The sequence below is a fragment of the Dasypus novemcinctus genome, chromosome 27 (genome assembly GCF_030445035.2).
Source record: "Dasypus novemcinctus isolate mDasNov1 chromosome 27, mDasNov1.1.hap2, whole genome shotgun sequence".
NCBI classification, from domain to species: Eukaryota; Metazoa; Chordata; class Mammalia; order Cingulata; family Dasypodidae; genus Dasypus; species Dasypus novemcinctus.
The window spans coordinates 33,059,239-33,131,327 of record NC_080699.1 but is presented as its reverse complement, the minus strand read 5'-3'; the positions used below and the strand labels follow the sequence as shown (position 1 = coordinate 33,131,327).

Below are 72,089 nucleotides of genomic sequence, written 5' to 3'. Positions count from 1 at the left end.
ATGTTCAATCCCTTGATCTACAGCTTGAGGAACAAGGATGTCAAAGTTGCCCTGTGGAAAGTCCTGATCAAAATCCAGAGGAGAAACATATTTTAATTTGGAGTAGTGAAAATGTAAAGAAATGCAAGGACATCAAATTTTTATTGATGTTTTGAGGAGACTTTTCATAACCATTTTGATTGTACAGATTGTTTTATTCAGTGTGGTTTAATAGATTGGCCTTATTTTCTTATTCCTAATCTTGTTGCATTGTTTGCTACCTTATCATTTGTACTTATCACACATTTACTAAACATAATAGCATATTTATAAAGCAACATCTGCACTGATTTTTTTCCTTTATTCTTTTATACCCCTACTGTCTCCTGGTCTATCCCTAATCTGAACAGACATGCTGAGTGTGGTTTGAAACTGCACATACCCCAGAAAATTATGTTCTTAAAGTTAATCCATTCCTATGGCTCTGACCCATTGTAAGGAGGATCTTTTGGTGAGTAGGATCTTAACTTAAGATGTGACCCACCTCATTTAGGATGGGTGTTAAATTCTTACTGGAGTCCTTTTCAAGAGAATAAAATTCAGACAAAGAGAGAAAGCCACGGAATCAAAAAGCGGAAAGCAAGAAGACCTGGAAGAGAAGGGGGAGAACAGGAAACACCACCATGTGCCTCGCCATGTGAAAGAGGAGTCCAGGATCCTTGGCAGTCAGTCTTCTGGAAGAAAGTATCACCTGAGGATGCCTTGATTTGGACATTTTTTTTCTCAGGTTCAAAACTGTAAGCTTATAAGTTAATAATTTCACATCGTTTAAATCCAACTCATTTTCTCGATCAGTTTTGAGCTTTGGGCAAACTAAAACAGTGTGTTCCATAAGTCACCAGGGATAATTAACACAATTGCCTGCTCACTTAAGCACCGAAGTGTCAAATACCATAGAAACATTCTCATGGTTGTCAGTATTTTTACTGGCATTGGCAGCAGGGTTCAATGAACTGCTTTCCTTACAAATTTCATTACACACTATATGCAGCATAAAGGAGAACAAAATCTGTGGATCTTCTTTTGTTCTATTTTAATTTCCTTCTATTTGTTATAAGGACTATTCTTTTTGAAAATGGCCAAAATTGTACAATGTACTACATGTTTCTGAAAGTCTCTGTCAGGGCAGGGCTTTCAATATTGAACGGAATACTTATTCATTATTGAAGAGACTACTTATTACTCTACCTTTTATCGCCAAAAGACAGCTTTATTTTCAAATTAGGGAAGTTTTGGGTTTACAGAACAATTATACTTAAAATATAGGAGTTCCATATACTACACTAATATTAACACCCGGCATTAGTAGTACATTTGTTACAATTGCTCATAGCACATTTTTAATAATGGTACTATTATCTAAAGTCTGAAGTTTAACTTAGGGTTCACTGTTTGGGTATTTCAGTTCCATGGATTTTTAAAAATATTTATTCTGATACCTTCTATACAAACTAACGTTTCCTGTTTCAACCACATTCAAATACATAATTCAACACTTTAATTATGTTCACAATATCGTGCTAGTATCTTCACCATCCATTACCAAAACTTGTCTAAAGACAGCTTTACCAGAAGATGAGGAGAGGGGAAATAACTGCATTTCAGGATCCTGAGAATGGTAAGGCATGTTTTATGTTATTACAATTGCATTCATTGAAATCTAAAATGACATCAAATATTTTGAAAACTAGAATATATTTCTTAATGTTAATTTTGTTATTTATCACTTAAAGACAAGTATTACACATTATATTAGATGAAACATTTTAGCCATTGTTTTACTTTAGCCTTTGCTTTATTTGTTTACAGTGAAATTTATCATGCAATAAAGGTGAATATTCATGATAATTTACTGTGTTCTTAGAAACATTTTGTAAATTTACTTAACTTCCGTCTGACAAATACAATAGACATTTTTAGAGTAGATGCTATACTTTTAGTTCTCCAATTCTTTTTGTGCTTTGTATATTTAGAACATCGTGGGAGGAGTGGAGAGGTAGGGGGTAAGGTATATGGGAACCTCATATTTTTTAATGTAACATTTTTTGTGATCTATGTATCTTTAAAAAAAAGACAATTTAATAAAAAAAGAAAAAGAAAAAAATACTTGTTGAATTGTATAAACTTATTTCAATAATGATTAACTTTTATTATTATAGATAATAACTAGTAAAAGAGAATGATAAATACCAACAACAATATTAAATAAAAAATGTTAATTTGGAAGTTAATGTCCTTTGCTCTCCTGTATGGTACTGAAACTATAATATTTTAGATTTTTACTTTTAGTTCAATTTTATTTTTTAACTTTTTATTTTACAGATATACTTCCAAAAGTACTTTACAGAATTCCTCTATGTCCTTCACCCAGATTCCCTAAGTGTTAACATATTACATAACTACAGTACCGTGAGGAAAACCAGGAAATTAATATTACTTAATATTCAGACTATTAAAATATCAAAAGTTATCCTAATGATTTCCCATCCCTCCATTTTTTGATCCATGATGCAATCCAGGATCACATATTTCATTTAGTTACTATGTATTTTTAGTCATCTACTTGGGACTGGCTATTTTTTAAAAATAAATCAATTTTAGTGATATATCTTAATAAAGCATAAATCCATCCAAAGTGTACAGTCAGTGGTATTCAGCATAACCACATATTTTTACGTTCATCACTTTATTCCTAGAGTACATTCATTATTCCAATAATAATAATAATAATAAACAACAACCAAACAAAACTCATCACCTCTCAATCTCTCTATGCTTCCCCTGCCATACATAACTGTTATTCTTTTTCCTTCTTTCTAGTATGTGGGAGGAGGGGCACCTGGCTTGCCTCAGTGGCAAACAGTGCGGCAAGAGGTGACACCGCCTCTGCCCACTGGGCCTAGACAAGGTGACCACGCCTGACTAGGCCTTTGCTGCTAACAGCTAGCCGGCACCACCCTCCCCCTTCCTATCTCCCGCCTAGCCCAGCTCTCACTTCCCCTCCCCCCTCCCTTAAACCTAATCTCTTAGTACGCTGTTTGCCCAGCAACAGCTTACAACCACCTATCAGCTTAGTAACAGTGTCAGCCTATCAAGAGTTAGCACATACTCTACTGGCCAATCACTAGCCCAATGCCAGAACATTGCCTTATATGGAAACAGCATTTGCCCTAGCCAATCAGAACCCGCCACACCACTCCCCAATCCTATAAATCTGCATCCCCTTCCGCAATAAACCAGACTTGTGCCATCAGCCTGTCTCCACGACTCCTCCCTGGGTCGTGCGCCCTCCACGCCTTCGGAGCCCCCGAGGGAAGCCTCAGTGGCCGTACGAGGCTTTCTTCCCCACGCCAGGGACCCCTCTCGTCCCACAACGGGACCCCACTCGACCCTTAACAGGGAGCCCGCTCATCCCACAACGGGACCCCACTCGTCCCGCAACAGGGACCCCGCTCGTCCCATAACAGGGACCCCGTTTCGTCCCTCACTAGTATATTTGTATTTATATTTTGTAAAAACAATATCACCCATATTTGTGTTTTACAAGAGGTTTCACTACCTTATTCAGTCACATTTTAGAGATTGTAGCTTTCCTTCTAGTAATATACGTGACCTTAGACTTTCCCTTTGAACCACTTTTGGGACAGTTTTTAAATTTTTTTTATTTTGCATGACTTTAAATCTTAAAGGTTACTACAATTATTTTTTAGAATGAGCTTCAGTTTGCATTTGTCTGAAGTTTCTCATATTTTCAGATTATACATTTTTGGCAAGAATAGTAGAGAACTGATTTGTTTCCTTCTTAGTCATAACAAGTGCCATTGTCAATAATGTCAACTTTTATCACATTGGTTAAGGTGTTGAAGATCAGGGTAATGTTAGTTATTTTTTTTTTTTTCTTCAGAAAACCATAGTGTATTGCTAAATGAAATAAAGACCTAAATAATTGGAAGAACATTCCATGCTCATGGATTGGAAGACTAAATATCATTAAGATGTCAATTCTACCCAAATTGATATTCAGATTCAATGCAATCCCAATAAAAATTTCTCCAACATTTTTTTAACAAATGGAAAACACAATTATCTAATTTATCTGGAAGAGTAAGAGGCCCTGAATAGCCAGAAATATCTGAAAAAGGAAAAGTGAATTTGGAAGACTCTCATTTCCAGATTTTAAATCATATTACCTAGCTACAGTGCTGAAAACAGGATGGTATTGGCATAAAGATAGACACATAGACAAATGGAATCAAATTGATTATTCAGAAACAAACTCTCATATCTATGGCTAACTGATTTTTTTTTTGCATTAAATTATTTTATTTATTATTTATTTTTTTTAATTGATTTTGTAAAAATATTACATTAAAAAAATATATATATGAGGACCCATTCAACCCCACCACCCCCACCCCACTACTCCCCCCCCCAGCAACACTCATTCCCATCATCATGACACATCCATTGCATTTGGTAAGTACATCTCTGGGCACCTCTACACCTCATGGTCAATGGTCCACATCATGGCCCATACTCTCCCCCATTCCATCCAGTGGGCCCTGTGAGGATTTACAATGTCCGGTGATTGCCCCTGAAGCACCATCCAGGGCAGCTCCAAGTCCCAAAGACGCCTCCACATCTCTTCTCTTCCTGCCATTCCCCATACCCATCAGCCACCATGTCCACTTTTCCCACTCCAATGCCACCTTTTCTCTGTGGACCTTGGATTGGTTGTGTCCATTGCACCTCTATGTCAAAAGGAGGTTCAGATTCCACATGGATGCAATCCTCCCACTTTCAGTTGTAGGCACTCTAGGCTCCATGGTGTGTTGGGTGGTTGTCCTTCTTCAACTCCATTTTAGCTGAGCGAGGTGAGTCCAATGAATCATATTGTAGGTGCTGGAGTCTGTTGAGGCTCAGGGCCTGGCTATCACATTGTCAGTCCAGAGATTCAGATCCCCTAAATATATCTTAAACCCCAACACCAACTACAACTCCAGCACAGTAGCATGAAGGTCTTATGAAGAGAGATCCCATCTGAGTCCAGATTCATCACGCATAAACACCACCTCCAAAAAAGGGCCATCTGACATGGCAGTTAACCCCATCTGCCATGACCATAGTACCCATGGGTCTCTTTAGCCCTCAAAGGAACCAATACCTGGTGGTTGTATCTACTTTATCTGTCTCTTAGACTCCGCTCAGTTGTGCATAAGGGCAATCCTTCTGACAGCCTCCACTCTTTTTTAGAGACTCGTAGCCATATAAACTCATTTCTCCTTTCCATTTCCCCCTTACATTAGGTCAAACAGCATTTTAAAGTCATGTTATTTTATGTAGACAGGGATATTCTGCTGATCCGCATTGAACCTTCCATTCCAGGTCATTTTCCAGTTGCATCATCAGTTGGTAGTTGATAGTGATCCCTCGGTGCCAGGGAGGCTCATCCCTGGGTCATGTCCCATACTGGGGGGAAGGCATTGCATTTACATGCTGAGTTTGGCTTCGAAACTGGCCACATTTGAGTAACATGAAGGCTGTCAGGAAGAAATTCCCAGGCACAATGCTGCTCTAGGCCTTGTTCTTATTTCAGGCATATTAGCTCACAAGCATAGTCATTAGTGTCAGGGGCTCACTGTTGGACCCTCATTCCTTCCCGGTCCTTGCCGCTGCACCTGGGAGACTGTCGCTGCTCCCCTAGGGACCACGACAGAGCACCACTGGCCAGGAACCCAGTACCCCCCCAGCTGTAGTTTTTAATTGTTGCCACTATGAGTATATCCAAACATTACCATGCACCCTGGACATATGTCCTGTATAGCTCCCTGTCAGCCATATATCACCTGTCAATAGTATCCTCTACCAGTATTCCTCCTTTGCCATTGTTGAACCACTCTGTGATCCAGAACTTCCTGAAAATTGAAGCCCAATATAATGTCAGGATCCCTTACTAGCAAAATGGCATATAGCGATGGGTTTAAAGGTTAGATATAGAGTACGTGTTGACTTGGAAAAAATTCTACATCCTATCTTTTTCTTTTTTTTTTTTTTCCCTAATTATTGAACTTTTCTTAACAAGAGCCCTAGACCACAGCAATTCATATATATAATATACAGCACTCCCACAGATCCACCACAAAACCTTTTCCCTTCCACAGTGATACTCTTACACCCTATTCACATCATATTTACTTAAAGTGATGTACAGAGTCTGAGACAATAGCTTTCAAACAAGGTGACATCTGTGCTTACATTGTGGTGCATACTTTAGGATACACAGTTTTCTAATTTTTTAGTTATCCTATGTTTTACATTATGGTTTACCTTATCAGTCTGTTGTCTCCTATATGTTATGGTGTAATATTACATGTTTTATATCCATCCTTGTGTACTCTCGCGAAACTCCTCTCTTTCCCCCCATTTACCTTGGTTCCACACATTTAACATCCATTTTCCCATCCACCTTGGTGCCCACAGTGACAGCCAACCTCTGTTTCCCGAGGAGCCACGTCCAGAGATAGTTGGAATAGTGTTCAGGGCCTTACTTGCTCAACTGCCCCAATGCCCTGGGAGCCACCCTTTCTCTCAAGAGATACAGTCCCCTCTATTTGATGGCATTAGTCCTCCCCAGGATGTGGGTCCACCCCCACTCTCACTACTTGGGTCTCTACCCAATGGTGCCACCCACTCTGGCAAAATGAGCATTCAGACATTCCCCAGGAGCCCGTCCCACATCGGACCATCCCCTCCGAGCAGTCTAAACAGGTAACCCTCTTAATTATATTTTGATATGATTTTCTTGGCATTTTACTCTCCACCAACACCTGACACTCTCCTATGTTCATATGCTACCCCTCCCTTCCTCCACTTTTGGGCAATATTACCCATCTGCCCATCCCCAGCCACCCTCAAACCGGCAAAGCCCCACCCAAAGGCAACCCCTTGCCCCCATTTTATCTCTTCTTTGTGTTCATACTTACCACCAGCTCGTCATAAATTCCACCCCTGCAGCATCGGCTCACATCATTCCTCCACCCCCGGATTTCCTGTAAGCCTATCGTTCAGTCTCTTGCTCTCTAAGGCAGCTTGCTTATTTCATATCATTGAGGTCATGTAGTATTTTTCCTTCAATGCCTGGGTTGCTTCACTCAACATAAGGTTCTCAAGATTCATCAATGTTATCACGTGTGTTTGTAGTGTATTTGTTCTTACAGCCGAGTAGTATTCCATTGTGTGTATATACCACATTTTATTGATCCACTCATCTGTTGATGGGCATTTGGGTTGATTCCAACTTTTGGCAATAGTGAACAATGCTGCTATGAACATTGGTGTACATATTTCGGTTTGTGTCCTTGTTTTCAGTTCTGCTGGGTATATACCCAGCAGTGGTATTGCTGGGTCATATGGCAAATCTATGGCTAGTTTTTTGAGAAACTGCCATACTGTCCTCCAGAATGGTTGGATCCTTCTGCATTCCCACCAGCAGTGTATGAGTGTTCGCATTTCTTCACATCCTCTCCAGCATTTGTATTCTTCTGTTTTTTTCATAGCTGCCAATCTTATGGGAGTAAGATGGTGTCTCATTGTAGTTTTGATTTGCATTTCCCTGATAGCTAGAGATTTGGAGCATTTTTTCATGTGCTTTTTAGCCATTTGTATTTCTTCTTTGGAGAAGTGTCTGTTTAAATCTTTTTCCCATTTTTTAAATGGGTTGTTTATCTTTTTATTTTCAAGATATAGGAGTTCTTTATATATGCAAGTTATAAGTTTCTTATCAGATATATGGTTGCCAAATATTTTCTCCCACTGTTTGGGCTCCCTTTTTACTTTCTTGACAAACTCCTTTGAGGTGCAGAAGGCTTTAATTTTGAGGAAGTCCCATTTATCTATTAGTTCTTTTGCTGTTCGTGCTTTTGGTGTGATATTCATGAATCCGTTTCCTATTACAAGGTCATGTAGATGTTTCCCTACACTGCTTTCTAAGGTTTTTATGTTCTTGGCTCTTATATTTAGGTCTTTGATCCATCTTGATTTGATCTTTGTTTATAAGGTGTGAGATGATAATCCTCTTTCATTCTTCTACATATGGCTATCCAGTTCTCCAGACACCATTTGTTGAATAGGCCACTCTCTCCCAGTTGAGAGGGTTTGGTGGCTTTATCGAATATTATGTGACTATATATATGAGGTTCTATATCAGAGCTTTCAATTCGATTCCATTGGTCTGTGTGTCTCTCCTTATGCCAATACCATGCTGTTTTCACCACCGTAGCTTTGTAGTATGTTTTGAATTCAGGTAATGTGAGTCCTCCAATTTCGTTTTTTTTTTTTTCAGTATGTCTTTGGCTATTCGGGGTCTCTTTCCTTTCCAAATAAATTTCATAGTTAGTTTTTCTAGTTCCTTAAAGAAGGCTGTGTTGATTTTTATTGGGATTGCATTGAATGTGTAGATCAGTTTTGGTGGGATAGACATCTTAATAATATTCAGTCTTCCTATCCATGAACAAGGAATATTCTTCCATTTATTTAGGTCTTCTTTGATTTCCTTGAACAGTCTTGTGTAGTTCTCGGTGTATAAGTTTTTTACCTCTTTAGTTAAATTTATTCCTAAGTATTTGATTTTTTTTTTTTTACTATTGTGAATGGTATTTGTTTCTTGATTTCCTCCCGATCTTGCTCATTATTGGTGTACAGAAATGCTACTGATTTTTGCGCATTGATCTTATAACCTGTGACTTTACTAAACTCATTTATGAGTTCAATTATTTTTAAATACAGCTTGTTTGTTACTGTTATTTAATTTTGATTTTCAAAAATCCTGGTTTAACTAAATTATCCATATATATTTCAATACTTGAAATTTCAAAATGGTTCTGAATGTCAGAACTATGGATACTCAGCAATATATCCTTTTATTTTTCTAAAAATTTTATTTCTCCCCTCCCCCCTCCCCCCCAGTTTTCTGCTCTCTGTGTCCATTCGCTGTGTGTTCTTCTCTGTCCACTTGTATTCTTGTCAGCAGCACCTGGAATCTGTGTCTTGTTTTTGTTGCATCATCTTGCTGCTTCAGCTCTCCGTGTGTGCCGCACTGTTCTTCCTGGGCAGGCTGCACTTTTTCACACTGGGCGGCTCTCCTTACAGTGTGCACTCCTTGAGTGTGGGGCTCCCCTATGTGGAGGACACCCCTTGTGGCAGGGCACTCCTTGCACGCATCAGTACTGTGTGTGGGCCAGCTCATCACATGGGTCAGGAGGCCCTGGATTTGAACCTTGGACCTCCCATGTGGTAGGCGGACACCCTATCTGTTGGGCCAAATCCGCTTCCCAATATATCCTTTTCAACTCCAATTTTTCTTCTCCTCATTTTCACCTACTATGTATGATAAGCAATCTTGATAGTTTTCTCTCTTCTGTGTATAAATATTGCCTATTTTTATGTGAAACATAGCATAATATAGACACTTACTTTCATTGAGGTATAATTCACATACCATAAAATTCACCCTGTTGAAGTATAAAATTCGTTGTATTTGAGGAGTGAATATAGGTAAGTGGTTGAGTGCCTGCTTCCCATATAGGAGGTACAGGGTTCAATCTCCAGTACCTCTTTAAAAAAATCAGTGGTTTTTAGTATACTTACAAGGTTGTGCAACCGTCACCACTATATAATTATGGAAAATTCTAATCACTTCAGCAAATAGCCTAGGGCATTTCAGCAGTCTTTCCCCTTTCTTATTCTACGCAACTGCTGGCAAGCACTAATGCATACTCTGGACATTTCATATAAATGGAATATACTATATATGGCCTTTTGTGTCTGCTTTTTTTCACCTATCCATGTTGTAGTATGTATCAGCACTTTATTCCTTTTTATGGCAGAATAATATTTCATTGTATGGATATACCACATTTTGTTTATGCATTAATCAGTTCATGGACGTTTGTTTCCTCTTTTTTGCTATTGTAAATAATGCTTCTGTGAATAATTGTGTACAAGTTTTTGAGTGAGCACATTTTTGATTCCCTTTGGTACATACCTAGGAGTGAAATTGCTGGATCATGTATTAACTCTATATTTAACTTTATGAGAAATTGTCAAACTTTTTCAAAAGGAAGGGCTGCATTAACCTACATTACCATCAGCAATGTCTAACTGTTGCCTGCCAAAATTGCACTGCCTAAGAATTCTTGCATGGTGGATATTACAGGAATTAGTGGACAGGCTTGCCTTCTTCCAGTCCTTCACAGAAATGCCTTTAATGGTGCCCCATTAGGTAAGATACTGGCTTTAGGATGAATGTGTATATATTTGATCATATTAAGTACATATCCATCAATTTCTATGTTCTTGGGTGTCTTAAAAAAATCAAGAATGGACTTGAATTTTGTCAAAAGCCTTTTCAAAAATCTATGGAGATAGTTGGGGTTAAATCATGAGCCGCATGCTCATGTCCTAATCTCTGACATGTGAGGGTGTCAACCCATTTCAAAATAGGACCCAAGAAAAGATGTTATTAGCTAAGGTCAAGCCAAGTTGAATTAATCCAATATGGCTGAAGTCCTTATGAGAGGAGAAATTCAGATGCAGTTACTAAGATGAAACCAGAATTGGAAGCCAGAAAATGAAACCCCTATTGCTATGTGACAGAGGCGGAGGTAATGCCAGGATCCGAACACTGCAGGCTTTCGAGAAAGCATGGTAGGGTGATACCTCGATTTTAGACTTCCAGCACCCAAAACTGGGAGACACACCCAAAAATGGGAGACAGTAAATTCCTGTTGTTTAAGTCAACCATTTTATGGTCATAACAGCCTTGGCAAACTAAGGCGGAGATAATATTTCTTCCTTAAATCTATTCATATGTCATATGGTATTAATGGACTTCCTAATATTGAAATGACCTTGCATTCCTAGAATAAATCCCACTGGGTCATATTGTACTATTTTCTTCTTATGGTTTATTTCTGTTGGTTAATACAGTATTTAGTAGTTTTGCATTGATATTCATAAATAATAGTGAGCTACAGCTTTATTTTTGTTGTATATGTGTTTCTAATTGACAGTGGCTTAGATCCCATTGGGCAGATAGAACTATTTTGCTCACAATTGCAGACACTCTCTGTTCTTTGGGATGGGGGTTGTTGATCATCATCTCCTTTTTAGTTGCCCTGGGAGAGTCCAGTGAACTGGAGAGTAGTGTTACAGGTCTGCTGAGATTCTGGGCTCAACGAGCACATGAACACACCAAAGATTTAAGTGCCTGGGACATATATTTAACAAATAGAGGGTCAAATATTGGTTCAAGTAAAAGGGGCAAAAGAACCATATGTAGGGAAACTATAAATGAGTCTAACTCAATTTTATTTCAATTTTTTATTTTTATATTTCATTTGTTATTTTAAAAATTATTATTTTATTATGAATTTTATTTGGTTATTTTTTTGGCTTTATTTTTGGAGAGGTTTGGATCACAGAAGGGTAACAATTGTGGCAGGGTGAGATCACTGGTGTGGGGTGTTGGTGATGGAGGATGTGTGTGGGAGGGTGCACCTGGGGCATGCCTCTAAGGCATATGACTATGTTCCAGTGTACTTGGGGCAATTTCTTGGTTTGGGGAGATCCATGTAACAACCAAAAGAATATTGAACTTCCAACTTGGGGAGTCATGCTACATTCTCTAGTACAGCAGCAAGAATCCCTTGTATACAGGAGCAGTGCCTAGTAAAGAAAGACAGACTATTACTACAGGTCCTTGAAATTGATGGTTATACTTAGGAACCTTTTCTTATAAAATTGAAACTTAGCTTAGTATTATGTATTTCCTAAGAGTTACCTCCTGATAGCCTCCTTGTTACTCAAATGTGGCCTCTCTCTAAGCCAAGCTCAGCATATAAATGTACTACCTTCCTCCAGGATGGAACATGACTCCCAGGCAAGATCCTCCTTGGCACTGGGGGATCACTACCAAGCACCAATTAGCAATGCATTCGGAAAAAGACCTTGACCAAAAGGAGGAAATATTAAATACAAATGAGTTTTTTTATGGCTAGGAGATTTCAAAGTAAGTCAGGAGGTCATTCCAAAGGTTACTCTTATGCAAGTCTCAACAGGATCTCATTAACTGTCACAGTAAGCAGTGCCTCAAACAGCAAAGGTTCTGAGGACTCTAGAAACATCTAGGCACTATAAGCAGGGCAGACAGGCTCAGGAATTTAGCACCCTGTCAGTGGGCATTACTTTGGAATTCATGCTCCCAGAGTAACAGAGTTAGAATCTATTATATTTATGTACAGGGAATTTTCCTCTGTGTTACAGCTCTTTGATTTTCTTTCCTGTATCATTTGTATGATTTGTAAACTACACTTGCCTCATTTCCCTTGGAGTTTTTCATCCTCACTGGTTAAAAGTTAAAAAGAAAGTGGAAAAAGTTGTGGAATGCTTTCAAACTACTATTTTCATCATTTGTAACCACTCAGAGTGAGAAAAGTGAAGGTAGGGTAGAAAGAGAAACACCTTTTATGTTTTCTTCTCTTTGAACCTTTGCTAACTCTCAACAAAACCTCTAAAGTATTCTAATCATTCTTATAGTGAAAGGAGAAGTGGAAAGTGAAAGGAAAGTGCAAAAGGATTATCAAGTTTTCTCCCTTCATTTTACAATTTATACTAATTTGTGCAGTTAAATAATTCGACTACTTTTTTAGACAGACCATATGTGAGATATATATCTCTATATCTTCATATATCTCTATATATGTACACATACAAAATATATACTTTTTTTCAGAATCTTAATTTGATTTTTAAGTATTTTTGAGTGTCTTTATTTTGGGTATTTCCTGTGTAATTTTTTTCTTTGAATTAGTTCAAATCTTGTCTAAGCAAATGTCTCCATCAAGGGAGCAGTCTACGTACATTATTGCTGAAACATTAATTTATAAATGAGAAGATGTATATTTTGGCGTGATAGAGACCTAATTTGACCATGTAATTATATTCTTTTGCTTATAGGGAAATTTCACACAGATTTATATTTCATACTGTATTTGTTCTGAAGCCAAAAGAAATTCTTTGTTTTAGGGCAATTGTAATTTGTAAGAAGGCCCTTAAGCGAGGACCAAAAGTTTCTTCTCTGCTATGCCAAGTTTTATGTGATAGACCATGGAGAGAATTTATTATCTTGAAACTCTTAGAGACAGAAAATATCTCCAATAAGTGCATTTTTGAGCAAACAGTCAATATCCACAATAGTGTAAACTTCAGCTTTTTTAACTCTCTTGAAATAATACATGTACAGTGGATTATGCAATATGGTAGGACACATTTTTGAGTCCAACTTCCCAGAAGTGTCATTCTTTACTTTTATTCACACATTTCCGGGTTTTTGATCTATTCTTCGGAATCAAATTATAGCAAGTTTTGAGGCAATGAAAGATATGCATTCAAACAAGGTGAGCTTGTATGGAAAATGAATCATGGATTGATGACACCCTTTGTGTTTCTCCATCTTTTCTCTAGTTCTAAGAGAGGAACACAGTCAGGCTCACCAGCTCTTAATGCATCATAAATCTGATTTGAACCTTTATTGTCTACAGTGAGAATCTCATTGAGATGGACAGCCTGGGTTTTGGTGCAAGGATGCCTATGAAGGGAGCTTAGTGATTCTCTCTTTCTCTCTCTCTGTAATACCACAAGCAGTTGTGGAATTACCAGGGGATTCTAACTTCAATTCACATCATTCATTTCTCTTAAATTTTGTTACTTATCCAGTTGACTGTGTAATGCATTTCCTTTTTATTACCCAATTTAGTGAATCTAGCAGTTTCCAAGCGTTATATTATATATTGAAAAGGGTCTAAACCAGAGATAGATAGCAAAGAAGATGTTTCCAAATTAAATAAAAAATTGAAATTTCAGAATGCTTCTTATTTACACTTATACATCATAAATTCAATGTGCAAGTGGTCTGTTCCATCTCTTTCTATTTGGGGCTGCCACTCCTCCCATCAGCCCATAGTTTTGTGAAGATGTGATTCTTGGGACTAATCATTTTGTGACCAGGAGGTGATAAGCATGAGGACTAAGGCCAACATACTGGAAGAACCTGGTTCTTTGGTGAGACTGTTGGAGTTGCTGAACCAATTATATGATAGTCTACCTCCAGATTTGTAGTTCGGTGAGAAAAATAAGTTCCTATTTTAATTTAGGATCTTAATTGAGCATTCTGTAACTTGAAGGCTGAAACTTTATCATTACATACGTCAGCGATATATCACAGAGACACTAATAAAACAATACAGTATCTTAACACATCAATATATTTGGGGAAATTCTCATTCCTTTTCAATGAACGTTGATGAGAAAAACTGTAATTTAGTATTGAGAAGAATAATCTGTATAGATTGAAACTGAAATTTTGAATATAATTTGTTTCATGTGACTAATATTCATTGTTTATTATACCCATGCTTTCCCTGTAATGTAAACATTTTCCTACATCCTCTTTATATTTACTGAGAAAGGTCAGATATTGCACAATACTAACATGCTCAAAATAATTAAGTCAATTGGAAAATTTCTTTCATAGCTTGTCATTAAATAGAACTCCCTCTCAAGAATCATAGTTTTGGGGACTTACACTTTTTTTTTTTTTTTTTTTGCTGCAGCTGATGTACAGATATTGAAACATAGCTTTCAAACATAGTTCCATTTTGGTTTACATTATGGTTTATATTTTAGACTGTACAATTTTCTAAATTTTCAGTTATGTTATGTTTTACATTATGTTTTACATTTTAGCCTATAGACTTTTACACATATTAATTTAACATGTCCTATATCCATCCTTGCATGATCTTGTGGAACACTTCCATTGTTGCCCAGTTACACTGCTTCCATCTATTCTATTCCTCTCTGCCCTTCCCTAAGGGACCACAGTGACAATCAGTCTTCAGTGTTTGAAGGACCAGATTCAAAGATACCTGCTACGATGCAGGTAATCCTTCCTTATTATATTTTCAAAAGAGTTTTCTCAAAGTTATAGTTTCCACCACGTACCTGACAACAACTGCAAGCAGGAGAATTGTGTCCATCATCCATGTTGAATCTAAGCCCCTTCCTGATTTAGAGGGGAACTGGACATAACCATCCCAGGGTCCACAGGATGGAGGAATAGAGCATGGATTAGAGTGAACTTAGTGGTATTCTGTTGGTGAACTATTGTGATTAGTAAGGGAAGAAATTGTAGTATTGATGTGGAGAATGTGGCTGCTGATGGTAGGGAAAGGGAAGAAGAGATATGATGTGCGGGTATTTTCAGGATTTGGAGTTGTCCTGGGTGGTGCTGCAGGGACAGATGCTGGACATTGTGTGTCCTGCCATGGCCCACTGGGTGGACTGGGGGAGAGGGGACTTATACTTTTATTACAAGTTCTCATATCCAGTGGGCACGAAGGAAACCCTGAAAGGGCTGGAGTAAGGGAGAGACAGAACTGTGAGTTCAGAAATTATTCTAGCAGCAGTATGGATAGCTGAATTAGTGTGAGTTTGTGAGAAATTCTTGAATAAAGGTTAGAAGCCACCACAGTGCAGCAATGCAAGTCAGCTAAGCCCGAAAAATTTCCTAAATTCATTTGGTTGCTATGGGAATGATTGGAAGTCATTGTGTTTGTAGACTCTATTGCTTAGCAAATGAGTAATAGTTGAAAATATTCTGAGGGTTTTCATCCATAGAACAACTTAATTTCCCCAAATATTTATTGAGTTCCTACTATGTACCAGGAACAGAGGATCAAACAGGACAGGAGTGGTCTCTGTCTTTAAAGAGCTTATGCTTTATAGGACAGCACAGGGATTAAAGAAAAAAGAATACTACTTAGTGAATATTATGATGAAATATCTACTGGAAACTTTGAGAACCTAAATCATGATAGCTGATATTTATGGACTCTTTACCATCTGGGCACTGTTCTAAGTACTTGAATTGTATTAGCTCAATCTACAGTCACAACAACCCAATGACAAAAATGCTATTATTTGCATCCCACTCTGTGAGACAGAGAGCATTTAAGTAACTTGCCCAAGATGTTAGATTCAGGAATTATGAATGTAGGAGTCAAACACATTCCCTCTGACTCCAGAGGCCAAATTATTAACCATTATCATGAGAAGAAATTAATGACTTCAGTTATTGAAATGTTACCTCTAAGACCATTAAGGTTATTCTGGTAGAAATTTCCAGTAGGTGTTTAGAAAGAAAGACAAAAAAAGGACTCAAAGCATTAGTATTTACCTGGAGGTAACCCAGAAGAGACAACATCTTAAGTGAATTACTGCAATTCTTGAGAAATTTCTAATAAAGAATAAAGAACCCTTTAGGCAGAACCCACGTGGACTCCTTTGGATATGGGATGAAAGAACACAATAAAACAAGGCAAAAGATTTCCCTTCAGAGATGAAGATGGTAGGAAAATGGTTGTTCCATTTTTTCTCCACATTGGGGGATATACAATCCCTAGAGTGAAGTGAAAACTTGAGTAAATAATTTAGTCTCTAAAGAATTAATAACATATCGTTGTTCAGGGTGTAAACACAATCCCATTATCTCCCTATTACTCACAGAATCTGTTCCCTCGAAAAAGACTAAACAAGTTTCTAACCTGTTTATAGCCAAGTGCATTATATTATTAAACCAACACTGAATCACTGAATCTTTACTGAAGAATATTCAGTTTTTCTCTGCCACTTTAGGGGTTCAATAGTAAACTAAGAAATTATGATCTGTAGCTCTGAGTAATTTCCAGCACAAATTGGAAAGTAAGTTTGGTCTGCGTTATTTTAGAATTACAGAAACCAAAATTTTAGGGTTTGAAATTGTCTTTCAACTTCCACCGGGAAAATATTAGTAATCAGGAATCTCAGCATAAAGTGGGTGTGTTCCTGAATTCCATTCATATTATATGCCCCCTATTTTGAGATGGAAATTCAGGGATTAAGAAATACCGCTTTTTCTCCCATATTTTGCAGTCAGTGCTAACATGCAAATGAATCAGGAAGAAGAATTTGCTTGAGGGGGCAGCAGAAAAAGTTCAGGGACATATTCGGTCCCCACAGTTCCCTCTCCAGCGAGGTAACACTTACTTCTATAGAAATCACTTTTACTCTGTGACTCATGGCAGCTGCTGGACTTCTAGAGTCTGGTCGCTCAGTTTTGATTTTGAAACAATGTCCATGGTTCCCACCCCACCAGCATCTAGCCTGCGTGTGAGGTCTGTTCCAGAATGGCAGGTCCTTTGCCTCCAGTTTTTCTCCTGGGGAGAGAGCTCATGAGAATAAAGCGATGATAGACAAGAGGGAAGGAGTCTGTCCTGGTCCTTCTTCCTTCTTTCGTTTCCCTTGGTTTTTCCAGTATTTAAGTTTTATGTGGCGCATTGGCCTCCATTCTTGGGAGGATGTTGTAGATATTCTTTATTATATTTAGATTTAGGGAGTATAATACTGTGAAATCTGTGTCCTTTGGTATCAGATGGAAAAGCATATTCGATGAGTCAATGTGGGACTAGTCTCAGGCATTCCCACTGTGGAGCCCAATACTGGGAGACGAGATATTATTGAAAATCTAGGCTGTCCTCTAATGTAAGCCTTTCTCTGGTACCCACAGATGCCACAGAGTAGAATGGCTCCTGGAAATTGCTCTTTTGTGAGTGAATTCATTCTGCTGGGACTAATAGACAACCAAGATCACCAAATCACCATTTCCTTCCTATTTTTATCAATGTATATTATCACTAGGCAGGGAAAGTTGGCCTTGATAACTCTAATTGGGCTGATTTCCTACCTTCACACCCCATGTCCTTTTTCCTCTTCCTTTTATCCTACATAGACCTCTGTTATTCTTCTGTTTTCACACTCAAAATGGTGATCAACTTCTTATCAAAGAAGAATATTATCTCCTACCAAGGGTGCATGGCACAGTTCTACTTCTGCTTTTTTTGCCATCTCTAAGTTCTATATGCTGACAGCAATGGCCTATGATTGTCATGTAGCCATCTGTAATCCTCTCTTGTATAACATTGTCATGTCTCCTAAAGTGTGTTCCGCCCTTATTTTTGGTTCATATTTGATGGCATTTTCTGGTGTTATGGCCCTTACCAGATGTATGCTGGCACTGATCTTCTGTGATGCCAGCATTATCAACCATTATTTCCTTGACATCCTCCCTCTGTGCCAGCTCTCCTACATGAGCACCTATGTCAATGAGCTGATACTGTTGACTATAGTGGGCATCAACATCATCATTCCCAGTCTCACTATTCTTATATCATATCATATGGCTCCATTCTTTCCAGGATCCTCCACATGAATTCCACTGAGGGCAAGTCTAAAGCTTTCCACACCTGCAGTTCCCTCATAATGGCGGTTTCTCTCTTCTTTGGATCAAGTGCATTTGTGTATTTCCAACCGTCTTCTGCCAGATCTATGAATGATGGAAAAATATCCTCGGTCTTTTATACCAATATTGTCACCTTGATGAATCCCTTAGTCTACAGCTTGAGGAACAAAGATTTTAAACTTGCCCTGAGAAAAACCTTATATAGGAGAATATCTTAATTGGAAATGGGATCTCCTGTGCAGATAGTTTCAGGAGAAGAAGGTTGAATGTGTTGACTTAGAATATTCTTGTTGACTCTCTTCTTATCTTGCTGCTTTCTTATCATGGTGAAGGAAATTTGTCCTTTCTTCTAATATTGTATTTCCACCCTTGTTAGAGAAGTTTTCTTTTCGTGGTCACCATTTGTACAATTTTCTTCTCCTTCTCCCTTTTTTTTTTTTGAAGGCTGAGAATATCTTTAAGGAAGAATGTACTATATCTATTTCTTTTGTCAGTTTGAACTTCTCTTTTTTTCCTGGAATATGATGAATGTTTGTGCAGTGATTGGATAAAGAAATTCTAGGGTGACTACCCTCATGTGACTTGAAATGTGTCATTGGATACATGAATCAAATTATATGCGTCCCTTCCAAGCTTTCCATCCTACACTTAGCAGGAAAATTTCTCCTTCAAATGCCAGTGTTTCTCAGAAAATCAATGTTACATAAAGACAATCATAGAATTACTCCCATTGATGCAGATGGAATGAACTAAGCTTGTTTAGAGAAACATTTTCACTTTACATACAATCTAAGATTACTTAATAGGTGGTCAATATATGTTTGTTACTGGATAAAAAAGTGATATTCATAAATATTAATGATTAGTTTACAGTTACCCATCTTCTCAATAAACTGTCCTAGAGTTAACTTTAGGGCCCTGAATTAAAGTATATTTTTCCTTAGGGTATGCATTACTGTTATTTACTTATTTTTATTTTAGCAGGCATGAAATATAATATATTTCTATTTTGAAAGTTGACTGTTTTTTATACCAAGGCAGTATATTTATTTCTCTCAGGATTTTTTCTATTTTTCTGTATGAAAACAGTTTGAAGTTTCCTTTTTTTTGAAAGAGGAGGTTTGTAGGGTTAGTATAGTTAGAGATGAATATCTCAAATAGAAAACCAACATTTTCTGACTAATGAAATGAAATGTTTTTGGAAAGTTTTCCAACACTTGTTTTTAGGAGAATATGTGGATGGGAAAGAAAAGAGACCAGCAATATATCATTAGGCCAGGATCTAAAGAGACACATGGTCAATAATAAATTATCTTTGGCTGGGGATGATCAATGAGGGTTTAGAAAAAGAATTTTACCCTGAATAGGAGTCTGGTGTCATGGTGTGCTTTCATTATACTCCAATGTATGTAAAACTGTGAGAAAATTTGTAATTCACAAGGACTATATGTTAGTAGTTTCTTTGGGGAATGAAGGAGGAAGATCTCTGGTCACATTTTTTTGGAAATCAGGTAGAAAAGGACAGAAACTTCAGGACATAAAATAGTGATTAACAAAATCAGAGTTAGAATTTAGAACATAAAATATGCAAAAATGAAATCCCCTTCCCCTCCCTTCTGGGAAATTACAGGATTCCTCTGGATAAATTGGAGGTATTGGGTATTTTTTGTTAAAGAATTTTACAATCATAGGGCTGGAGTCTTCGAGCACAAGTTGATCTTGTCTTGTTTTGTTAGCTTCCACATATTAAATTACTGGTTTTGAGTTATAAAACATCAGATGCATCTGGGAGAGTAATTATAATCTGAAAGAAACATTTTGGAATAAAATTATGGCAATTTCTTTTCTAGAATCAGTTGTTGAATTATTTTTCTTTTTTCTTTTTGGATTGTTTTTCTTTTGAGAATATTGTCAAAAGTTCGCTACTTTAAAATCTTTAATCTGTTCTTTTGGAGATTGACTCTTGTCCTCTTTAAATTTATATTCTAGTTTTAATTCATGTTCTCGTCATTGTGAACCCATTTGCAAATTGGATTTTTGTAGATGTTGCTATTAAAGACTAGACTACTTTCTGTGTAGGATCTTGAAGGAATTATTTAGATGAGGCCAAAATGAATTAGGGTGAGCCCCAATCCACATTAGTCATGTCCTCATAAGCAGAGTAAGCTAGATGCTGTAAGTAAAATAGTTCAGAAGACAGTGTAAGAGAGAAAGAAGAAGAGTCAGAAAATAAGGCTTTTCTCCATATGACTGAGGCAGAGATACAAGGTAAGGATCCTCAAGATGCAAAGTCCAGGAGAAGACATGACTTGTCAAGATCTTGATTTTGTACTTTTAGCATCCAAAACCATAGACAATAAGTCATTGTTAGATAAGGCAACCCATTGTATAGTTTTTCTCATAGCATCTCTGGCAAACCAAGACATGGTCTAACCATTGACAGTTTAAACCTTTTCTAAAGATATCTTCAATAATTAATATTTTACCATTTTTCTAATTTCCACTAAATATTTTTCCTTGCTTTTGCTTTTTGTTTTCTCCATGTTTATCACTGTTAATTCCTACCATTTTGGTTTTAAATGACCACTGATGCCCCATTTCCTTGACCCGAATATCAGCCTGCTTAATTTTCACATAAGTTCTATTTTTAGTAAATACTTCACCTAGGTTGGAAGTTTTCTTTCTCTTTTTCTTCTTTCTGTTACTTGCTGTCCCTTTTGAAAAAATCCTTTACCTATTGAAAAAAAAAGTCTGTAAATCATTAAACTAGTACCTGTGCTATTTGGGATCATTTGTAGATATTGTAGAGGCATCATGGTCTCTCCCTACACTGGGCAAATATGAAGAGTTCCTTATCACCTGGGTTAACATTCAACTAGAGCCCGCTCACCTCAACTCATGAAACATTTTATCTCATGAATATTTTTAGTGGTCTAGGCAACAGGATTGAAGAAATGCCTTCATTACAAACTGTGTATGCAGTTTGAAATAGAACCAAATTCTTTGATCTTATCCTTTTGTTCTACTTTTCTAACCATCCCTCCTTTTGTTATTCTTACTTTCCTGTTTCCCTTTGAGAATGTTCAGTTTCTCCTATAAGCCACAGCTCCTGCATGCCTCTAATTTACCAGTGGATTCAATTTTGAAGAAGTTATTTGCTACTCAACCTTTTATTGCCAAAACAGCATTAACAGAGGATGATTAGAACAGAAATAATATGTATTTCAGGAGAAATATCATGTATGTCAGTTTATAGTAAGGGCAGAGTATGGTTCACACTATAATAATTGTGTTTATTACTACTTATAATGACATTAAATAATTTGTAAAATATTTTTTCATATAGTGAATTTTATTTGACACACAAAGAAAAATACCGCACATTATTAGATGAAATTTTGTAGCCAATGCTTTAGCTAACACTGAGGTTTATAATGAAAAAATTGGTGTGTATTGATAATAAAATCGATTCACAGAATCATTTGTAAACTTAACTCTGTCTCAAAAAGACGATAAATGTCTTCTGGATACAGGCTATAATTCCCTTTTTCCTGCTATATTTCTTCTGCTTTTTATATTTAGAATTTTGGAACTTCTGGGTGGGCAAAAAATAGTTGTTGAATTGGATTATATTCTTTCAATAGCAATAATAAAGTATTTATTATTATAATAACAATAAATAAAAGAAAAATAACTACAACAATAATAATTAGACAGGTAATACTGGAGTTTAGTATTTTTTGCTGTCAATATTTTACCAATATTAGACCAATTATAATTGTTATATTAAATATATTTTTATCCTTAACATTTTATTTTTAAATTTTGTGCCACTGGTATACAGAATTCCTCTGTGTTCTTTCATCAGCCTTTTTCTATAACTCCAGTGCATTATCCCAACCAGAAAATTGATGTTGCTTAATATTTGTGCCTTATTCAGATATCACCAATTGCTCAGTTAGGCCCGCCCTCCCTCCCCCCAACCCACATTTTCATCCATGAGACCATCCAAGATCTCACATGGCATTCAGTTGTTTTGTCTTTTTAGTTTTCTTCAATTTGGGAGAGTTAAGCAGTTTTCTCTATCTTGCATGCCGTATACTCTTTAAGGATACTAACCAATTATTTCATAGAATGTCCCTCAGTTTGGATTGTCTTAAGTATAATAATTTCAGTTTATGTATTACTACAAGAATATCAAATAAATGATATTGTGTCATTACTGATGATGTTAACTTGTTTCACTTGGTTAAAGTGGATTAAGATTCTCCACTGTAAAGTTTTTACTTTTACCTTTGTAATTTAAATTATTTTGGAGGATATATATTTAGACTAGACAAAGATCCTGATTCTCATCTATTTTTCTCACAAATTATAGTATCCACTGATGATTCTAACCTGAAACATTTATTACTGAAATGTTTGTCAATGATTTTCTTCATTATTCCTTCTATATATACCAATTGAAGTTACAATATAAGGAAAACTTATTCTTACCACCTATCTGTCTGTCTGTCCATCCATCTAACTATTAATCATATCTATATATCTATGTATGTATCTATTTATGTATCTGTGTATGTATATGTATGTATGTATCCATCTTCTACCTATCCATGATATACCTATCTATCTATACATCATTTTACTTTATTTATCTATCCATAGATATGAACTCATGGATAATTATATTATTTTTATAATGCATTATCATCGCTATCTCTTTTACTGCTCAAATTCTTAACACTTAGTCATTAGGAACCACTTGAGAATGGCTCTTGTCATTTCAGCATGTCTTCTAATATCTTGAGTATTTCCTCACTTTCTGACAACCCAAACTATTCAAGTATAATTCTTATCCTAAATTCAGATCATTTTTCAAGCTCCCCTGGTTTCTTTAATTGAAAAATGGTATTTAGAAGCCCTGATCTGTACTTGAGGTATACTTATTGCTATTGGAGGTGTTTTGCTTATAGGATCTGTGCAAAGAGAGCTAGGAAACTCATGTTATAAGGATATATCCTCTATCAATTACTATATGTATTCATATTTATATATATTTTAAAACTTATGAATAAGGGATGACACCTTGATTCTAAACCAAGACTCCTATTTTTATTCTATCCCACTTCTTTGTTTTATTTGTAAGAAAACTGGCTTTTCACTAGTGATAGTTTGTAATGTATCTACTTAACCTGTTCAATATATTTAAAATAGTAATACTTATTTGCCCACTACAGAACAGGGGGGCAGGAAGAACCATTAAGGCCCAACACCAGTGAGTTCTCCAGCAAAGGAATCATCTCTCATTTGTAAATTTCTTTCCAGACCCACAACTGTATACATCAAAAATTCTTGGTGGGCATGCCATCTGGAAGAAGCCTATGTCAGAGGGAGGAAATGCTGAGGTATTAAGAGATCTACGAGCACCCTTCTCTACATAGTGACCCAAAACCTGGGAATGGTAGAGAGAGAAGAGGAAAGGACAGTCTGGACTCTCATGCCTGGCTATCTCCTCAGGAATTCTGTCTCTTGGGTGCCTTGCTATGTTTCTTCAGCCAACTTTGATCTTGTAAACCAGCAGAGTCAGGTCTCCCTTTGGAGATGAAGCCTGAGGGAACATCTATAATATCAGACCCATGAAGGTAATGGTTGTGGAAAATGACTCTTCTGTGACTGAATTTATATTAACGGGATTAACAACCCAAATTCCAACTGCCCTTGTTTTATCTGTTTATGGTGAACTGTGTGTTTACTGTGGTGGGAATTTGAGCTTAATAAATCTTATTTGTGTCAATTCTCACCTTCACACTCCTATGTACTTTTTCTTCTTCAGTCTGTCCTTCATTGATCTCTGCTATTTATTTGTCTTTACCCCCAACATGCTGATGGGCTTTAATTCAGAAAGGAACATCATCTCCTTTGCAGGATGCGTGGTTCAGCTCTTTTTCTTCTGCTTCTTTGTCAGCTCTGAGTGCTATGTGCTGACAGCCATGGCCTATGATTGCTACGTGGCCATCTGTAATCCCCTGTTTTACCTAGTCACCATGTCCCCTCAGTTGTGTTCTCTACTGATATCTGCTTCATACGTGATGGGGTTAGCTGGTGCAAAGGCCCATGCAGTGTGCATGATGAGGCTGAAATTTTGTGATTCCAGCATCATCAACTACTACCTGTGTGACATCTTTCCCCTGGTTCAGCTCTCCTATATCACCACCTATGCCAATGAACTCATGGCCTCCATTATTGTGGACACAATTGTCATAGTATCTAGTCTTATTATCTGCATCTCCTATGCTCTGGTTCTTTTCAATGTCCTTCAGATGTCTTCCGCTAAGGGCTGGTCTAAAGCCTTCAGCACCTGTAGCTCACATTATTCACTGTTGGCAAATTACAATATATTACAATATATTTAAAATAGTAATACTTATTTGCCCACTATTCGTCTTTTTTTTTATGGATTTGGACTGCTCACTTGAGTCAAGCCATCATCTGCTGGGTCTTTGGGACAGGAGAAGTTTTTCTCAGTATTTTATACCAATGTGGTCCCTGTGCTGAACTCCCTTGTCTACAGCCTGAGGAACAAGGATGCCAAACTTACTCTGAAGAAAACCCTGAAGAGAATAACAAATAGAGCCGAAACAATGGTGTTGCCGCAGTGCATGCCTCTGTTTCTGCATGTTTCTGCCTTTCCTGCCACTCCTTTTCTTTATTCTATTTTCTTTTGCATTTCTAATTTTCAGTCTAATATCTTTTCTTACCTTTCAGTGTAATCATTGATTTTTCAATATGTCCATTTTATCTCTCCATTTTATTTCTTAGGAAAATAAGTTAATTGTGATCCTAATGTGTGCCATATTTTTTACAAATAGTTTTGAAAAATGTGTACTGATTCCCATTCTCTAGGTGAAGAAATGAAAATGTGACTTGCTTTAGGTCATGCAGCTAATATTGCAGAACCCATTGAAGGAATGAAGGAAAGCAAATAAGCTTGTGACAAAAGGGAGAGAAATTCTGGAGAGCTGTTCAGAATGTGCCAGAATGTGGGGTTATCATGGGAATGATGCCCTTAGCCTAAATGTCTTGTAGCAGAGAGGGAACTGGCTAGGCTTTCCTGTGAAACTCAAAATATGCATGTTCCTGGAGAAGTTTGATTTCAGAGTGTCAGTCAAAAAGAAAAAAATTAATCACAGTTGGGGAAAGACCTCTTTGATGAGGCATGTTACTATTTTCATAGTAAGATGTGCACTTTAATAAGCCACTATGTTGTGTTGTGTTGGTGTAGGGTTGTTGTATGGGAATTCTACACATGCGTGATTGTTTTGTAAGTTCACAGGTTCTTTAATAAAATATATATTTAAAAATTTAAAAAAATAATAAAATTACTCTGAGAGCAAAGAACCAGGTATTTATATGTATTCTAATATTTATCTCACCATCAAACTTGTTTTAAAAACTCTGACTCCTCAAGCAGAATCTGAATGCAGAGTATCTACTTCTCTTCTTCTTTTGGCTCTGTCCACTAAATTGCCTGGTTAAATAACCTAAGATTGATTTGGTGGTTGCTCTGCAGCACATATTTAAAATATCACATACCAATAAAGACGTAAAATTAGACATATATCATCAATGTCTAAATTCTTGGTACTTAATTAAAAATAGCATATGAATTGCACACACAGCACACTTTTTGTGATCTGAGGACTACGTTTTATTCGCCAACAGTCCGTTGTGGGTTGTGTGTAGGAAACAGCCTGGATTAGTCTGTGAAGTGAGCAGTCTTATTTCACAGATTGACCTTATATTCTTTTATTGACCTAGAAAATCTAATCACTTTAATTTTTCAGTTAAAATAATACTTTATTATATTTAATTAAAATTGTTTACATTTGAACCTCATTATTTTATTGTATGTCTTTCAAGTTTCTCTCTTTTTTCATACTTCAGTTTTATTCACACAGCTTACATCCATCCAAAGTGTACAATCAGTGACTCTTGATATAACCATTGAATTGTGCCTTCAACACCCCAGTTGGTTTGAGAACATTATCTTTGCTCCAAAAGAAAAATCCCATATCCCTAGTGCCCCCTTGTTATTGACGTTTAGTGTTGGTATGGTAAATTTTTTCAACTGATAAAAGAATTTTAGAACTTACAGGTAATTATAGTCCATATTTGCATTAGCTGTATTTTTTCCCATATACTATCCTATTATTAACACCTTGTAATAGTGAAATACATTTTTTCAAGTCCATGAGACTTGAACATTCTAATATTTGTACTATTAACCATACTCATTATCCACAACAGGGTTCACTTTTCTGTACAGTCCCATTTCTCATCCTCTAGTTTTCTTTCTAGTGACATACATGTCCCTAAACTTCTTCTTTCAACCACACCCACACCCATTATTCGGCACTCTTTATTGTACTCACAATAATGTGCTACCATCCCCTCAATCCATTTCCAAACATTTGCAAACAATCTAATTAAAAATGATTCACAAATTAAGTATCACCTCCCTATTTTTTATCCTCATTCTATTTCCTGACGCACTATACACTATATATTAATGCCAAGAATTTGCTCATTAAAATTAGTGCATATTAGTGAAACATACAATATTCTTCCTTTTGTGTCTGGTTTATTTCACTCAGCACAATGCTGTCAAGGTTCATCAGTGTTGTCAATGCATCAGTCCTTAATTCCTTCTTACAGCCAAATAATATTCCGTTCTCACACACACATATTCACATTTTGTTTATCCATTCATTGGTTGAAAGACCCTTGGGCTGTTTCCAATTTTTGGCAATTGTGAATAATGTTGCCATGAACATTGGTGTACAAATGATGTTCGCATGCCTGCTTTCAGTCTTCTGAGTATATACCCAGTAACAGGATTGCTGGAACATATGGCAATGCTATACATAGCTTCCTGAGGAACTACTAAACTGTCCTCCATAGTGGCTGCACCATTCTGCATTCCCACCATCAGTGAATAAGCCAAACCTCATTTTTATGATGTCAATATAATAAGAAAGCTAGATACAAAACTGCAGAATATATCAGCTTATTAATAACTATTGAATGTTTGGAAGTTTTGTATCTATAAATTGATGAATTCCTTAAAGCCAAGGATAATGTCATATACATCTTTTTCATCTTCTTCTTATATCAGAGATATGCAATAAAAATTCTATACTTGAAAAACTGTTTTACATTCATCCTCTCATTAAAACATGTTATGGTTCTATAAAATATTTTTTTACATGAAAGCTTAACATTAATTATACTTTGTTCCTGAGCCAATCAAATTCGGCCAGCTTTATTTGGAGTTCTAGCTATATGATCTGGATTATTTAGCCCATAAAATGGCTTCTGGAAAGTCAGACGGGAAGCAGGTTTGATATGAGAGCACACAATATCTTGGGAAGAAAAATGAACAATAAGCCATCAAGGCACTCACTGCCACTTTCAAAGGCCAAACCAAAAAGATGCTCCATTGCCTGAGTACTAGCTACCACAACCACAAGCAGAGGTGGGCAGTACCTATTGTGGGCAGGAGAATGGCGTTGCTGAAAGGTCCAAGGAGCAGCGTGTAGTCTTAGGTGCTGCAGTATGAGTGATAGGAACCAGCCCAGGGATTCTGATGGTGCCTATTCCAGGCAAAGTCCCAAGCTGTTTCTCCATATCATGCACTTATTCCCACTAGTAGTCGATGTGTCCTTTCAGTGACATTCAAGCTAACTGCAGTGTGACTGCTCTAATATTGTACAGGTTTCTGCAAATTTGGTCTTCATTATTTTGAAATTTTTGAAATTAAAAGGCAAAATTTGGTTCCAAATTGGATAAACATTTAATTTGTCAACAAAAGAAAATAGCTTTTACATTGTTTAGATCTGATTTCAATTATTGTAAATTTTTGGATGGTTTTTGATATGAGTTTGAACTGTATTACTTAATTTTGTATTCAACATTTCTTATAGTTGGTGCATGTAAAAATGCTGTGGTTATAATATTAAGAAGTCTTGACCTATTGCTGTTAAAATACACAAAACCTGAAAAAAATTGTTTTCAAAGCAAGCACAAATTTTCACTGACAATAATGATAATTTTTTATTTGGATATTATTATTTAGGAGAAAACAAAATATTACACTTCTGTTTCAAATTACAAGTGGATAATTTAGAGTTTTGAATAATTCACTATAATATTGTCTGTAAGGAAAATACTGATTTTATAAATTTTACCATCTAACATATCATACAAATTGAAAAGTTCACAAAATATGTATTTAAAGTTTAATCAGTAATGTCACAAATCAAAGTAATCTCCACTTAGGTCATAAGATAACTTATTGCCAGAATATTAATATTTTGTTAAACATTTTTAGCAATTTTATTAAGTAGGTGTTTGGATCCCAATAACCTCACTCAATCATTCCAGATATGCAAGTTGTTAAATATTAATTCAAATATGCCCCATATCAGGGTGTATTAATCACCCAAAGGGGCACTGATGCAAAATACCAGAATTCTGTTGACTTTTATAAATGGTATTTATTTGGGTAGAGGCTTACTGTTACCAGATCCTAAAGAGTCCAACTCAAGGTGCCATAGAGGTACTTTCTCACCCAAATTCTGTTGCCACATGTTGACACAAGATAGAGGGTGATGTCTGCATGGGTTTAGGCTACCTCCTTCTTCTTAAGGATCCATGGTCCCAGTGTCTTCTGATCTTAGCTGTGGCCTGGCATAAGCTGTTCTCTCTTCCCAGGGCTCATTTCTACCCTGGCTCAGTTGTTCTGGTTTCTCCACATGGTCAGCTCTAGACTATCAGGCTCATCTTTCTTCCCAGAATCATCTCTCTCCCCAGGGCTTGTTTCTTTCCCGGCTCAGCTGCAGCTCTCTCTCTCTGTTTTCTTCTCTGTGTATTACTGGGCCTACAGCATCAAAACTCAAATTCTCTCCTCTGTCATGTTGTTTTTCTCTGAGTCCTCACCCACTCAATGCCTTACTGATATGAATGAATCAAAGCCCTCATCATAATTTAACCAAGTAAAAGTGAAACCTCTGAATTTAATACAATCTAATATGCCCAGAGGAAGAGACCAGTTTACAAACACAATCCAGTATCTATTTTTTTAATTAATAAACATTAGCAAACTGCTATACAGGGTAAGTGGGCCCACTATATGCACACTATATTGTTCAATGCTGGTGAATGACTTCATAGTTGGAAAATTATTTGTAGAAATACATTTATAATGTTAAAAATGTGAGATGCTTAATATTGTAGTTATGGGAGCTTTTTTCAAGTTTACATCCAATAATAATTTGATAGACTTATTTTACCTTTACAAAAAATCATTTAAATAATATATACCAATTTTTTTTGGTACAGAAAATACCTAGATGAGATATCTATATATGCAACCTATATTCTTTCCTTACATCTTTTTAATTACATACATTTGTGGCCTTTCTTCATACTTCTGCTTGTTTGTCACCTCTGAGTGCTAAATGCTGACAGCCATGGCCTATGACCGCTACATGGCGGTAATCCCCTGTTCTTCATGGACACCATGTCCCCTCATGTGTGTTTCCAGCTGATGTCTGCTTCCTACATGATGAGGATAGCTGGTGCTATGGCTCACAGAAGGTGCATGATCAGGTTCACATTCTGTGATTCCAACATCATCAATTACTATATGTATGACATCATCCCATTTCTCCAGCTCTCTTGCAGGAACACCTATGCCAATGAGCTCATGACTTCCATTATTGTGGGCACCATTATCATACTATCTAGCCTCATTATTTTTATCTCTTATGCTTTGATTCTTTTCAGCATCCTTCACCTGTGATTAGGTGAGGGCTGGTCCAAAGCCTTCAGCACCTGTAACTCCCACTTAATAACTGTTGGTCTTTTCTATGGATTTGGGCTGCTCACTTATGTCAAGCCATCATCTTCTGTATCTTTGGCACTGGAGAAATTTTTCTCATTGATTTATACCAATGTGGTGCCCATGCTGAACCCCCTTATCTATTGCCTGAGGAACCAGGACATCAAACTTGCTCTGAAGAAAACCCTGAAAAGAATAAGAAATAGAGCAGACCTGTGGTGCTGCCTTAGTCTCTGCCTCCATTTTTTCATGTTTTGCTGCTCTTTTGCTGTTCTTCTTCTTTATTTTCTCACTTTTCAGAGAAATCATTTATTCTTTCAATGTGTCCATTTTATATCTCCATTTGGTTTATAGAAAAACAGTTAATTGTGGCAGATAATGTGTCCCACATTCTGAAGAAATACTATTAAAAACTAAGTCTCCTTATCCTTTTCTCTAGTTGAGGATATGATTATGTGACTTGATAAAAGTCATATTGCTAATGTGAAGGAATAGAAGAAAAGGATATTGTGAAAGAAAGGAGGGAAATCCTAGAGAGTTGTTTCACAATCAGCCTGAAGGTGGGTGTCATGATGGGAATGACACTGTCAGCCAAAATTACTGTAGCAGAGAGGAGATACATGTTCCCAGTGGGGTTTTATTTCAGAAAGATTCAAACGGTGTCAGCCACAAAGTAAGATTTAATCACAATCTTGTTTATAATAGTGATCATTTCCTGTGATGATGTAGCAGTTTGATATGGTTATGAATTCCAAAAATAGATATTGGATTATGTTTGTAATCTGGTCTGTACCTGGGCGTGATTGAGTTATGATTAAGGCTTTGATTGGGCCACATCATTAAGTCACTAAGGGGTGAGGACTTACGGATAAAAGGCATGGCAAAGAACAGAGTTGAGGGTTCTTAATGTTGGAATTTTGATGCTGGAGTTTGATGCTGAAGTCTTAAACTGGAGCCGCAGGGAAAGAGACAGAGCGGTTTGCCTGATAGTCTACAGCTGACCTTGTGGAGAGAGGCAAAGCCTAGAGAGCCTCATAGTCTACAGCTGACCTTGTGGGGAAAACAGAGGCACTGAGCCCAGAGGAACCCAGGAAGCCTGAACCCTGGTAGACATTGGCAGCCAGTTTTCTCCAACACATAAAAATAAACTTTGGTGAGGGAAGTAACTTATGCTTTATGGCCTGGTATGTGTAAGCGCCTACCCCAAAGAAACGCCCTTTATAAAAACCAACCAATTTCTGGTATTTGCATCAGCACCCCTTTGGCTGAATAATACAGATGGTAAGGCTGAGGAGTTTGGGGAAAAACCTCTCTGGTAAGGCATGCCAGTATTTTCATGTAGTATGTAAACTTTAATAAATCTATTAGATATTATACTGTTATTTCATGTTTTCTTGGAAAAAATTATAGTTATTCATGATAATTAAAAATCATAGAAAATAGAGATCCACAAAGTCTTCTTTCAACATGGTTTGGGAACAATGTCCTTCACAAGATATATACGTCATGGGATCTAGTTAATTTTTCTCTAATTTCTATGTGCACCAGGGGTACAATGAGTTTTGAAAATTTTGGTGTTTAAAATTGGCTTAAATTATAATAATGCTTATTAAAAGCATTGCTTAAATCTGAGTAAAATTATTTCTATGAGAGCTAAGATATACATGTACTATAATAATCTCACCATCATATATATTTTTTAAACTTTGACTCCTCAATCTGAATGCATACTATCTACTTCTATTCTTCTTTCAACGGTGCCCAAAATTACCTAGTTTAATAGCTTAAAAATTGGTTTGGATCTTGCTCTAAAGCAATGTTTTAAAAATTTTTTTTAAATAAAGATGTAAAATAAGGCATATATCATAAATGTCTAAATGATTGGTACTTAAAAAAATAGCATATGAATTGCATACATTGTGTACTTGTGATTTGAGGACTATGTCATTTTTTCCAGCTCTCCCTGGTAAAAATTGTGACTAGGCCACAGCCTGGCTCAGTTCTATGAAGTCAGCTGACTTTTTTCTCAGTTTGAACTTTTCTTGTACTGACCTAACAAAACTAATTAATTCTTTAATTAAAAATGTTGTGCTATTATATGTAAAATTGTTTAAATTAGAACCTTGATTTTTTGAGCTTAATATAAGAAAGTAATATATAAAAACTGTTAGACCATAAAAACATATAGGTATTGAAGTTTTGGAAATTTTGTACCTCTACATTGGTGAATTTTATTTTATTTTATTTTATATTATTTTCCCAATTCTACTCAATTTATTCATTTTTTAAAAAGATATTACATTAAAAAAATACGAGGTCCCCATTTGCCCCCACCCCACCACTACCCCCTCAATAACACTCTTCCCCATCATCATGTCACATCCATTGCGTCTGGTGAGCACATCTCTGGGCATTGCTGCACCCCATGTCCCGTGTTCCACACCATAGCCCACACTTTCCCACGTTCCATCCAGTGGGCCATGGGAGGACATACAACATCTGGCAATTGTCCCTGGGGCACCATCCAGGACAACTCCAAGTCCCGAGAATGCCTCCACATCTCTTTCTCCCCTTCCCTGCACCCAGCAGCCACCATGGCCACTTTTTCCACATCTACAATGGTAAATCTTAAAGCCATGGTTATTGTCATATTCATCTTTCTTATCTCTTGCTATATCATAGATTTTCATGAAAATTTTAAATAGAAAAAAATTATTTTGATTACATTCTAGACCACATTAATATATGTCATAGCATATACAATATATTATTTTTACATAAAAGCTTAACATGAATTGCACTTTGTTTCTGAGCTAATCGGTTTTGGCCAGCTACAGTTGGCATTCTAGGCACACTGTTCTGGATGATTGTAGTCCCATAAAGGGCTCCTGGGAGATCAAGATGGGATGAGGTCTGATATGATTCATGCAATGTCTTTGGAAGGCAGGAAGACCAATGACACAAGGCACTCTCTGCCCCATTCAACAGCCAAGCTGAAGTGCTGCTCCATTACCTGCATGCCACCTGCCTCAGCCACAAGCAGAGGGGGCAGCACCAGTTGTGAGCAAAGGCCCATGAGACAGCTGAGGGATCCAAGGAACAGAGAGTGCAGCCTTAGGTGCTGTAGTCTTAGTGATGGGAAGCCAGGCTGGATATCCTAATGGTTCTAGCTCCACGCAGAAGCTGCAGTCTGTTTCCCCACATTCCTCCCCATTTCCAGTGGACGTGTCCTTTTTAGTGCCACCCAAGCTAGTTGCAGTGTGACTGCTCTAAACAAGGTTTCTGCAAATTAGGGCTTCTTTGTTATTTTGAAGTATTTGAAACTTAAAAGTGAAATTTGGTTCCAAATTGGTAAAACATAATTTGCCAACCAAAGAAAAGAACTTTCACATTATTGAATTTGATTTCAATTGTAAATTTTTAGATGATTTGCAAAATGAAGTAGAAGTGTAATTCTTACTTTGGTACTTGATATTTCTTATAGTTGGTGAGTATAAAAATGTTACAATAATGACGATTCTTTATTTGGATATATTATTTAGGAGAAAACCAAATAATCACAACTGTGTTTCAAGTTACAAGTGGATAATTTCTAGTTTTGAATAATTTACTATAATAGTCTATAATTAAAGTACTGATTTTATCATCTACCATAATGTACATATTAAAAATTTCACAAAATATACATCCATACTTAAATGAGCAATGTAAAGTCAGTTTGATCTCCACTTAGGACATAAATTATTGCCAGAATATTAATATTTTATTCAATATTTTTAGTGGTTTTATTAAGTAGGTACGTAGATCCCAATACCTAGCACATCACTTTCAGATATCCAAGTTATTAAATAATTTATTTAGTCAGATTTACTCCAAATCAGGGTAAGTGGGTGGGGTGCACTCATTTATAGTTCAGTCTTGGTGAATGACTTCATAGTTGGAGAAATATTTGAGTAAGAGACTTTTGATTTTTAATGTTAAAAATGCGAGATGCTTAATAATGTAGTTATTATTATTTTTTACACAGAATCATTTAGATAATGTATAAAATTTTTGTTTTGGAGAAAATACCTAGATGAGATAGCTATATTGATAATCTGTATTCTTTCCTTCTGAATTTTCTCATGGCTCTTGGGTTTACTGGGCTCTCATTTCTATTCCAAAATTGTTATGCCTTGATACCCAGAATACAATATTAACTCTTTTTGTCTGCCCAAGATCCTACTTTTATTATTTTGATTATACAACAGCTTTTTCATTCTGGACTTTTCAAAAGGAAACTTTAAAGGAATAAGGAGAATCAAAGAAAAACCTACACAACATAAATTAACCAATTACCTTAAATTGAGCACTTTTCTCCAGACCAAGATGGACTCATGCAGCTCTATAAGTATTAGGTTCTTTTCTTCCCAAATTCTTTCTACGTGTCCTATTGTTTATCTCTCATGGCCGAGGTGGTTCTCCCTTATTTGCTGACATCAATCCACTAATCTTCTCACCTTTTGCATTCAGCTACATACTCCTGTATTCCTTCTCTTCTAAACTTATATTTTCCTGTTTCTACAGTGAACCACCCACTAATGTCTCTTTTCTAATATTCTTTCTGATGGAGTTACCTAGTTACCCACTGGTTTGGAAAAACAGGATGGAGCTGCTTTTTTTAAGAGTTTGTTGAGCAGTGAGAGAAAAGAAAAGAAGTACACACTCAGATGAGGATGGGTGCTCCTCCAGGCAAAGAGGAGTCAGGCTGGTGCTTCTTGAGTCATAGTGTGCGAAGTGGCCTCCAAATCTGTGGCTTTTAGTGATGATGCTTTTTTACTTGTTCACCCTTGCCTGAGAGACGCTGGCAGCCAGTGTGTCCTGTCAGAGGCCGTCTTGTCACCATAAGTGGAAAACTTGGAAGAATGGACCCTGTTTTGAAGAAGTCATCTGAAAAGAATCATCTGAAATGCTGGGTCAGGTTTCTTCACCGGAATCTAGGGAAATAAAACAACTTTATTTTATTATTGAAATTTGTTTCTCCAATGCTGATTTTATTTGCAGTAAGTCTCTAACTGTAGCTATAAAATGTACACCTAAGTGTATGTATTTTCCTATATTATTTCAGCAAAAGTGATGGCTTACAATTACAGATTTCCTTTTGCCTGGGAAAAATATATTAAGCAAAAAATTTGGTATTCTAATTTTATGGCTATCTGAGGTACTAATTTATTCTGCTCTTTACAGTTTTAATGTATCTAAGTAGCATGAAATTAATTCAAATTTTTTACTTCAGTAGGTTTTAAAGTTTGATACTAGGTACAATGAAGAGCATTCCATTTCTCTCCTAAATATTATACTTTACTATATATAGGCACTAGTTATAGATATTTATAGTATATATATACTGTACTATAAATGGGCTCTAGCAATAAATTTCATTATATGTAAAATGTTTATGTATTCTTATATTTTGGAGAAGTTTTCCTTGTGTTTCTTCTGCATGTAGTTATTTGAGATACTTGAATCTTTAGGTTTATAAGTTTTATTAAATCTTGAAAATTTTAGCCATTAATATTTCAAGTATTTTTCTTCAACCACTTATTTTGGGATTCCAGTAACACATATATTACACTCATTAAGAGTTTTTACAGCTCAGTAGTTCTCTGTTCTTTTTTTTCATAGCATTTTTTTCTGTTTACATTTTTATTGCTATGTCTAGAAATTCACTAACCTTTTTTATCAGTTATCAATTTGCTGTTAAGTACATTTAGTGTATAGTTTTTCAGACATGATATTTTTCCTTTTTTGAACTTCTGATTTGATTGTTTCATCTCTTTCATGTCTCCACTTAGCATACTCTTTCTTTCCTCTTTGCCTTCAAATAAATGGGATTCATTTATTTATGGTCTTTGTCTATTAACTTAAGAATATATGTCATTTCTGGGTGTATTTCTTCAAAATGAACTTTTCATTTGAATCTAATTTTCCTGTGCCAACATGGTTTTCCGCTAGTTTTGAATTGTGTTTTTTGTTAGTTAAAACAAAAAAAAGTTGCAGAACTTTAAGCTAAATTTGCTTTTAAAATGTTCTATTAAATAAAGCTTATAGATTATGTTTTGCCTTTACTACTGGTGATAGAAATGCCAACCCACTGTTAATATTAGTGACACTCACAGGCCAAAAGCTTAGATTGGAAGAATTGAATGACTGCAGTTTATTTGTTCTATTTTTCCTTCTGAATTCTCTCACTGTAGGTTTCCCTCATCTTCATTGGCTTCTACAGGTTTTAGAAGTGAATTTAATAGCTAGAAGTTTTTTTTTTTTAATTTAGAAACATGAGAGTCCTAACTTACATAGTACTGCTGCCTCATCCAGCCCAGTGTTATGCCTCTGATGGTGGCAAGGAATGGTGTGGATGTCCCCACTGATATCAATATTAGAAGATGTGTTACCAAGGAAACAGTAGTTTTTCATAATATTTCTTAATGGATCTTTTAACAATAGTTTGTTCAAAGATATTGAGCTGTATACATTTTCAGATTGTGAGTTTAATTTTTGGTGCCCTTTACATTTAGCAAAATGTGCAAATTTTGATAATACAGCTTAATGTTTCTTTATATAAACAGATATACTGTTTCCACCAAGAATATGATATAGACTCCTGCCATGATGCCAGAAAGTTTCCTCTTTTTCAGTTAATCCTTACAGGCATACATTGTTATAGTTTCTATTATTATATATTCATTTTTTCCTAATCTAAATCTCATAATAAGGAAATTTACAATATGTTTTCTTTAGCATTTTGCATCTCTCACCTGTAATTCATCCTTTCTTATTGCTGAATTATGTTCCTTTGTATGAATACATCATGATTTATTTTTCCATTCCCTAGCTGATGGTCACTTGCGTTATTTCAGATTTGGGTCATAATTACTGAAGCCATTATTGGTCTGTGTGTTCAAGTAATTTTGAAGTTATATGTTTTTCCTTTGGAAATATCTAGGTGTTAATATTGCTGGATCTTTGGTAAGCATATGTTTAACTTTACAAGCATCTTTTGGCATGCTTATTGACCATGTTATATTTTTTGTGGGGAAATATCTAATCAGATCATTTGCCCATTTTTAGATTGGAGGTTTTCGGGTTTTTTCTTAGTTATCAGATAAATGATTTTCAAATATTTTCTCCTGTTATGTGCTGTTTTATTCTCTCATTGTTATTATTTAAGGGCAACTTTATCAAACTTAGCTATTTTAAAAAAATTCTTGCTTGTACTTTTCATGCCATATCTTAGAAAACATTGCCAAACCTAAGGTTACAAAAATTACTTTTCTTCTAGGAGTTTTATAGTTTTAATTCTTATATAATTATGTTTATGATTTATTTTATGTTCATAATTTTTATGTTGTGACATAGGCATCCATATTCTTTTTTTGTCCTAACAACACAGCTGAAGATACTTGTCTTTCCTCTTAGCATTCTTACTGCAAATCAATTGACCATAATTGTAAAAGTTTATTTTTGTTCTCCCAGTAGAGGTATGTCTAATAGCTATATAAATATATAGACATAGATATAATTACACACTGTCACACATAAGCTCTTTAATGTATTTAAATACAGCATTTGTTTTGTTTATGCTATAGCTCTTTGGTTTTCTTTGACATGTCATTTACATGAGTTATACACTACTGTTAGCACATTTCTTTGGGCTTTTCATTCCCACTGCTTAAAACTTATAAGCAATAGTAGAGGTGTTTGTAGGTTTCTTTCAAGCTACTATTTTCATCACTTATAATCACCCAGAGCAAGATTAAAGTGGATAAGTTTCTAAGCTTTCTCTCTCTTTTGAACTTTCACAAGGTCTTAAAATCCCTCTAGGGAATTATAATGCTTCTTACAGTGAGAGAAGGGGAAAATGAAAGGGGAGTATAGTTTATACTTTGCCCACACATTATACAAAGTGTATAATGGTCTGTGTCCAATCATTGTAATGTCATGCAGGACAATTCCAATGTCCCCAAAGTGCCCTCATGTGACACCTATTCTTCCCTCTTCCTCCCCTCAGGACCTCTAGTGGCCATTGCCTTTAAATAAATGATACAAGTTGTTATATTAATAGAATGATAGTAAGGGGCTGGAGGGATATGTAGGGTAGAGCATACCTGGGACATGCTTCTGTGGAATATGAAAATGCTCGTTCTGTCATATTGTGTTATCTCAGTGGGTATAGGCCCACACCATTGACCGAGAAACTATTTAAGTCCATCCTGGGGAGTCCAGCTATGCTCTGAATTAGAGGGACAAGAATCTCTCGAGAACATAGGCAGTGTCAAAATCTTTTTTTTATATTAGGCGAAAGAGTTAACATTCTGCATAATACTCCTACTCACAATACTTAGAATATTTTTTTCATGGCTTCCCATCAAATAAAACTTAGACTCAGTTTTTTATTTTAGTTTAACCAAGGTGGAATCATAGTTTTGGGAGCTTCTACTTTTATTACAAGCTTAAGGTGCCAGTGAGTAATGAAGAAACACTGAAAGGTCTTGAGCTAGGGAGGGAAAGAACTGTATTTTCAGAGATTATTCTAGCAGCAGTGTTGATGGCTGAGTTGGAGTAAATGTGTAGAAAATTATAGAATAATGGTTAGAAACTACTATAATTCAGTGACACAGGTTAGCTAAATCCTAAAAAGTTCCTCATTTCAGGAGGTGGCTGTGGGAATGGATGGAGGCCAGTATGGAGTTAAACTCTATTGTTTAGGATATGAGATGTAAAAAAATATTCTGAACAATTTCACCAAAGGAAAACTTAATTTCCACAAATATCATTGAATTGGTACTATGTACTCTGTACTTGACTTAGCACCAGGAGCAAAGTAGCAAACAAGACAGAGTGGTCTTTGTCCTTACAGAGCTTACAGTTTATAGAAGAAGACAGAAATGAAAAGAAAAAGAATAATGTCCGATGAATGTTAAAATGGAGGCTCCACTGGAAGCTATGAGAACCTAAATCATGGCAGGTGGCTTTTTGTCTGTTTACCATATACTATTGAGTGCTCTAATTATTTGACTTACATCAGCTCAATGAAATGTCACAGTAGCTTAATGAAAGTGATACTATTACTCCCACCCCTTTCTTACAAATTTTCTTAGGCAGAATAAGTTTAAGTAACATGCTTACAGTGTTAGAGTTAATTGTGGGGGTAGACATCAAGCTTACGCCCTATAAAGCTGGAGCCCAAATTCTTAACTATTATGATGAGAAAAAAATCAATGACCTCAATTAATGATATGTTATTTTTAAAGACTCAGGACATTCAGGTGAAAATATCTAGTAGGTGTTTAGAAATAATGTAATTGGAAGGAAGGTAGAGCGTTAAAAATTATTTGGTGATATTTTGGAAGAGACAACAACTCTTGTCAGTTACTATAATCCTTGAGAATTTTTTAATGAAGAAATAAGCTTATGGGCAATATCCATGTGGAAATATTCCTTAGGCTATGGGATGAAAGAAGGAAAGAAAACAATACAACAGACATATTTCCCTTCAGAATGAAGATGGTAGGGATATGGAAGCACCATTTCAGCTTTGTACTGGTCTCTATTGGGGGATATGCAATCCCTCCTGTGAAGTGAAAATTTGAAGAAAATGCTGCATCTCCAAGGAACTAAAGAGATATCATCTAGAGTATAAATAACAATCCCCTTATTTCCCTATTACATGTAGAATCTGTTCCCTGGAGAAGGGACTGAGCAAGTTTCTAACACCTTCAAATCTACATTTTAAAAAAGAATGCTTATTTTTTTTCTCTGGTGGTTGAAGGGGCTCATAGATAAAATCAGAAGTCATTTGTAGCTCTGAATGATTTCCAGGGTATATTGGAAGTTAAGTCTGGTCTGCATCCTCTTAGAATCAAGGAACCCAATTCTCAGAGTTCGGAAAAGCTCTTCAAGGTACATGAGGGTGAAAAAAGCTATTTTTGGAGCTTTACTGGCTTAAAGAGAGTGAGTTTCTAAATTCCATTCTTTTATGTCCTCTTATCTTGAGATGGAAGTCTAGAGGTTAAGCCATGGTGCTTTTTACCCCATATCATTAAATCCTGACACTCAAAGGATCATGAAGAAGAATCTCTTTGAGGAGGCAGCAGAGAATGATCAGAAACACATGATGTTCCCATACTCAGTGTGGAAGCTTCTTCTCCATGGAGACAACTCTCTGGAGCCTTCAGACATGGATTTTACTCTGTGACTTATAGTAGCTCCTGGACTTCTCCTAGACCCTAGTCCTTCAATTTTTATCTTGAAACAATGTTCATGGCTCATGAAACAATGTTTAAACTGCAGGAGGGGCAGCTCCATTTGCCTGTGCCTTTCCTCCTGTTTTACTGCTGAGGTGAGGGCTAGGTGAATAAAGAGATGAAAAGATGAGAGAGGAATCTGTCCTGGTCTACCTTCCTTCTCTCTTTTCCTTTGGGTTTCTAGCTGTCATGTTTTCCTATGACTGCACTTGTCATCAAAATGTAGGGTAAGTTGTAGGTGCTCTTTACTAGTAATACTTTTAAGAACTTTAATAAGGGGAAAATAGGTGTCATTTGGTATCTGGGGTAAAGGAAGATTCTATGGGTCGATGTTGGGCTAGACTAGGAACATTCCCACTGTAGCGCCTTCTGATGTGGGAGGAAATATTGTGTGAAGATCTAGGTCGCCCTCTAATCTAAGTTTTTTCTCTTGTCCACACAGGTCTCCCTTAACAGACTGGGTCCTGGAAATGGTCTTTTCTTGTCTGGGATTAATAGACAACCCAGATCTCCAACTCCCTCTTTTCTTCCTGTTTCTAGCAATGTGTATTATCACTATTCTGGGAAACCTGGGCTTGATAACTCTAATTGGGCTGAATTCCATCACCACCCCCATGTACTTTTTCCTCTTTTACTTGTCCTTTGTGGACCTCTGTTATTCCTCTCTTTTTACATCTAAAATCGTGACCCACTCCTTATCAGAGAAGAATATTATCTTTTACAATGGTTGCATAGCACAGTTCTTTTTCTGCTTTTTTGGTATCGCTGAGTGCTCTGTGTTGACATCAATGGCCTATGATCACTAAGGCCATCTGCAAGCGACTCTTGTGTAACATTGACATGTCCCCTAAAGTAAGCTCCAACCTTATTTTTGGTTCATACTTGATGGCATTTTCTAGTGCTATGGCCCACACTGGATGCATGCTGAGACTGACCTTCTGTGATGTTAACAATATCAACCCTTACTTCTGTGACATCCTCTCTGTGCTCCAGCTCGTCTGCATGAACACCTGTGTAAATGAGCTGGTGGTCTTCATTGTGGGAAGCATCAACATCATCATGTCCAGTGTCACTATCTTTGTCTCGAATGGTATTATTCTCTGCAGCATTCTCCACATGAAATCCACTGAGGGCAGGTCCAAAGCTTTCTGCACTTGCAGTTCCCACATAATGGCTGTTTCTCTGTTCTTTGGATCAGGTGCGTTTATGTATTTTAATCCATTTTCTGCCAAGTCTATGAATGAGGGAAAATCCTCTTCTGTCTCTTACACTAATGTATTTCCCTTGATGAACCACTTAGTATACAGTTTGAGGAATAAAGATATAAAACGTCACCTAAGAAAAAGTCTAAGTAGGAGAATGTTTTGAACCTTCTGTGCAGGGTGGTTTTGAAGGTCAGTGTGTTCAATTACAATATAATTAGTGGCAGTTTTCTTATCATATTTCATGATATCCTGGTGAAGAAATTTCAGCCTTCTCTTAATAAAATAATTTATTTCCACTTTCGTTGTCTTCTTTTCCTCACCATTTGCACAATTACTTGTTTTTCTCACCTCTCTTCCTGTTTGAAAATACAATTGAGGAAGGAATTTACTATTTCAGTTTTTATTATAAGTTTCAGTGTTTTAATCTTTGAATATGAAGAATAGGATTCTGTAATGATTGAATAAAGTAACGCTAGGGAGACATTTTGTCATGGGGATGTGTGGGACAGATTCTGCTGCTAGTCGAATCGTCATTGGAAGCTTGAATCAAACTATATGCTTCCACTCCTGTCTTTCCATCCTCCACTAAGTATGTCCCCTTCAATGCCAGTGATTCCCTATGTGAAACAGACTTTCATTTCCTCTGAGAAATAGTATCTTGCTTTCTGCTTTAAAATTATCATTCATGTCTATTGCATATCATTCTGGACCACACGCCTATGTTGCCCGGTACTCTGGAATCCGTGTAATATTCCCTTCCATTAAGCTTCCCTAAAGACCACATAGTCCCTGGAAAAATACTGTTTTCAATAATGCAGCTGGCTAGTGTGAGGTATAGACTTTTTTCACCAGGGAGACGAATACTGAATGGGATGCTTGCTTCAATTATAAGACTTGGAGCCAAAAGATTAAAAATGCTTTCGCTTCTAAAATTTGGATATTCTGATTTGGTTGACCAACAATCACTCGACTCAGTTGGCTTCCTTCAGTAGTGTTTCAGTTCATGCAAGCCTTACAAATGGAGCTGGAAGGCAGTTTACAAGAGTTGTTATATTTAGAATACAAAGAGTAACTATAGAAAGATTAAAGATACTAGTGATTATATTGTACTACTTATTATAAACTGATTTCGAGATTTTTAAAAATAATAGCCTACCTGACATTTATTCTCTCTGGGCATTAATTGAAATTGTTTACACAGATAACTTATTCTGCTCAATGTATTTTGAGATTGTATTTGATTACAAAATCCTAACAAACCAAACTGTGTTTTTCACGTGCTGAAGGATCATACACTCACTAAAATCTTAAAAAGAATCAATTTATGGTGGATTCTTTCAAATATTATGAAGTTTTGCTGTCCAAAAATGCAGTTTTGAAAGATAAGGTTGGATTTATTAGTGCTGTGTTGGCTGAAATTTCATTAAATGGGAAGGATTCTATAGTTTTCTCAGACCAAGCTAATTTTATTAGACCAAATTATTTTAAGTAAATCTATGGAATCTCTCCAATTTTTTTTATGTCCTAAAATCTTGGAGCTTTGATATTTAGCTTTGTTTTATTTTAAAATAATACTGTCACTAATATTATTCAAAGTAAAAATGTGTTCGTTTATATATATCTAAGGACAGTGGAAATTCAGAGAGTTGCTTAGAGTTTTATGCCAATGATACAGAGGAAAACATTCTTGATGTGGCCTTTTCCCTTTATTTACAATGCTGTCACTTCAGGCACTGAAAGAAATCACAGAGCCTGTAACTCACTGCTTTGCTTAACCAGACTTATCTTCGTGATGATCAGTTTTTTCACATACTAACTAGTTACATACTAATTGAGCAACTGTTAGGCATGTTTTAGAGGACAAATGAAATTCAAATGCCCAGTATTCCTTTATTCTATAATTCACTCTTTCATTCATTGGAAAAATATTTATTAAGTATTACAACTTCCTATAAGTCATTGGCCGAGCATTATAGATTAAAGCATAGAGAACTAATTACCATTATTTAAGTTCCAAACTATAATAGGATATGTTCAGAGCTTAAGTGCAATACACACATACACACAAAAAAGAAAAAACAAAACAACAAAAAAGCTCTGTATTCTCTTTATCAATCTCCCAAGCCATAAACTCTTCAAGAAAAAATAATTTCTTTTTTTTAAAGAGATTGGCTTGCTTTCAAACTTATGAAAACCCACCAGGGAGCTTAGGCTAAGTTTAGACAGGCAACCTATAATAAAGTGAAAATTGGATTTAAAAATTATTATTTAAAAAGGATTTTTTTGAAATGTACTTATGTAATAATATAATTCAGATTAATTAAATTTCTTTGCTATCATGAAAATAAGTCTGTTTTTGGTAAAATGAAGAACTTTTGTAATGCTTCTTTTTTTCTTTGTAAAAACAGAACATGCATGACATGATGCTGTTAGAAAAATAAAGACTGTAACTGAAAACTTGAAAAATTTTGAGTAAAAGTGATTTGCATATCTGTAATCTATTCCCCTTCTTAATATTAGAAGGTATAAAAATGGCAATTTCAGACATGTGTGGATAGTTAGATTTGAATCCCATCAGTTGACATTTTCTGATTTCAACATATCAAACATAACATGTGTGACATCTTCCCCCTGCTCCCACTCTACTGCAGCAGCACCTATGCCAATGAGCTCGTGGCTTCCATCATTGTGGACACAGTTGTCATAGTATTTAGTCTCATTATCTTTATCTCTTAAGCTTTGATTCTTTTCAATATCCTTCCAATGCCATATTCTAAGGGCTGGTCCAAAGCATTCAACACCTGTAGCTCACTTAATAACTTTTGGACTTTTCTGTGGATTGGGCTGCTCACTAATGTCAAGCCATCATCTGCTGGGGCTCTTTGGGTAGGGGAAACATTTCTCAGTGCTTTTGCAGGTGTGACGCCCATGCTGGCATATACAGCCTGTGGAACAAGAATGCCAGACCTGCTCTGAAGAAACCCTACTGAGAACAACAAACTGAGCAGGACAGATTCTCTTAGTTCCTGTGTTTTTCTTCTCTTCTTGAGCCACCTCATCCTCTTCTTCCTATTCTTCTTTTCCTTCTCTCCATAATTCTTTCTAATGTCTCATTGGGAGAATTTTTATTCTAATATATTTTCTTCTCTTAATTTGCAATATGAGCATGAAGTTCTATTCTTTGACTTCACTATCATCATCAGGTTCAAGGTGGGCCCAACATGATATTTATTAATATTATCAGATGGAGATACTGGGATAATTGCATCTTGCCTGGAGATAGCGCTTCTTACTGGTTTTCTTGTTTTTCTGGTTCCCATCCACGGTGAGCTGTGCAATGGAATATTGTCTGACTTGTTCATCTTTTCCTTGCTTTGTCTGAGGCAATTACATAGGGCTCTTTCCTTTATAACTAATTACAAATGCATTAAAAAAGAGAAGGGGCAACAAAAATTGTGAACATAGTAAAACTGTAAATATTTCCAGAAATGTGTAGGTTCTTTTAATAATGGTTCTTTTTTGGTACTTTTGGCCTCATTTTATAATGTAGCTGAATACCATGTTGCACTAGGGTTCTTTCCTTTTTTGGGTATGTGTAAGGACCAGTGAGGATCCCCACTCTGCCCACCTTCCTCAATCTCCATCAGTGCTGATGATTTTAGGCAATTCTGGTTAATGGCTCTATTTTATTGCACTGGTCAACTGATATGCTGTCATAGAGTTGAAGTTGACATTCATTTCTATGTATCTGTGGAAGAGGTGTTCTTTTCCACATACACTTTCCTCATTCTCTAAAAACTTCTGGGATTCATAGGATTGTCATTAAAAATTACACAATGACATACTTGCCTATGGAATAGAGTACCACAGGCAATATCAAGGTTCTTTGTTTGCCCAGTTCTGCATCAAGGATTCTTCTTTGCAAAGGTAAAAGTTCTGTTTCACTCCTTTAAAAAAAAAACTAAAATATTACAGCAAATCTCTTCCTATTGCAGTTTGTTCTTTCAGTGTGTATACTTGAATTCTCCCTTTCGATTCTTGCAAGAAAAATTTTGAACTCTGGTCTGTTATGTACTATAAACCCTGTTAAAAACAAAGTCTCATTCTGTTCTGTAGATGAGGAAAAGTTTATGGGACTTACTTAAGGTCATCCAGCTAATGTTGAAGGATGTCATTTTTGAACCTAGTAATCTTCTCAGGAAGGAATGGTAGCAAAAAATGGAGATTTATACAAGAGAAAGAAATTCTAGAGAATTCTTTCAGAATGAGCCTGATTCTGGGGTTGGCATGGGAATGATGCCCTCAGCCAAGAGCTTGTAGGATAGGGGAGATTTACAATGCCCAACTAGAACTATATACATGACCCCAGAGAGGTTTGATTTTAGATTGGTACAAACATGGTCAGTACAAAGAAAGATTCAATCACAATCTTTCTTATAATAGTGATAATTTCCTCTGATGGTGAATCTGAGGGGAGTAGGAACTAGCCTCCCAGGTGAGACACGATACAATATTCACAATTAGTGCTGCTTTCTAAAACCTATAGATATTATGCATTCGTTGTACATTTGGAAACAGTAAAATAATAATTTATTCATAATAAAAGCAAATAGAAAATCGGGCTCTGTATAATCTTGTTTGATGTGTTACACGGAAGATATGCTTGTTTGTGACTACTTTCAGTGAGTTTAGGGAGAGAAGTTCCTCAGAGGATGTTAAGTTTCTTGGGGATGTAGTTAAGTATATCTGTAATTTTTATGTTTATCAAAATATATCATGAGTTTTGAAAAGCTTTAAAATATACTCCTATAATAGTCTTAGAATAAAATGTGGCAGTTAAGAACATCACATGATCTGATTAAATAATTACTGTACAATATAGAAAATTTATTATAGACATTTATTATAATATTAAAAGTAACTTGGAGACAATTTTTTAAAAAATTCTTATTCTCCAAGTTGTACCTGAATGTCTAGTATCTACTTCTGTTCTTCCTATGGCTGCATCCATTGAAGTATCTGGTAAATAGCTTAAAATTATTTAATTTGAATTTTATTTTAAAACACATTATTTTTTTGATTTTTAAAAAAACCTTGTTTATGGTCCAAACATGTTTGATAAAGAACTTATTTGAAGTTTAAAACAGACTACAAAATTCTAAATTAGGATAAACTGTTTCTTTAGTTACATTCCTGGGATAGATATATTTTTAAAACTTCAAACTAACAAATTGTTGGTTAAAATGCTCTCAAAGTTATTTCAAAGTCCAATATTATGTCTTTAGTCTCTTACACTTGTTTAGGAGTTTAGCTCCATTAAATCATTTGGATTACTAGTTACAAGCAACCACATTCTTTTAACTTTTAACCAGTTCTGTTGGCTTAGTTTTTTTTTAACAAGTCATTTTATTGATACATATTAATAAAGTGTAAATCCATCCAAAGTGTACAAGCACTTTGTATTCAGTGTACAAGCAGTGGTATTCAGTGTAATCACATATTTGTGCCTTCATCACTTCAGTCATTCTTAGAACGCTTTCATTGTTCTAATAATAATAATATACAAAAAACAAAGAACAAGCAAAACTCATCACTTCTCAGTCCCTTTATGCTTCCCCTGCCATAGCCATACATAGCTGCTATTTTTTTTCCTTCTCTCTAGTATATTTGTATTTATATTTTGTAAAAACAGTCTTATATATGTATTATCACCCATATTCATGTTTTACATGAGATTTACTATCTTATACAGTCCTATGTTACAGTTTTTAGCTTTTCTTCTATTAATATACATGATCTTAGGCTTTCTCTTTCAACTGCTTTCATACCCATAAATAGCTCTGCTAGTTACAAACAGCGTGGTATGCTTTCACCATTTGTATTCCTTTTTTTTTTTTTTGCAGTAGTTCTTTGTGTACTTAAATTTTTTTACACTTTTTAAATTAAAGTTAATAGATTACAAAGAATGTTACATTAAAAAACAAAAAAAACATAAAAGTTCCCTATATATCCCACCCCCAGCCCCATCATTTTTGTAAATTGTATTTTTTGAAGATATATACCTCACAAAAAAAAAGTTACATGAAAAAATATGAGGTTCTCGTATACTCCCCATCCTCCACCCTATTCCTCCCATACCAACAATCTCCTCCATCATTGTGGCACATTCATTACACTTGGTGAACACATTTTGGAGCACTGCTGCCCCACATTGACAATAGTTTACCCTGTAGTTCACACTCTCCCCTAGTACATTCAGTAGGTTAAGGTAGGATATATAAAGTCCAGCATCTGACCCTGCAATATCATTTAGGAAAACTCAAAGTCCCAAAAATGTCTCCACATCACATCTCTTCTTCCCTCTTCCTGTCCTCAGAAACTATTGTGATCACTTTCTCCACCTCAATGCTACAGTTTCTTCTATTACTCGTCACAATAGTTTTATAGTAGAGTATCAGTAAGTCCACTCTAATCCATATTTTATTCCTCCATTCTGTGGACCCTGGGATGGTGATGTGCACTCCACCTCTAGATCAAGAGGGGCTTAGATTCCACATGGATGATGGATGCAATTCCTCTGCTTGCAGTTGTTGACACTCTTGATTCCCTGGTGTGGTGTTTGACAATTGACCTGGGTAAGTCCAATGAGCCAGAGAGTAGGAGTCACAACCTGCTGAGGCTCATGGCCCAGATGACACATGGGCAGTCCAGAGATTCAAGTCCCCTGAGTATGCACCTATCCTTAGCACCAACCACAGGTTCAGTAAGTGACAGAAAAGGCATGTGTAGGAAGGTCACATCTGAGTCCAGCTCTATCACACTCAGGATCACAAATTCCAAAGTAGGGCCCTCTGATATGACACAGAACTCCAAATCCATCTGCCATGACCATATACCCTGTGGATCTCTATAACCTTTAGGAAAATCAGCACCTAGGGTTGTATCTACTTTGGCTCTCTATGGGGTCCTGCTGAGGTGTGCCTAAGTGTGACCCCTCTGATGACCTCCCGACTCTTTTTGGAAGACTCTTGGCCATATCAACTCATTTGTCTTTGCCATTTCCCCCTTTTATTCAAGGTCAAAAAGCAGTTTTTAACACTTGATCCAATATGTAGGTTGAAATATTTTGCTGGTCTGAGTTGACCCTTTTATTTGAGGTGTCTTTTCAGTTGCATCACCATTTAGTGATTGGTAGTAATCCCTTGGCATGAGGGAGGCTCATCCCCAGGAGTCATGTCCCAAGCTGAGTTTGGCTTAGAGAGTGGACATATTTGAGCAACACGGAGGCTCTCAGAAGGTAACTCTTATGCACCCTGCAGCTCTAGTTCTAGTTCATACTTCAGGCACACAGGCTCATAAGCATAGGCATCAGTATCAAGGGCTCATTATTGTACCATCCTTCCTTGTTGGTCTTTGTTGTTGCACTTGGGGGTTATTGTAAAGATTTACAAACAACCTTTTTACCAATTCCAAAGCACCTATGTTTAAAAGTTCAAGTTTTAATAAGATGTAAAATGAGTTATATTCTGTTCATATCATTGATTTCAATTCTCTGTGTATATACCCAGCAGTGAGATTGCTGGATTATATGGCTGTTCTATAGTTAGCTTGCTGAAGAATTGCCAAATTGCCTCCACAATGGCTGCACCATTCTAGATTCCCACCAGCAGTGAATAAGTGTTCCCTCTCCTCCACATCCTCTCCAACACCTGTAGTCCTCTGTTTCTTAAATAGCTGCCAGTCTAATGTGTAAGATGATATGTCACTGTAGTTTTGATTTGCATTACCCTAATAACTGGTCTTGTTGAGCATCTTTTCATGTGCTTTATAACCATTTGTATTTCTTCTTTGGAGAAGTGTCTATTCATATCTCTTGCCCATTTTTAAAATGGGTTGTTTGTGTTTTTATTTTTGAGATGTAGAATTTCTTTATATATGCTGGATATTGGGCCCCTCTCATATAGATGGTTACCAAATATTTTCTCCCATTGAGTATGCCACCTTTTCACTTTCTTGACAAACTCCTTTGATGCACAAAAGTTTTTAATTTTGAGGAGGTCTCATTTACCTATTTTTTCTTTCATTGCTTGCACTTTGGGTATAAAGTTTATGATCTCATAGATTGAACATAGGGCATCTTTAGATAATTATAATTGTTCTGCATGCTCTTGTATAATGAATACAGACCATGAAAAAATTCCTCAAAAGCTATAAAAGTGTAGGCACTGAGGGATTATTACCAACTAGCAATGCATCTCAAAAAAGACCTTGATCAAAAGGAAGAAATATCAAATACAAATGAGTTTTTATGGCTAGGAGATTTCAAAGTGAGTTGGGAGGTCATTCCAGAGGTTACATTTATGCACGTCTCACCAGGATCTCATTGTCTGCCATAGTAAACTGTGCCTCATATAGTGGGGATCCTGAGGGCTCTAGAGACATCCAGACACTCTAAGCAGGACAGACAAGCCAGTAATTTAGCACCTTGTTAGTGGGTCTTTGGAATTTATGCTCCTCAGTGTACCAGAGTGAGATTTATTTATAGTTTCCCTATACATGGCTCTGTGTCCCTTCTATTTGAACCTAAAATTAGTAAAATGCTTGTTATATATGTGTCCCAGAGACTTAACTATTTGTTACATTCATGTGCCAGTTGAGCCCTGAATCACAGCAGAGTTGCAACACCTACACTCCAGTTTATTGTTCTCACTCAGGACAACTAACAAAGAGTTGATGATGGACAACACCCATCTCAGGAACAGAGAGTATCCTCAAATGCAAGCAAGGTAGTTCTATCCATCTGTCCCGTGGTATCTAATCCCCCTCTCAATTAGAAAGAGTGGGCATTACCATTCCAAAATCCTCAAGATTGGGGAAGGAACAATGGACTAAAGTGGACTTATTATTATTCTATTATAAACTCATTATTATTCTAGCAATGGAAGAACATTTTTTTTAAATTTTATTTTTTTATTGACTTTGTAATAATATTACATTAAAAATATATATGTGAGGTCCCAATCAACCCACCCCCCACCCCACCCCTTCCCCCCCCCCCCCCCCCCCCCAGCAACACTCGTTCCCATCATCATGACACATCCATTGGATTTGGTAAGTACATCTTTGGGCACCTCTGCACCTCATAGTCAATGGTCCACATCATGGCCCATACTCTCCTCCATTCCATCCAGTGGGCCCTGTGAGGATTTACAATGTCCGGTGATTGCCTCTGAAGCACCATCCAGGGCAGCTCCAAGTCCCAAAGGCGCCTCCACCTCTCATCTCTTCCTGCCTTACCCCATACCCATCAGCCACCATGTCCACTTTTCCCAATCCAATGCCACCTCTTCTATGTGGACATTTGATTGGTTGTGTCCATTGCAACTCTATGTCAAGAGGAGGCTCAGATTCCACATGGATGCTGGATGCAATCCTCCCACTTTCAGTTGTAATCACTCTAGGCTCCATGGTGTGGTGGTTGTCCTTCTTCAACTCCATCTTAGCTGAGTGTGGTAAGTCCAATAAATCAGATTGTAGGTGATGAAGTCTGTTGAGGCTCAGGACCTGGCTATCACATTGTCAGTCCAGAGATTCAAATCCCCTAAATATATCTTAAACCCCAACATTACCTGCACCTCCAGCATATTAGCATGAAAGTCTTGTGAAGGAAGATCCCATCTGAGTCCAGATTCATCACACATAAACACCATTTCCAAAGAGGGGCCATCTGACCTGGTAGTTAACCCCATCGGCCATGACCATAACTCCCATGGGTCTCTTTAGCCCTCAAAGGAACCAATATCTGGGGGTTGTATCTGCTTTATCTGTCTCTCTGACTCTGCTCAGTTGTGCATAAGGGCAATCCTTCTGCCAGCCTCCAGACTCTTTTTTAGAAACTCGTAGCCATATAAACTCATTTCTCCTTTCCATTTCCCCCTTACATTAGGTCAAACAGCATTTTAAAGTCATGTTATTTTATGTAGACAGGGATATTCTGCTGATCCGCATTGAACCTTCCATATAAGGTCATTTTCCAGTTGCATCATCAGTTGGTAGTTGATAGTGGTCCCTCGGTGCCAGGGAGGCTCATCCCCGGGTGTCATGTCCCACGCTGGGGGGAAGGCATTGCATTTACATGCTGAGTTTGGCTTCGAGACTGGCCACATTTGAGTAACATGAAGGCTGACAGGAGGAAATTCCCAGGCACAATGTTGCTCTAGGCCTTGTTCTTATTTTAGGGCAATGGAAGAACTTTTATCTTTGATATAAAGGCAGTGGCCACCAGAGGTTCTGAGGGATGGGAGAGGGAAGAATAAGGGAGTATTTTGGGAACATTAAAATTGTCCTGTAAGACATTGCAATGACAGTTACAGGCCATTATATATTTTGTCATACCTTACAAAATTGTCAGGGACAGAGTGTAAACTATAATGTAAACTTCATATGTGTTTATCAATTGTAACAAATGTACTGCACTAAAGGAGGATGTTGTTAATGTGGGAAAGTGATGAAGGGGGAGGGCGTATGATATATGTAGATCCCCTATATTTTTTACGTAACGTTTATGCAATATAAAGCTTCTTTAAAAAGAAAAAAGAAAAAAAATAAGGTGTATGCCATACATGTCTATAAATTCTTGGTACTTAACAAAAATATGTTACTCGAAAGCATGGCATACATCTTGTAGTCCAAGTACTTATGGCATTCACCAGCACACACTGGTGGAGTTTGATTCACCCAATAGCCTGACTCTCTTCTGTGAAGTCAACAGGCTTCAATGTATTTCCAAGTTGAATATACATTTCTCTATTACTTGGAAAACAATTAATTTTTAAATTATAACCAAATTTTATGAATTTGTAACTTAAATGGTTTAAATTCAAACCTATTTTCAAAATTATTACAATAAGAAATTTGGTGTGAAATATTTTCAAAATATAAGCTTATTTTACTTCAAATTAATATTTATAAATTTTAAGTTATAAACTGCTGATTTCCTTAAAGACATGAATATTGTCATTTATATATTTTTTATCCTTTTTTTATTATGACTGTTCCGTAAATGCAAAGTAAATTGGAAATTCTTTGTTTTATTTACACTCACCCTCTTATTGACATGTTAAGGCTATATAAAATATTTTTTATCCATAAAAGCATAATTAATTATTTTTTATAGCTGTATATTCTATTGTAATTTAATTTAAAATTTTAAAAAGATATTTAGATTACATAAACGTTACATAAAAAATATAGGGGATTCCCCTATGTCCTGCTCCCACACTGCCCACATTTACCCACATTAACAATATCCTTCAATAGTGTGACATCTTCACTGCAATTGATGAACACATTTTGGAGCATTCCATCTTTTACTGTCATGGAAAACATCCAATTAGATATCTCAGAAACTTGTTAATATTTTACTGTGCTCATGGATTGAAGTTCATTCCATTGACTAAAGGAAATGAAACATTTTCAGGAAATTGATTTAACATAACTTTGGAGGTTGCCTTACTAATGGAAAAGTTTTCATGTTTTTCTCTCCAAAGTTCTCATTGTTTCTCTTTCATGAGTAAAGATTGGGACAGAACTTTCTAGCCACTGAGTAGAAACTGGTTTGGCAAATGGGTTTCTATTAAGGCATTGAACTTGGCCACTCAAGTTAGGCTGGCACTGCTGGAGTTTCATCTTATTGCTCTGGCAGATTGCAATCAGGTGACAGCACACCCCACCTTTGGAAGGCAGTAAGTCAGTGAGACAACATAGCACTCACTGCTCCATTTCAACAGCCCAACCAAGAGGTGCTCCACCACCTGGTTGCCAGATGCAGCAGGCACATGAGAAGGTCCTGTATCCTTTGTGGACAAGGTCCCAGGAGGCTGCTGAGGGATGTGTGCTGTAGGTGCCCAAGGAGCACCATGCCCTGCTTTATGTTCTAAGATTTTGTCTGTCAGAGACCATGCAGGGAAGACTAATGAACACTGGTCTGGGTGGAAGCCCTATCTCTATTTCACCATACTAGGCACTTCTGTCCATTTCTAGCTGATGTGTCCATGTGCTAGTGTCTAAGCTAGCTGCCAAGTGACTGCTCTAAAAAAACACAGGCAGCCTGAAAATTAGGGCTTCTTTGTGATTTTGAAACATTTGAAATTACAAAGAGAAATTTGGTTCCAAATTGGTTCAAAATTAATATTGTCAATGAACATAAAGAGCCCTTAAATTATTTAAATATGATTTCAATTGTAAAATTTTGGATGGTTTTAAAAATGATTTTAAGCTGTGTGTTACTTACTTTTTCATTCGATATTTCTAATTGTTGGTGATTGTAAAAAAACTGTGTTTATAATTTTTAGGAACTCTTGATCAGGAATTGCCAATAACTGTTTAATTCATATAACCTGATATATTCCAGAGTCAAGCACGAATTTTCATTAAGAACTTTGAAGATTTTTTTGAAATATCTGAGAAAAAATAAAATAATCACAATTCTGTTTATAGTACAAGATGGACAATTTTGAATTTTGAATAATTCACAGTATATGTGTTAGAAAGAGAACTACACCTGTAAGAGAACAAAAGCTCACCCAATTGTGGAGGAGAAAATAATTTTATTAATGATCTTGTAAGAGCAGGCACTCAACCTGGATAAAATGACTGGCATGCCAAACTACATGTAAAACATGTAATATTACACCATAACATATAGGAGACAACAGACTGATAAGGTAAACCATAATGTAAAACATAGGATAACTAAAAAATTAGGAAACTGTGAATCCTAAAGTATGCACCACAATGTAAGCACAGATGTCACCTTGTTTGAAAGCTATTGTCTCAGACTCTGTACATCAATTTAAGTAAATATGATGTGAATAGGGTGTAAGAGTATTGCTGTGGAAAGGAAAAGGTTTTGTGATGGATGTGTGGGAGTGCTGTATATTATATATATGAATTGCTGTGGTCTAGGGCTCTTGTTAAGAGAAGTTCAATAATTAGGGGGAAAAAAAAAAGAAAAAGATAGGAGGTAGAATTTTTTCCAAGTCAACACGTATTCTATATCTAACCTTTAAAACCTTGCTATATGCCATTTAGCTAGTAAGGGATCCTGACACTATATTGGGCTTCAATTTTCAGGAAGTCCTGAATCACAGAGTGGTTCAAAAATGGCAATGGAGGAATACTGGTATAGGATACTATTGACAGGTGATTATATGGCTGACAGGGAGCTATACAGGACATATGTCCAGGGTGCATGGTAATGTTTGGATATACTCATAGTGGCAACAATTAAAAACTACACCTGGGGGGGTACTGGGTTCCTGGCCGGTGGTGCTCTGTTGTGGTCCCTAGGGGAGCAGCGACAGTCTCCCAGATGCAGCAGCAAGGACCGGGAAGGAATGAGGGTCCATCAGTGAGCCCCTGACGCTAATGACTATGCTTGTGAGCTGATATGCCTGAAATAAGAACAAGGCCTAGAGCAGCATTGTGCCTGGGAATTTCCTCCTGACAGCCTTCATGTTACACAAATGTGGCCAGTCTCGAAGCCAAACTCAGCATATAAATGCAATGCCTTCTCCCCAGCATGGGACATGACACCCAGGGATGAGCCTCCCTGGCACCGAGGGATCACTATCAACTACCAACTGATGATGCAACTGGAAAATGACCTGGAAAGGAAGGTTCAATGCGGATCAGCAGAATATCCCTGTCTACATAAAATAACATGGCTTTAAAATGCTGTTTGACCTAATGTAAGGGGGAAATGGAAAGGAGAAATGAGTTTATATGGCTACGAGTCTCTAAAAAAAAAGAGTCTGGAGGCTGTCAGAAGGATTGACCTTATGCACAACTGAGCAGAGTCTAAGAGACAGATAAAGTAGATACAAACCCCAGGTATTGGTTCCTTTGAGGGCTAAAGAGATCCATGGGTGCTATGGTCATGGCAGATGGGGTTAACAGCCATGTCAGATGGCCCTTCTTTGGAGCTGGTGTTTATGCATGATGAATCTGGACTCAGATGGGATCTCTCCTCATAAGACTTTCATGCTATTGTGCTGGAGTTGTAGTTGGTGTTGGTGTTTAAAATATATTTAGGGGATCTGAATCTCTGGACTGACAATGTGATAGCCAGGCCCTGAGCCTCAGCAGACTTCAGCTCCTACACTCTGATTTATTGGACTCATCTCACTCAGCTAAGATGGAGTTGAAGAAGGACAACCACCACACCATGGAGCCTAGAGTGCCTACAACTGAAAGCGGGAGGATTGCATCCAGTATCCATGTGGAATCTGAGCCTCCTCTTGACATAGAGGTGCAATGGACACAACCAATCCAATGTCCACAGAGAAAAGGTGGCATTGGAGTGGGAAAAGTGGACATGGTGGCTAATGGGTATGGGGATTGGCAGGAAGAGACGAGATGTGGAGGTGTCTTTGGGACTTGGAGCTGCCCTGGATGGTGCTTCAGGGGCAATCACTGGACATTGTAAATCCTCACAGGGCCCACTGGGTGGAATGGGGGAGAGTATGGGCCATGATGTGGACCATTGACCATGAGGTGCAGAAGTGCCCAGAGATGTACTTACCAAATGCAATGGATGTGTCATGATGATGGGAATGAGTGTTGCTGGGGGGGGGGGGGGGGGAGTGGTAGGGTGGGGGTGGTGGGGTTGAATGTGTCCTCATATATATATTTTTTAATGTAATATTTTTACAGAATCAATAATAAAAAAAATAAATTAAAAAAAAAGAAACAGTGATACTTACAACCTAAACCTAACACGCAAGTCCCTCCCCTGTTCCTCACTGATAAGGTACTTCAGGGGTTGCAGCCCACCTGAGACATCTAACTAACTTAACTGACTTCTGCTCTGATTTCCCAGCTCCCATGGTCTCTACACTCCAGCAGGCTGGGCAGGCTGGGTGCCACTTTCACTCCTGGCCCACTTTTTAAATTTGATGCTGCTTTTCCTACTGGTTCCGCCCCCAGCACTCACCATTGGCTCTCCTCATTTTGGCCCCACCCTCACTTCTCACCATTGACCCTCCTTCATTTCTGCGCAACTTTTAAAATTCCTGGCATGCCAAAGCCACCAGAACCCCTTTCCCTCCCTCCTCCATCAGCAGAGCTGGCTCTGGATTCCCCTTTTGTGAAAATTAAACTTAACCCTTTTCTTACAAATCCTCCCTCTTTCTTTTAGACTCTTGTTAGTTTTCACAATTTAGTTTCTCAAATCTGCGAAGAGTCTCCTCACATTCTTCATCAGAGATCTTCCTCTTTAGGGGGGTACAAGTTGTTTTGCTTGTACTGCATAGGCATCTGTTTGGTTAAGGCCATTTCAATGAGTTTTTGAATTAACCCTCAGGCACATGGGATGATGCAACATCCAACTGCTGTGAGTACCCCAGCCACAATGATAAGGGAAGTCAGGACAGACAATGCTACTCCTTTCCATTTTCCAAACCAGCTCTCTAAACTATTTGGTGGGTGGGTTGTCAAAGCCAGAATTTTCTGCTAACTCTTCAGATAAGGCTGTTAACCCTTGCAAGGCTTTGGTGATAGTCCTGCTGTATTATTGGAGATGAAGATACAGCAACTACCTCCAATCATAATATAGATGCCTCCTTCTTCTGCTAGTATCATGTCTAGGGCTATGCTATTTTCCCATGCCATTTGGCTAGTAGCATCCAACTGTTCTGCTATTCCCTTACCCACATCTCTAGTGTAATTTATAAATCTTGATTGATTATAATATATATAGTTAATCCAATCCACATTTTTGTTAATGGTGACCCACCAGAATAAGAATGACTCAAATCCTGCAGCCATCTGATTTCTAGCTTTAAATTCCTTAAGGACTCCCTGGGGAACTCCTATACTATCTAGATAAATTCGGTCATCAAAGGAACCAAGTAAATTTCTTTTCTTTCTCTTTTCCCTGGTTTTGTGTTTCTTCCTCTTTTTCAAATGGGATTGCAAATTGAACCCCATGTTCCTCTCCACTTCTTAGTAACACTGGTCAGAGGATGCCCTTTCTGCAGTACCACCAAAGATCTGCTTGGGGAATGGCCAAACTGGAGAAATTGCCAGTACTATCCTCACTCATGTTCCATACTGTGTACACAAGGCCATGATCCCAAGGTCCTGGAGCCCTTTTCCCCATTGAGAGAGAAAGGCAGAGTGACTTTGTGGACCAAGGCAGGAAGCTGGTATGGCTTTGATGTTTCCCTTTTTGACAGGAAGGAAGGAGGACAATGTACTACAATTTTCTCCTGGAGTAGCATTCTGGAAGAGGAGCACCATGCACTTAACTCCCTTTCTTACTCTTCCATGCCTAATGGAAAGGGCATGATATGAGCAGTGGGCTGGCCTGTTGCACAAGCATAGCAGTTGCTTTTGTTCAGACTCTGGACTGTATATTTGACCCATTCTACCCAGGCATTTGCATCTCCATATCCTGTCTCTGTTTCTATGGTCTGCTTTAAATCTTCTGCCTTAAGTATCCTGACCACTTTGGGATCATTCTACATTGGTGAACTGGCCTTTGGTGGGTTTTCCCTTGGCATATCTGAAGGGTTAGCTGGAGGGGTTGTTGTTGACATCATATCTACAGGGGGAGGAAGGACTTGAATACAGGACCTCCCCAGAGGATCTTTACCTGTAACACCCACCCCCCTCCTATAGACTCTGTCAGGGGAAGAGTAACAGTTGTTTATGCTGAATTTGTCTGCCTTTCTAATGGTTAATACTACCGGGTTACACTGGAGGTTTTTGTAGTCTGGTGGGGATTACCTTTATAAAAGGCTATCTTGTTCTTTAATGGTTTCAAGTGAGTATGGCCTCCTCCGTTCCCAGTGGTCCACCCCTTGTACTTGGTAGTCCACCACACAAAGCTCCAATTGTGATGGGGGGAAGGTTGAGATAACCTCTCAGTAACTCCAGGCATAGATATTTATTTTGCCCACTCAGCCACCTCTGCTGTTCTAAATCTCTACACCTTGTCACTTGGCAGGCCTCAAACTGCACAGTCTGAGACTCTAGGCCTTGGGTTATATTTACTATCATTTGATGGGGCTTGTCATGACCTGAATCTGAAACACTATAGTCAGTATAATTATTCTCATTTTCAGGAACGTCAAATCCTTCATCTGCTAGTCTTTTAAAGCACTGGACAAGGTGGATATAGATAATAGGTTTCCCTCTAAGTGGAGGGATACCTTCCCACAAAGTTCGCTGATATAGAGTCCAACCAGTCCCTTCCCCTTTCTGATATACCCTCCCAACTATTGCCTTCTCAGAGTAAGGATCTGAAGTTGGAGTTATTTCCTAGGACTCGGATGGTGTTGTTGGGTACTTATCATCCGGGTCAGGTACTGGTCCTTTCACTTGAGAGTAGTGGGTCCAGCATTTTTCTTCTGTTTGGACTGCAGTCTCAGTTGACAACAAAACTTGATAGAGTCCTTCTCATGTAGGCTGAAGTTTGGACTCTTTCCATGACTTGATTAGGTCCAAACTGCTGGGTTGGTGTTGATGGACAGTGAATTCAAGAGGCAGGGTCTGGGCCAGCAAACCACGATGCCTGAGGGATGACAAAGTAGAGGAAAAAGCCAGTATATAATTCTTAAGGAAGAGATCTCTCGACTTGAAGGAAGGGAAGTTTCCAGTCTTCCTAGGAAAAGGCAAGCCAAAAAGGATTTCATAAGGAGAGATTCCCAATTCTTTCCTAGGGGTGGTTCTAATCCTCAACAGGGCTATGGGTAAGCACTTAATCCAGGGTAACTTTGTTTCTAAGACCAATTTAGAACAATGCTTCTTTAAAGTCTGATTCATTCTCTCCACTCTCCCTAAAGATGGAGGATACCAAAATGTATGGAAGTTCCATGTGACACCAGGCTTCACATGATATTCTGGAGTACATGGTAGGCAAAGTGGCTACCATTGTCTGAGTCTATATTTTCCATTAACCCATAATGAGGAATGATTTGTTCGAGGATAATTTTAGAAGTTCCTGATGTTGTACCTGAGGCCAGAGGATATGCCTCCACCCATCCTATCAGATGATCTGCAACAACCAAAACATAATTTAGCTGACCCACTGGGGACATTTCAGTGTAATCAACCTAAATACTCTGGAATGGTCTGAGGCCTGGCTCCTGTCCCCCTTGTTCTTGGTTCCTTAAGACTTTCTTATTAATCTTTTGGCAAATTATACATCATTCACTCATTTGTTTAGCTACAATGTAAAGGCCCATGCATCCAAAATATTTAAGAACCAGATCACATGTGACCTGTACCCCCCAATAACTCCTTTGGTGTAAGACTGCTAATACATCTCTCATCACTTGTTTATTCAACATTTGCCTGCCATCTGGGAGAAGCCACCTCCTTTGATCATCTAGGGTCACTCCTAACTGTTCCAGCTCTTTCACCTCCTTTTCAGAGAATGTAGGGACCCTGAACTCTTCAGGAACAGAGGGTATCAGGATCATCAACTTCAAAGGGGAACTAAGGGAGGCTTCCCTATCCTCTTCATCTGCTGACCTATTGCCCTTTGCTTCAAACGTATGACCTTTCTGATGTCCATTTACATGCACCACTGATATTTCCCTGGGTGAAAATAGATTGGCCAATACTTGTTTTATTAATTCCCTATGGACTAACTTTTCCTTTGCTGTTAATCAAGCCCCTCTCTTCCCAAACTTTTCCAAAAGTGTGGACTACCCCATAGGCATACTTGGAGTGAGAATAGACTGTACCATCCTTTTCCTCTAATAATTTGAGGGCTTGGTTTAATGCATGAATTTTGCAAGTTTGAGCTGACCAGTCATTGGGCAATTGGCCAACTTCTTTCACCTCATAAGTGAGCCCATCCACAATTGCATAGCCATCATGCCTCCTTCCTTTTAGGACCCAGGAGGACCTGTCTATGAATAGTTTTTCTTCCAAGTGCAAGGGAAGGTCCCCAAGGTCAGCTCAGGCTTGGGTGTGATACTCAATCAGATCCAAATAATCATGCTCAGGAGCCTCCATTTGGTCAGGTCACTTCCAAAGGAAGGAGGCTAGGTTTAGGCTATGACCTGTTGTCAATACCAAGTCACTTTTTTCCATTAGGATAGCCTCATACTTCAGAATTTGGGAGTCAGTAAATCACCTTCCTGCTTTCTGAGACAGAATAGTTCTCCCCTGATGAGGAGTGCTGACAACAAAGACTCCTCCAAAAGTCAGCTTCCTGCTCTCTTCTACCAGGAGAGTGGTTGCCGCCACAGCTTGAACATATCTGGTCTATTCCCTGGAGACAGGATCCAGGATTTTGGAAAGGAAGGCTACAGGTCTCCTTTGACCTCCCCATATTTGGGTCAGAACCCCTAAGGCTATCCCTTTGTCTACTGTAAGAAACAGGTGGAAAGATTTCTCAAGGAAAGGGAGGGTCAGAACAGGGGTCTGCACCAGTGCCTGTTTGAGCCCCTCTAAGTCCTGTATTTCCCATTATTTCCATTTTAATTTGTCAGGTTCTTGCTCCAACAGTTTTTGATATAACCCCTTAGTTTGGGATGCATGAGAGTCTATCCATAGTTTACAATATCCTACCAATTCTAAGAATTTCCTTGGGTCTCTTTTTTCTGAGGAAGAGGTATTTCACTTATGGCCTGAATTCTCTCTGGATTTATCTTCCTCACTGATGAGATGACCCAGGTACTTTCCTTCTCTTTCTACAAATTGTAATTTACTCTTTGATACTCTTAACCCTTGATCTCCCAAAAAGTTCAATAGGTTCGTGGTGGTTTGGGCCACCACCTTGCCTTTCTTCACCTGATACTAACAGATCATCTACATATTGCAAAAGGACTATTTCAGATGGAATTGAAAATTTCTCCAATACTTTCTCTAGTTCTTGCCCAAAGAGGTTGGGGGATTCCATGAAGCCCTGGGGTAGGACATTCCATCTGTACTGCTGCCTCCTTCCAATGAAGGGATGCTCCCATTCAAATGTGAACAAATATCGACTCTCTGGGTCAAGGGGATAGGCCCAAAAGGCATCCTTCTCTTCTACTACAGTAAACCATTTATGATGATAGGGGATCTTACTGAGGATTGTGTAAGGGTTAAGGACTACAGGGTGCTGAACCTGGGCAATTTGGTTGATGGCCCTTAGGTCCTGCACCATCCTCCAACTACTGTCCAATTTTTGGATGGGTAAGATAGGAGAATTAAAGGGGGGCATACAGGTTTCTAAGAGTCTATCTCGAATAAGACCCTCAATGATGGGTTGAAGTCCCTGTCTCCCTTCTAGGGATATTGTTTTTGACAAACAACTTCCCCTTCCTTTTTCAATTTAATCTTAATAGGGGAAACCTGCAGCCCTTCCCTGCTCCCTTCCTTCACCCATACTTCCTCCTTGATATCCTTTTCATCTTCTTCAGTAAGTAGGGCTAAAGCCACTTCTATTTGTCCATCCCTCACTCCAACTCCAGCTGCATGGATATTATCTGGTCCCTTCCGAACAAATTACTCCCAGCTTCTGGGATGTACAACAGAGGATTCAGAAGTTGGTTATCCTCCCAATGAATATCAGTAGACTCAAGAATGGGAACTTTAAACCCCTCCCCTTTTACCCCTGAGACTGTGAGGGAACTATCAGAGAGTTTGGTTCCCATATCAGGAGGTGATTCACAGAAGACCAAGCTGCTCCAGTGTCCACCAAAAGTGTAATTTCCTCTTGATATGGGCCCACCTTTAGATTTACTAGAGGCTCCCAGTGGGCTCTTGATATCAGGAGCCTTTGACTTCCTTTATCCTCAGAATTCATCAGGGGTATGACTGGACCTTCTTTCTTTAAATTTGGACACTCTCTCTAAAAATGACCAGGTTTCCCACAGTGATAACACCCTGTGGAGTTCTGCACTCTCTTAGCCCCTTTATCCAAGCTAAATCAGCCTGCTCCCCTGTCTCATCTCTACCTTCCTTTTCCCTGCCTCACTTCTAATCTTTTCTGGACCATGTGGTTGACTGTGTTCATCATGACTTTGGCTTTCTGTTTCTGCTTTCCCCCCTCCCTTCTCACAAACACTTTCTGAGACGCTCTTAATAACTCTTCCAGTGGTTTATCCATCTATCCATCTATTTTCTGGATCTTTTTCTGAATGTCAGGCCAAGACCGATTTACACAGCTGATCTTTAGCATTTCCTGGGCTACAGGGTTCTCAGGGTCCATGCCTGAATATTTCCTCACCTGGTCCCTCAATCTTTGTAGGTAAGCAGAGGGAGTCTCATCTTTTCTTGATTCACCTCAAATACCTTATTTAAATTTTGGGATTTAGGCATGGCCAATTTTATCCCCAGTATAATGAGGTCTCTAAGATCCTTCATTTGTGCTCTATCATCCTGATCATTATCATCCCAGTTAGGATCTACATTAGGGAACTTTTGCTCAGCTGCCATTACTCCTTGTCCAGGTGGGTGCTGCCTTTCCCACTCCTTCATAGCTGCCCTCCTCACCATTCCCCTTTCTTCTCCCTTAAAGAGGATACTCATTATCGACATAAGTTCAGACAGTGTATATAGACTCAGGCCTAGGAGCTGATCCACTTGCTCAGCTAGCCCTGCTGGATCTTGCATTAATGACCATCTCCTTCTTAAAGTTTCTGACTTCCATACTTGTCAATGGGGCATTTACATAACTGATCTCTCCTGGCCCAATTGGTACTTCTCTCAAGAGGTAAGGAGGTTCAATGGGATTATGTTCCCTCCCCCTCTTTACTTTGGGGACCTTGGAAAAGGGAAAGTTCTGTATGTCCTTTCTACATTGTTCCAATTCCTTCCTTAACTGCTGGTGGATCATAACCGGTGGGGTGGTGGGCACCGATTGGCCCTCTGGCTCCCTGGGGCTTGGTTGGGTTCCACTGGACCTTCCAAATCCACCAGTTCCTGCCCTGGGAGGGGAGAGGAAGGCTCAGTAGGGGGTCCCAGGTTTTAGCTTTTTCAGACTTGGTTTCTGGGTCTGCAGTCTTGGCTTTCATGAGATAGAGAATGGTCTCTCTCCCTTCAACTAGCACATGCCATAGTCAGATTCCTGCTTTGAAAAGGGCTTCTTTTCATTAACATAATGTACAAGGTCAGCACAGAGCCAATCTTCACCTGTCCTGTATTTTGGCCAAAATACATTGAGTAGTAAGATGCTTTCTTTGGTCCAAATGTAACATCAGTATTTAATCATTTTCTTTTTATCCTTTCCCTTAGTCTGATCATTATTGGTCCAATATTTCAATATCCTTCCTAATGGATTATCCAGAGGAATGTTCCAGGGGACCCAACAGGTAACCCCTTTCCTCTTTTCCTGGCTGGCTGACTGCCCCTATTCCCCATACGGAGTCTTGTCTGGGTTTCTTTCTCAAATCTTTTCACTTTGTCTGTCTCCAGCCCTTTCCCTTGTGGAAGAAAGGAAACGTGAATTGGGACTCTGCACTCATTTCATGCAGTATGTCACATGTCTCAAGCACACACAATCAACCTCAGACTTATCAGAATTTCCACACCACTAAGTCAATACTTAATAGTCCCCTTTTCTTATCTTGGTCCATGCACAGAACTGCCTGGTCAATGAGAGGCAGGTTTTTCCTTCCCCTTTTCTCATCCACAATTAGCAGATCCAGGCATCTGGTCTCAGGTCCTTTCAGCTGTCAAGGTGGGCCCCCAATGGCAGAGTCCAAGACCACTCAGTCAGCAGGGTGCACCTTCCCCTCATCCACACCAGGGGACCCCTCCAAAGATTTGGATCCTGGGTGAGTCCCCAAGATTGTTAGAAAGAAAGCTGCACCTGTAAGAGAACAAAAGCTCACCCAATTATGGAGGAGAAAAGAATTTTATTAATGATTTTGCAAGAAGAAGCACTTGACCTGGATAAAATGGCTGGTGTGCCAAACAACATTAAACAATGATATTTATAACCTAAATGTAACACCAGCAAGTCCCTCCCATGTTCCCCATTGATTGGGTACTTCATGGGTTACAGCCTATCTGAGACATCTAACTAACTTAACTGATTCCCACTCTGAATCCCTGCTCCTGTGCTCTCTACACTCTGGCAGGCTGGGCAGGCTGAGGGCAGCTTTCACTCCTGGTGTGCTTTTCAAATTTGGCTCCACTTTCACTACTGGCCCTGGCCCCAGCACTCACCATTGACCCTTTCTCGTTTTGGCATCATTTTTCAAATTCTTGGAATACCAAAGCCGATAGAACCCCTTTCCCACCCACCTCCTTTGGCAGAGATGGCTCCGCTTCCCCTTTCATGAAAATTAAACTTAACACTTTTCTTACATATGGTATAAAATAAAGGCAATGATTTTTCTTATTTTGCTATTAAACAATTAAACAAAATAAACACATTGAAAATTTCACAAATCATACACGTATGTTTTAATAAATAAAACAAAAATAAAGTAATTTCCTTCTAGGTCAGAAAATAAGATATTGTACAGAATATTTCATTGAGTACTTTTAGCCACCCCCCCCTTTTTTTTTTTTTGATGGTGGTAGTGGTTTTCAGTGGCTCTTTAGTTCCCAATAACTCAGCCAAATAATTGCAGATAGATAAACTTTTAAATAGCTTATTCAGTTATATTTGTCACTAAATTAGGGTAAGTGATCTGGATGCATTCACTATGTAGTTTAACTTTGGTGAGTGTCTTCATAATTGTAGGAGTATTTGAATAAACGTTACAAAATGTTAATAAAGTGAGATCTTACATTAGCTTTTTCCAGTTTATATACATTAAATAATTCAGCTTTTTCAGTTTTTAAAAGGGGAGTTTTTAGTTTGTGTATATTTTACTAGAATAAATTTTTTAAAAAATCACAAAAAACAGGACTATACAATATCAGCTGGGAACCCTAATGTAAACCACAGACTATGGTTAATAGTACAATTATAACAATATTCTTTCATCAATTGTTAACAAATATACCACACTAATGCAAGCTGCTTATAATGAAGGAGCATGTATGGGAATTCTGTGTTTTCTGCATGATTTTTATGTAAACCTATAACTTCTCTAGTTAAAAAAATGATAAACTTACTTTAACATGTTGTGGAATCATTTAAATAATACAGCCACAATATTGTGGGAGAAAATATGTAGATGAGATTAGATAGCTATGTAGATAGTCCATACTGAACTTCCTCATGTTCCTTGGATGTACCTCCCTTTGAATCCAATTCATGAACCAATATATCTGGGTACCCAGAATATGTTAACCATTTTCGTATCTCCAAGACCTAACTTTCATTATTTTTCCTGTTACTAAAACTATCCACGATGGATTTTCAAAGAAAACTGGAGAAATAAGGAAAAACAAAGAAAATATAAGCAACATAAAATAAGTTTATGAAATTGAGTTTTTTTTTTTTCTCTAGTCCCTGATGGACTCATACAGATTTTAAACCATTTAGATTCTTTTCTTCCTGGCTTCCCTCACATTTTTTCAGTATCTAACCTGCTCTGAATTCCACCCTGTACATTTGTTTCAGACATTTTTCATCCATCTCTTGAAATTTTAATTGGCATTTTACATCTCTTTCATGTTTCTACTCAGCATGGTATTACTTTCTTCTGTGTCTTTAAACAAATGGGATTCATTGATAATAGGTGCTTTATTGTCCCTCTCTATCAACTGCAGCATATGTATAATTCATGGGTACATTCTTAGAGAATGAATTTTTCCCTTATTATGACACAACTTTTCCTGCTCATTGCATGCCTGGTTTTAAGCTAGTTTTGCAACTACTTATTTTTACATATGTTATTAAATAAAACATATAGTTGATGATTAGCCATTATTATTGGTGATAGAAATACAAACTCATTGTTAGAATTAGTGGCACTTATGGATCAAAAGTTTGGAATGGAAGAGATGAATGTCAGCAGATTCTTTGCTTCTTTTCTGAGTGTCCGCTATGTTTGGCTCAGCTTCACTGGCTTTCTCCATGTTTTAGAAGTGGATTTGAAAAAATAGAAATCAGAATTTCTTTTATAGAAACACCAGGGACCTAGTCCACATATACCTACTATTTCAACTAGCTCATTATTATGCCTTTGATGGTGGCACAGAAGGTTATGGATTTCCCTACTGATGTCAATATTAGGGATTGGAGATGTGTTAACAAAACACACTAGCTTTCCATATTTTTCAGCAGATATTTTGGATAATATATAGTACAGAACTGTTGAGCTATATAAATTTTCATGTTCTAAATTTAATTTAGAGATATAATTTACATAGAGAAAATGCACAACTTCTGTGTATACAGCTTGATGGCCATTTAAGTATACACCAACCCAGTTTCCACAAAGAATACCTTATAGACTCCTTCCATCATGATAGAATGTTTCCTCTTACCTTTTGCATTTAATCCTCTCAACCTAACCACAAGCAAACATCCATATAATTTGCTTCACTTTATATTCATTTTTGCCCATTTTGGAACCTCATACAAATGGAGTCATACAATGTATATTCTTTTTTTTTTTTTTTTTTAGTTTTTAAAACTTTTATTGGAGATGCTGTGAGTTTCCAGAACAATCATGTATAAAATACTATATTTCTTTTTTTTTAGCTATTTTTTTATTTTTTAAAAATTTTATTCATTTTGTAAAAATATTACATTCAAAAAATATGAGGTCCCATTCAACCCCACCACCCCCACCCCACCACTCCCCCCACAGCAACACTCACTCCCATCATCATGACACATCCATTGCATTTGGTAAGTACATCTCTGGGCATCTCTGCACCTCATGGTCAATGGTCCACATCATAGCCCATACTCTCCCACGTTCCATCCAGTGGGCCCTGGGAGGGTTTACAATGTCCGGTGATTGCCCCTGAAGCACCATCCAGGGCACCTCCAAGTCCCCAAAACACCTCTACATCTCATCTCTTCCTCCCATTCCCCATACCCATCAGCCACCATGGCCTCTTTTCCCACACCAATGCCACCTTTTCTCTGTGGACCTTGAATTGGTTGCATCTGTTGCACCTCTATGTCAAGAGGAGGCTCAGATTCCACATGGATACGGGATGCAATCCTCCTACTTTCAGTTGTAGGCACTCTAGGCTCCATGGTGTGGTGGTTGTCCTTCTTCAACTCCATCTTAGCTGAGTGGGTTGAGTCCAATAAATCAGAGTGTAGGAGCTGAAGTCTGTTGAGGCTCAGGGCCTGGCTATCATATTGTCAGTCCAGAGATTCAAATCCCCTAAATATATCTCAAACCCCAATACCAACTACAATTCCAGTAAAGTAGCATGAAAGTCTTGTGAAAAGAGATCCCATCTGAGTCCAGTTCCATCACACAGAAACAACAGCTCCAAAGAAGGGCCATCTGACATGGCAGTGAACCTCATCTGCCATGACCATAGAACCCATGGGTCTCTTTAGCCCTCAAGGGAACCAATACCTGGGGTTGTATCTACTTTATCTGTCTCTTAGACTCTGCTCAGTTGTGCATAAAGGCAATCCTTCTGATAACCTCCAGAGTCTTTTTTAGAGACTCGTAGCCATATAAACTCATTTCTCCTTTCCATTTCCCCCTTACATTAGGTCAAACAGCATTTTAACGTCATGTTGTTATATGTAGACAGGGATATTCTGCTGATCCGCATCGAACCTTCAATTCAAGGTCATTTTCCAGTTGCATCATCAATTGGCACTTGGTAGTGATCCCTCAGTGCCAGGGAGGCTCATCCCCGGGTGTCATGTCCCACGCTAGCGGGAAGGCATTGCATTTACATGCTGAGTTTGGCTTCGAGACTGGCCACATTTGAGTAACACAGAGGCTGTCAGGAGGAAACTCCTAGGCACAGTGCTGCTCTAGGCCTTGTTCTTATTTCAGGCATATAGGCTCACAAGCATAGTCATTAGAATCGGGGCTCACTGTTGGACCCTCATTCCTTCCTGGTCCTTACTGTTGCACCTGGGGGACTGCCACTGCTCCCCTAGGGACAGAGCACCCCCAGCCAGGAACCCAGTACCCCCCCAGCTGTAGTTTTTAATTGTTGCCACTATGAGTATATCCAAACATTACCATGCACCCTGGACATATGCCCTCTATAGCTCCCTGTCAGCCATATATCACCTGTCAATAGTATCCTATACCAGTATTCCTCCACTGCCATTGTTGAACCACTCTGTGATCCAAAACTTCCTGAAAAGTGAAGCCCAATATAATGTCAGGATCCCTTACTAGTAAAATGGAATATAGCAATGGGTTTAAAGGTTAGATATAGAATACGTGTTGATTTGGAAAAATTCTACATCCTATCTTTTTCTTTTCTTTTTTCCTAATTATTGAGCTTCTTTTCACAAGAGCCCTAGACCACAGTAATTCTTATATACAATATACAGTACTCCCACACATCTACCATAAAACCTTTTCCCTTCACAGCGATATTCTTATAACTTATTCATATCATATTTACTTAAACTGATGAAGAGACTCTGAGATAATAGCTTTCAAACAAGGTGACATCTGTGCTTACATTGTGGTCCATACTTTAGGGTATACAGTTTTCTAATTTTTTAGTTATCCTATGTTTTACATTATGGTTTACATTATTAGGCTGTCGTCCCCTATATGTTTATGGTGTAATATTACATGTTTTATATCCATCCTTGTGTACTCTCGTGAAACTCCTCTCTTGCCCCCACATTTACCTTGGTTCCATCTATTCAACATCCATTTTCCCCTCCCCTTGGGGCCCACAGGGACAGCCAACCTCCATTTCCCAAGGAGCCATGTCCAGAGATACTTGCAACAGTGTTCAGGGCCTAACTTGCTCAACTGCTCCAATGCCCTGGGAGCCACCCTTTCTCTCGAGAGATACAGTTCCCTCTATTTGATGGCATTAGTCCTCCCCAGGATGTGGGTCCACACCCACTCTCACTACTTGGGTCTCTACCCAATGGTACAACCCACTCAGGCAAAATGAGCATTCAGACATTCCCCAGGAGCCCGTCCCGCATCAGACCATCCCCTCCGAGCATCCTAAACAAGTAACCCTCCTAATTATATTTTGATACGATTTTCTCAGCATTTTACTCTCAACCAACACCTGACACTCTCCTATGTTCGTATGTTGCCCCTCCCTCCCCCCACTTTTTGGGTAATATTACCCATCCGCCCATCCCCAGCCCCCCTCAAACCCGCAAAGCCCCACCCAAAGGCAAACCCTTGCCCCCATTTTATCTCTTCTTTGTGTTCATACTTACCGCCAGCTCATCATAAATTCCACCCCTGCAGACGTCGGCTCACATCCTTCCTCCACTCCCCGATTTCCTGTAAGCCTATCATTCAGTCTCTAGCTCTCTGAGGCAAATTTCTTATATCATATCATTGAGGTCATGTAGTATTTGTCCTTCAATGCCTGGGTTGCTTCACTCAACATAATGTTCTCAAGATTCATCCATGTTATCACATGTGTTTGTAGTGCATTTGTTCTTACAGCCGAGTAGTATTCCATTGTGCGTATATACCACATTTTATTGATCCACTCATCTGTTGATGGGCGTTTGGGTTGATTCTAACTTTTGGCGATAGTGAACAATGCTGCTATGAACATTGGTATACATATATTGGTTTGTGTCCTTGTTTTCAGTTCTGCTGGGTATATACCCAGGAGTGGTATTGCTGGGTCATATGGCAAATCTATGGTTAGTTTTTTGAGAAACTGCCAAACTGTCCTCCAGAATGGTTGGATCCTTCTGCATTCCCAGCAGCAATGGATGAGTGTTGCCCTTTCTTCACATCCTCTCCAGCATTTGTATTCTTCTGTTTTTTTCATAGCTGCCAATCTTATGGGAGTAAGATGGTATCTCATTGTAGTTTTGATTTGCATTTCCCTGATAGCTAAAGATTTGGAGCATTTTTTCATGTGCTTTTTAGCTATTTGTATTTCTTCTTTGGAGAAGTGTCTGTTTAAATCTTTTTCCCATTTTTTAAATGGGTTGTTTATCTTTTTATTTTCAAGATATATGAGTTCTTTATATATGCAAGCTATAAGTCTCTTATCAGATATATGGTTGCCAAATATTTTCTCCCATTGTGTAGGCTCTCTTTGAACTTTCTTGACAAACTCCTTTGAGGTGCAGAAGGCTTTAATTTTGAGGAAGTCCCATTTATCTATTAGTTCTTTTGCTGCTCGTGCTTTTGGTGTGATATTCATGAATCCATTTCCTATTACAAGGTCTTGTAGATGTTTCTATACACTGCTTTCCAAGGTCTTTATGGTCTTGGCTTTTATATTTAGGTCTTTGATCTGTCTTGAGTTGATCTTTGTATAAGGTGGGAGATGGTAATCCTCTTTCATTCTTCTACATATGGCTATCCAGTTCTCCAGGCAGCATTTGTTGACTAGGCCATTCTCTCCCATTTGAGAGGGTTTGGTGGCTTTATCGAATATTATATGGCTATATATGTGTGGTTCTATATGAGAGCTTTCAATTTGATTCCATTGGTCTGTGTGTCTCTCCTTATGCCAATACCATGCAGTTTTCACTACTGTAGTTTTGTAGTATGTTTTGAAATCAGGTAGTGTGATTCCTCCAATTTCGTTTTTCTTTTTCAATATTTCTTTGGCTATTCAGGGCCTCTTTCCTTTCCAAATAAATTTCATAGTTAGTTTTTCTAGTTCCTTAAAGAAGGCTGTGTTGATTTTTATTGGGATTGCATTGAATGTGTAGATCAGTTTTGGTAGGATAGACATCTTAATAATATTCAGTCTTCCTATCCATGAACAAGGAATATTCTTCCATTTATTTAGGTCTTCTTTGATTTCCTTGAACAGTCTTGTGTAGTTCTCGGTGTATAAGTCTTTTACCTCTTTAGTTAAATTTATTCCTAAGTATTTGATTTTTTTAGTTACTATTGTGAATGATATTTGTTTCTTGATTTCCTCCTGATCTTGCTCATTATTGGTGTACAGAAATGCTACTGATTTTTTCGCATTGATCTTATAACCTGCGACTTTACTAAACTCATTTATGAGTTCTAGAAGCTTTGTTGTAGATCTCTCAGGGGTTTCTATGTATAGGATCATGTCATCTGCAAATAATGAAATTTGGACTTCTTCCTTTCCAATTTGAATGCCTTTTATATCTGGTTCTTGCCTCAGTGCTCGAGCAAGTACTTCTAAGACAATGTAAAATAGGAGTAGAGACAATGGGCATCCTTGTCTTGTTCCTGCATTTAGAGGGAAGGATTTTAGGATTT

At 37.7% G+C, this 72,089-nt stretch overlaps 2 protein-coding genes and 3 pseudogenes across 2 annotated transcripts in view; all 5 read left to right on the top strand.

The window, feature by feature from the left end:
* Window positions 1–96, top strand: part of LOC101430008 (olfactory receptor 8B3-like) — a 951-nt gene extending 855 nt beyond the window's left edge. Inside the window, exon 1 of the mRNA XM_004469284.4 lies at window positions 1–96. This exon is cut by the window's left edge and continues 855 nt beyond it. Within this exon, the coding sequence (XP_004469341.2) occupies window positions 1–96 (96 nt within the window).
* Window positions 97–17,716: 17,620 nt separating this feature from the next.
* Window positions 17,717–18,651, top strand: LOC101413150 (olfactory receptor 8B3-like; annotated as a pseudogene).
* Window positions 18,652–24,072: 5,421 nt separating this feature from the next.
* LOC101413579 (olfactory receptor 8C8-like) lies at window positions 24,073–25,206 on the top strand (annotated as a pseudogene).
* A 4,641-nt stretch (window positions 25,207–29,847) lies between these two features.
* Window positions 29,848–40,575, top strand: LOC139437734 (olfactory receptor 8C8-like; annotated as a pseudogene).
* A 519-nt stretch (window positions 40,576–41,094) lies between these two features.
* LOC139437733 (olfactory receptor 8B3-like) lies at window positions 41,095–41,992 on the top strand. The gene is given in 2 exon segments (XM_071212287.1): window positions 41,095–41,426; window positions 41,428–41,992. Coding segments are annotated over 2 exon segments (897 nt in total).
* Window positions 41,993–72,089: the final 30,097 nt, after the last annotated feature.